Below are 72,089 nucleotides of genomic sequence, written 5' to 3' on the forward strand. Positions count from 1 at the left end.
AGCGCATACCAACGTCAAATGGCCGTTGTCCGTTGCGTCTCCTCTTCACACCTCCTTGCTGTTTTTATATGATTTCCAAATAAAGGACATAAATGGGACAGTGAGTGCCTGTACCACTTCTTCCTCATATTGGCATTTGGAGTTTTAATATTGGACATTATGTTAAGTGGCACCCGAGGTCCCGGAGCCGGCATCTATTCATAGTCCCGGAGCAGTGCAGCTGTGCCTGGCCATTCTGATCATTCCTACTTATATGTCAAAGGATATCATAATTATTGATAAATGTGTGTATATAATTAAATTGCCTCCCAGTTGCTAAGTAGCACTCTGTTGTCCGAAAGGGCAACACATCTTTTATGCTGGCAGAAAGGGGGGGGAGATGTAAGTAAATGTGGATCACATTATTCAAAACCTAAGATTGGACACATTGCTACAATTGTAAAAAAAAGTAGTATTAGTGTCATTTCGGGTATTTACCCATAATTAGAGTCCTGCCTTGCCGTTGGTCCCGTTCCTCAATATACATTTCACATAACGTCGCTTCCTTAGGGGGCATCTTTTTATGTGTTTCACATCTATTGTAATACTTATGATAATAAAATTTTGTATTGAATTTTAAATGGCATAATTGGCTCTGTTTCTCTTTGTTTACTTATTGTTATGAGTCGACAACATATGGGTACATTTATCATATGAAACTGGTACCTGTATAATATTTAAGATGTGCCTGCTTAAAATGTTACATGTATGTCATGTAAGATGTCAAGCAGGGAATTTACAGTAATTCTGTTATATATGCCACTTACTAAACTGTTTTATATTAAGTCATAAATAAATTGGGGAAACTTGGTGCCAAGAAACAAAATATGGTAATTTAAGAGGTATTTTCATCTCTGATAATTGGGGTATGTTCCCATGGCATGGTATAAATCAGGTGCTGTAAGGGCTAGAAAAATGGATTCTCTTGCATGGCTTCATGGCTTTACGTTAATGGGAATACCATTAAAAACAGCCTGAGTTTGCAAACTACCATTCAAATGAATTTAAAGAGCAGCACATTCTCAGCCTTCTCTCTATTAACTTTGATTTGAGACATAGCTTAGTCTGCAAAATAGATATTTGTTCCAGAGGTGGGGCCTGCATTTATCAGACAGTTATGGAACACTCCTTTACGGACAACCAAAAAAGCCCTCATATATTCAAAGGGTCCATAGAGACAGAAAAAAAGCATCCAAACAAATAGAACCCTACACAACGTAAAGTTTTGCTATAATTATCATTTAACAATCAATTTACATAAAAACGTAAAAATGGAAAATAATGTCATAGCAAAAGGATGAAAATATAGTCTGATGACAAATTGTCTGGGATTGTGACCAAGCAAAAGAGTATTTTAAGCAGATTAATCCTGGTATATGATTACATGTCTGTTAGAATAGCAGTAATGAAAGCAATGTTGCTCAAAGTTAAGCCATGTATTCCTATATATGTGAGGTATGTCTGCATTGGATGATATTAAAGTAAGTGTAACAGCACTATGTGTAATATATTAGGCACCTTCAAATATTTGTTTCAGAGGTGAAACTTCCTTCTCCTATCTCAGTAATGTAAAAATCTGTCTTCACTGAATACAGAAAATTGTGAACTTTTGAAAATGAATCATGAATCCATTTAGAGAAAGAAGCAGATTTTCCTGATAAGATATATTGCAAGTTGCTTATTTTTACAAATATTACTAATTTATGAAATATAATTTAATATGACGGTTACTCTTTAACATTAAGGATGCATGAAAACAAATATCTTGTTATTCCTGGACTTGCCTTTGTTTTTATAGGGTGTTTAGAAATATATATACATAAATGTATAGAATTTAGTGTTAATTAATGCACCTTCACCGAAGTGTTACAGCTGGGCGTAATAGCTATTCTTAATACACACACCCTCGCTTCTGTTAATTCAGGGCAAGCCTATTAAATAGGTTGCCTAGAAAGAATTATGGGAATGCCATGTAAAATTAAAAGAAGGAAGTGAAAGTAATCACTTAAACATATTGACTATAATAAATGTATATACAGTATTTCACACTACAGACCAAAGTGCTCCTTGGGCAATAGTCACAGCATCAACCCTTCAAATCCATAGGCCAGACAATGATTTGTTTGTTATGCTTCCGAGTGGGCCCTAAGGCCAGCCGTCATTTGGTATTTGCACTGTGATTTAACAGGCAGCTAAGAAATAAATAATTGGAAGCATCTGAACTTAATGAGAGAAGTATGAAGAACGTGATCCAGGCTCAGCTGGATTGGTTTGAGTTAGGAAATATATTGCATTGTTATAAGAATGTAAAAACTCAATATTAAAAAAACATAGAAGAAAAGAACTCGGGGCATTATTTTGGTAAGGAAAACTCAAGTGGTTGAATGACCTACAGATGGTACCATAAGCGTGGAGAAATGTGGCTCGTTTTTTGGCATGGCTTTCTTATAAATATGCTGAGCTTTAATAGCATTCAAGGAAAGGCAACTTGTGCACTTTGTGTTGCGTTTATGCTTGAACATTTAGCTAATAGTAATACTGTAAGGTTCAGATGCAAAATAACTGAGTCACCAGCAGTCATCAGCTGCATGGAGTGTCCAGTCTTTACATTTCCTAATTTAGTAAATTTAATGCACACAGAAGAGGAATGCAAGTCTTGTATTCTGTAGAAGGATGAGATAGCTACAGTATTTTCAGTGAGTTATAAATAGAGATGACTAAAACTTTTGAACTTCTATTTTCCAGCTATGACAATTTTTTCTAGGAAACTTTATTCAAATTGAAAGTACTTCAAGGCATACAATTTCCTTGACAAGGTATATATGGAACTATTCTTCTTTCCTCACACACTAATCTTCACTGCTCTGTTATCACACAATATCTGTATAATGTGTTCAGTGTTTTATGGCTTACCTCTATGTACAGTAGGTACTGAAAGTATTCAGACCCCTTTAAAATTTTAATTAAACTGATAGGACTTGATTTGGAAAGGCACACACCTGTCTATATAAGACCTCACAGTGCATGTCAGACCAAATGATAATCATGAGGTCAAAGGAACTAGCCAAGGAGCTCAGAAACAGAATTGTGGCAAGGCACAGATCTGGCCAAGGTTACAACAGAATTTCTGCAGTACTCAAGGTTTCTAAGAGCACAGTGTCCTCAATAATCCTTAAATGGAAGAAGTTTGGGACCACCAGAAGTCTTCCTAGACCTGGCCATCCAGCCAAACTGAGCAATCGTGGGAAAAGAGCCTTAGTGAGAGAGGTAAAGATGAACCCCAAGATCACTGTGGCTGAGCTCCAAAGATGCAGTAGGGAGATGGGAGAAAGTTCCACAAAGTCAACTATCACTGCAGACCTCCACCTGTCAGGCTGCAGTGACAGTTGCATCATTCCCAAGAAGACTCATGGCTGTACTAGATCAAGCGGGTGCTTCTACTCAATACTGGCAAAAGGGTCTGAATACTTATGACCATGTGATATTTCAGTTTCTCTTTTCTAATACATTTGCAAAAATTACTACATTTGTTTTTTTAGTCAAGATGGGGTTGCAAAGTGTACATTAATGAGAAAAAAATTATTTTTTTTGAATTTACCAAATGGCTGCAATGAAACAGAGTGAAAAACGTAAAGGGGTCTGAATACTTTCCGTACCATTGTATATATACGTTTAAAATATTGTTTTTTGGAAGTTCTTTTTTTTACTATTAATTGATGTTCCCACCTTTCTCTCTTTCTTTCTTTCTTTCTTTCTTTCTATATCTGTGGTGTTTTGTCTGATTTTTATTATCCATGTTTTATATGAAATCTATAATAAACGTATATATTTTAATTGATACCTTGGCCATGTTTAAAGCATCTTTTTGGAGAGTCACTGATGTTTTTGCTTTATGGCTAATTGCATGTAGGATATTTTTTTGTTTGCTTTTTTGTTTGAAGTAAAAATAAAGACAAGTGTTTTTTGGCAATCAAGAGGAAAAGCACTTTCTGGCCTGTCAGTTTTATTATTAATGGAGAGTATGCTCATCATGTGATGACAAGACACAAGATACTTCTCTCTAAATTAATTACTTATAGAACTGAAAATCTCATATATTTCATTAAATATCAACTGGACAAACATCCAGACCAGTTAAAGCTTGAATGAACATACATAAATTGTCTATTCAAAACCTATGTGAAACACAAAGAGCCATATGCTTTATATTAGAAAGATGCACTACACATCCCAGGGAGGACTCAAACAAGTTATATCTAAGAAAAATAGAAGTTTGGTGATAAATCAGTAGCCAAAATATTCCATGATTGCCAGCATTGTTATACTGAATTATGCTGGCAGGCCCTGGAAGAATTTATTAAAGTTGTTGTCCACTACTAGGACAACCCTTTCTCATTCCTCATGATTTGCCCCGTTAAAAAAAACAAACAAGCAAAAACTCTTGTTCTCACCTCCTATGCCATTCCAGCAGTGTCGGCAGTCACATTCCCAGGGCTCATGTGAGGTTGTTATGTCACGTGAGCCCTGTGCCCAATCAGGACTGGCGTCACTGTCCCCTCCTTTGGACATATTAAACATCAACAGGAAGTTGTTGCTCTCTAATTTCCTTTTAATGTTCAATTTGTCTGAAGGCCAGGGACAGTGACCCAAGCATTAATTGGGAACATGGTTTGCATGACTTAACAACCTCACATGAGCGCCACAAATGCAAGTGCTGACACTACTGGAAAAATGGGTTCATCGGAGGTCAATATAAGTGTTTTCATTTTAACGGGGACTAACATGAGGAACGATAATAAGTTGTTCTAGTAGTGGACAACCACTTTAAAACAGAAGTTGAGGCTATGAATAAAAGGAGAGGTATGTTGCAAAGTTCAATTACCTTAAAGGAATTGAGCAAGTGTTTTAGTTTTATATTAATACGATGGAAGCCCCAGGAAAGACACCACCTGCTTTTTTGTATATGTTTGGATTGAGTTAAGTGAGAGTTAAATGGGTGCGAGATGTGTCTAACTGTATTTGATGAGTTACATACTGTATCTATTGTATAAAAAAACTGTTTTACTTGATCTATTAGATGGCGTTTTAAAAAGTTAACAAATTACGTTGCATAGAATACATTTAGCTTTATGGTACACCCACTACACAACTCATCAACCAGGAATAATACCACATTTATATCAAACAGAGCTGTTGAACGGAAACTGAAAAGCAAAAACTGAAAAAATGGCCCTGAATTACCATAATGCATGGGAAGCTGAAGAGACACAGACTACACTTATGTAATTATTATCTCTGAACTCCATTTTCTAAGCAATTAGCCCATGCTCTACATTGTAATGCTTCCCTCGGACTATTAAAGCTCTCATATTCCCCCCTATAGAGTAATGTTGGCTGAACCCGCCAATATTGCCTGTTTTGTCTGACATTCTAATGTGTATGGGAGTCCCAGACATTTTGTTAAGGGAAATATTTATCCAGCATTTCTGATTTAAGACTATCAAGTGTACTATCTCATGGAGATAAGCTACCACCTGATATGACTCCCCCTGATGAAGGCACACCGCTAAAAAGCACATAGGGGAAATGGCACCATAGCATAGTGAAGTAAGATATGCATATTGCATTTATTTCATCAATGTAGGATGCTATGGTTTTCATATCTATGCTCTAGTGTTCTATCCAATGTGTATTGCAGGCACTTTATCCGTAATTATGAGGGTTATGGGAATGTAGTCAAAACACTATATGATTTTTTTCTAGTCTCTGGATGCAAGTTTTATTTATGTTGGTACTTATTTGTGTATTTTCAATCTTTGACTAAGTTGTTTATTAGCATCACAACTTCCTCTTGCCTGCCGTCTGGTGGTGCCACTTACTTTCTTTGGCTCATCACCTTGCACTATATTGGCACTTTTTTAACATTGTCTGTCTTTTAAATTATTTCTAATAAAATATTGTAATTTTATTGTTTATTTTTCGCCTCTTCTTTTATGCTCTCTACCACCAGATATGTCTGGCAATGGCTCTCTCATAGAGAACACAGAATTATATCCGCTTGGGGCTAGTTTTTGTAGTAGCAGATTCCCAATAAACAGGAACATAAGTTTTCATATGGAGTGTAGTTGTCACATTACTGCTAGGTTTTGATTAGAGAGTAATGGAAAATTACATAAGGGGAGAAGTTTAACAGATATTGGCTAGCATGGGAAAAATACCTTTTGCAAAATTAAAATATAGTGAAAACAGAGCTGTAAGAATATGCAGGTAAAACACATGTAAAGCCTTTGTGAAAGTTGACTTATTTTTTTGACTGGAGTTCGCCTTTAATTCCTTAGCCAATTGAAATTCAGGAGCTGCCAAAAATGCTTGGCAGACACATATGAGCACTAAGGACTCAGATGCTATCACTCCTTCTGTATATGTGTGAAAGAAATTATTATGATTTACAAGAGTAAAATTGATATCTAATACTACTTCCCTATTAAATAATAGTCGGATTACAAAGTGTTGAAAGTCAGATCTGTGAAGTACATTTATGAAAAATATGAATTACTTGATTTTAGACATCCACAAACAGACATTGGCTCTACCAACGTTGATGGTACCAATAATAAATCAATATGCTCACTATTGATTAATAGGAAAAAGTGGCTGACAAAATGGAATGAATCAGTTGGAAAAATTAGACTAAGTCGACCGTGTTCTTTTAAAAATAAATCTAACGAGAAAAAAAAATATGACTTTCATAGTATGTGGAAAAGAAATTGTCAGGAGGATACAACCATTTACAGCTTCTGTGGTTTCAGTCAGATTTGGTGTGATGAATGGTTTCTGTCTAAAGTGGAGATTATAGAATGCAGAACAGTTATGGATTTTCCCAGCAAGCACAATGAAGGCAATGTTTCTAACTCAGGAAATGTGTGCCTTACAGCGCATCAAAAAATTCTTATTACATCAGTTAATGTTTGCATCAAATGTAAGAAAGCAGTAAATCTTCCTTCGTTTCTACACATTTGATACAGATGCATTTGCCAGATCATCTCAACAACTTATTCTGTTCCAGTCATGAAACGGCTATAATGTTGTGAGCTATTGATATGAACTATCAGAAAGTTGTAGAACTTTTTTTATTACTCCCCACTTAACGCCCATCAATAGATTTTGAAGCTTAAATTCCTTAAAGGGGTTGCACAGCCTTATTCTACAAGTCTACAGTCACTTTATGTGACTAGTGTCTTGTGAATCATCACACCATGTGCACTGCATGCTGTGAGGATCATCTGTTGCCTTTGCTGATGTCAAGAGCAGCAGGCATGTGCTTTGTATACATGCGGTCATATGCCGACTAGATGGGCAAGTCTAGTTGGAATGTGGATGCCGTAGTGTGCAATGTGAGGATTCACAAGTGAGTAGTTACATAGTGACTGCAGACATGTAGTCTAAGACTGGACAACTCCTTTAATCTTAGAGTTATATATTCTTTAAATTAAAAAATTACCACTGTTACACTTTCCAAATTTACCATAATACACCTTGAGATAGGGATCCTGCTAATTTACAATAATTCGCTGAGTTCAGCTATAACGTTTATATACAGTTGTCCTTTTTCCTTGTACCCTCAAAATTTAACTGTGCCCTCCCCTTACATGCTTCCTGTTATTTGTATCTATATAAATATTATTGTCTGCGTCTGTTTGTCTGTAACCGAAATCCCGCGTCGCTGATTGGTCACGCCCGGCCGGCCTCCACAAATCAGCGTTCATAAATAAACTACATACATATACTAGAACAAGAATAACATGAATGACAGTCTGGGAGGGAGAGAATAAAATGGAGGGCAGTCTGTGAGGGAGAAAATAACATGGAGGACAGTGTTTGTTTGAGAGAATAATATGTAGGACAGTCTGTGAGGAGAGAATAACATGGAGGGCAGTGTGTGAGGGAGAGAATAACATGGAGGACAGTCTGTGAGGGAGAGAATAACATGGAGGTCAGTCTGTGAGGGCGAGAATAACATGAAGGACAGTCTGTGAGGGAGAGAATAACATGGAGGACAGTCTCTGGGGGAAAGAATAACATGGAGGACAGTCTGTAAGGGAGAGAATAACATGGAGGACAGTCTGTTAGGGAGAGAATAACATGGAGGTCAGTCTGTGAGGGTGAGAATAACATGGACAGTCTGTTAGGGAGAGAATAACATGGAGGATAGTGTGTGAGGGAGAGAATAACATGGAGGACAGTCTGTGAGGGAGAGAATAACATGGAGAACAGTCTATGAGGGAGAGAATAACATAGAGGACAGTCTGTGAGGGAGAGAATAACATGGAGGTCAGTCTGTGAGGGCGAGAATAACATGGACAGTCTGTAAGGGAGAGAATAACATGGAGGATATTGTGTGAGGGAGAAAGTAACATGGAGGACAGTCTGTCAGGAAGAAAATCGCATGAAGGACAGTCTGTGAGGGCGAGAATAACATGAAGGACAGTCTGTGAGGGAGAGAATAACAAGGAGGACAGTGTGTGAGGGAGAGAATAACATGGAGGACAGTCTGTGAGGGAGAAAATTACATGGAGGACAATCTGTGAGGGAGAGAATAACATGGAGGACAGTCTGTGAGGGAGAGAATAACATGGAGGTCAGTCTGCGAGGGAGAGAACATGGAGGACAGTGTGTAAGGGAGAGAATAAAAATTTTCCCTGTTTTTAAGTTTATCATATGGTAAAATAAATGGTGTCTTTGAAAACCTATAAGTCATCCTGTAGAAAACAAGCTGTCATACAGCGATAGATGACTAATAAAGTTTTGACTCTTAAAATAAAGACAGGAGAAAATCATTGGCAGTGTGTCCAATGAGTTAAAACATTAATGTAAGCACCAATGTTTATATGAGTACTAGATGGTGGCCCGATTCTAATGCATCGGGTATCTACTATATAATTGTCTAAGGGTCACTTCCATCTGTCTGTCCTTCTGTCTGTCACGGATATTCATTGGTCACGGCCTCTGTCAGTCATGAAAATTCAAGTTGCTGATTGGTTGTGGCAAAACAGCTTCGACCAATCGGCGACGGGCACAGTCCGGAAGAAAATGGCCGCTCCTTCCTCCCCGCAGTCAGTGCCCGCTCCCTACTCCCCTCTGGTCACAGCGCCCACTCCATACTCCCCTCAGGTCAAAGTGCCCGCTCTGTACTCCCCTCCGGTGACAGTGCCCGCTCCGTACTCCCCTTTGGTCACAACACCAACTCCGTACTTCCCTCCGGTCACTGCACCCGCTCCGTACTCCCCTCTGGTCATCGCTCACACAGGGTTAATGACAGCGTTGACCGCAGTGTAACGCACTCGGTTAACACTGCTATTAACCCTGTGTGACCAACTTTTTACTATTCATGCTGCTTATGCAGCATGAATAGTAAAAATATCTAAAGTTAAAAATAATAAAAAATTGAAAAATAGTTACATACTCACCCTCCGGTGGCCCCCTGGATTGAAGCGTCCGGTTATCGCGACGCCCCGGTGACCACTGCATGCAGTGCGGTCTCGCGAGATGATGACGTGCGGTCTCGCGAGACCACTACATCATCATCTCGCGAGACCGCAATGCAATCTTCAGACCGGAGCGCGTGAGGAGCATCGGTAACCAGTGTTAGGGCTAGCGGAACGCACCAAATAATTAAATAGATATAATAAGGTGCGTTCGCAGCCTGGGGTCCACCATGCAGAAATGGAACCTGCTGCTAAGTAATGACGGACTATATGGCGGTACAATGAGGATACCCACATGGGTTAACTTCCCCCTGTATGAAGAAAGCAATCCCTGTTAAGTCACAGGGTTGTGGTACCGCAAAGAGAGCGCAAGCAAGGAACCACAGAACTCTATCCCAGGACACAGGATTAGAGTTAGTGTAGACCTCTTGCGATCGACACCACAATTGGGGTATCAGGGGTAACTAATATGCACAGAAGTGCATTCTGTGCCACACTAGCGGACGCTACTAACCACCCAGACTTGGGTAAGGTAAGCGCTCTAATAGCGCACGGCGCTGCACTGACGGTCACAGCAGTTAGACGCTGTTTCGCGTGTTTAAAGCTGTGAGTTCAGCCGGGCGCTAGATTGCAGCCATACACCTTACGCGAACAGTCATACACAAGGGATGGGTTTTTTTAAGGAACGACTTGCACTCATCAACACATACGATAACAATTGTATACTAGCGCATGGCCGTGCGGCCATGCAAACCTTTAATAGCTGCAGCAAGTACAAGACCTTCCGAGAAGGACCAATGGGAGTCTGCCACAGAAGAAGAACACCTTTAGGACCTTCCTAGAGGACCAATGGGATTAGCTGCAGTATCTAAGCATGTGACTCCCGACCTCCAATGGGAGGTCATCCCATGGGCATGCTCAGAAAGGGAAAATCTGGACTTAGTTCCAGAAAGACCTGCTTGCTGCTGAACATTGCTGGCTACAAGAACAGAGCCTGGAAGGGCAGTAGTAACCAGTCGTCCAGTATTAGCTTGAGCTAGACGCTGGGATCGACGTCTCCGCTGAGCCGACTCCACTGCAGCTGGAGAAGAATAGGAGACCGCAGCAGAGATGGTTCGAGATTCCCCCTGTGCAGAGGCGGAAACTCGACACCTAACAACCGGACGCTTCGATCCGGAGGCTCCAGAAGGTGAGTATGTAATTATTTTTTATTTTAAATCTTTTTTTTAACAGGAATATGGAGCATACTACGTGACTGGCCAATATACTACATGACTGGGCAGTATACTACGTGGCTGGGCAATATACTACGTGGCTGGGCAATATACTATGTGGCTGGGCAATATACTACGTGACTGGGCAATATACTATGTGGCTGGGCAATATACTATGTGGCTGGGCAATATACTACGTGGCTGGGCAATATACTACGTGGCTGGGCAATATTTTACGAGACTGGGCAATATACTATGTGGCTGGGCAATATACTACATGACTGGGCAATATACTACATCACTGGGCAATATACTACGTCACTGGGCAATATACTATGTGGCTGGGCAATATACTATGTGGCTGAGCAATATACTATGTGGGCCGCGCAATATAGTTCGTGGCTGGCCAATATACTATGTGGGCTGCACAATATACTACGTGGGCTGCACAATATACTACATGGGCTGCGCAATATACAACGTGTACTGTGTGGGCTGCGCAATGTAATGCGTGGGCTGTGCTATACACTACGCATACATATTCTAGAATACCCGATGCGTTAGAATCGGGCCACCATCTAGTCTACTATATAATCGTCTAATTCTGTCTGTCTGTAACAGAAATCCCACGTCTCTGATTGGTCTCGCCAGCTGCCTGTGACCAATCAGCGACAGGCGCAGTACAGCCACGAATTGGCGTGGGATTTAAACACCGCTTCACTGAAAATGTATACATTTTACCTGGAAAATCCTTTGTATTCATTGCATTATTCTTAAATATTCATAAATAAACTACATACATATTCTAGAATACCTGATGCGTTAGACTCGGGCCACCATCTACTATGTTATAAACAATAAACGGATATTTAGTCAAAAAAAAGTGCTAGAGGTTTTTTTTATCTATGCATTGACTAAATGAATTACACACTTCCTGGTAACATTTCTATAAAGTACTAAACTGTTGTATTCTGTGACCAAAACTCTAATCTTCCCTCAATGTTCACCCTGTCTCTTAAATCCAAGGCCCCTACGGCACTTACCGTGACCATTTCTGAGTCCATAGAAATCAAGATAGAGTATATTATGTGATTTGATTACATGCCGGCATCCAATTCAGGAGCTTTTGCTGCGTTTACGACCTGTACAGATATTAGTAAAACTGGGGAGCGCTGCCATCTTGATTTCTATGGATATTCCTTCAAGTCAAGACCTAGATTAAGCAATAAGGAGACTTACGGTTTCCTGTCACAGAACAATACAGTTTAGACATTTTAGAAATTTTGCCAGAAAATGGCCAGACCCTTTAGGCTTTATTTATATAAAAAACAGAAGACTCCTTTAGAAGAGGCATAAAGTTTAACAATATTTCTGAATATTAAATGTTATTAGTGTCTCAACTAGTGCCCAGATGAGTTGTTAAAAAAACGAAAAATTGATATTTTTCCGTGTGTGGACAAGTGACCATGATTATGCAGTTAGGTTCACTTAGAAACTGGTGCCATGGATTTACAAATCATTGCTCAAAAGAAAAGCTGTCTAGAAGAAAAAAAACTTCTCTGCTTATACTAAACATTAACCCCTTCCCGACCTTTGACGCACCGTATGCATCATGAAAACCTGTGTCAATCCGACCTGTGACGCAGCATATGCGTCATGGCCGGATTGGGCTCCTGAAGGCCGGGTGAAAGGGTTAACTGTAATTTCACCCGGCCTGCAGGGACATGGGGAGTTGTACTTAAGCCCAGGGGGTGGCTTCGCCCCCCCGTGGCTACGATCGCTCTGATTGGCTGTTGAAAGTGACGTTTCACTTTCAATCAGAACGATAGTAATATTTCACCAATGAAAATTGGTGAAATATTACAATCCAGCCATGGCTGATGCTGCAATAGCATCAGCCATGGCTGGAGATCGCGATCTGCCCCCCCCCCCCCACCACCACCAATTACCTCCCCTCCGGTCCTCCATCCGGTCATCCAGTGTCCCCCCTCCCCTCCGTCCTCCTGTCCGCTCCCTCCGCTGTCCGCTCCCTCTGCTGTCCGCTCCACCCAACTGTCTGATCACCCCCCCTCATACTTACTGACCTGTGTCCCTCCCGGTCTCCGTCCACGTGTTCAATGGGCGCCGCCATCTTCCAAAATGGCGGGCGCATGCGCAGTGCACACGCCGAATCTTCCCGGCCGGCAGATTCGTTACAGCTACATTTTGATCGCTGTGATAGAACCTATCACAGCGATCAAAATAAAAAAATAATAAATAAACCCCCCCCCACATTATCACCCCCATAGATAGAGACAAAAATAAAATAAATAATTTTTTTTTTCTCTTTGCCCCACTAAGGTTAGGGTTAGGGTTGGTTCACACTGCGTCTAAGCAGTCCGTTAGATGGACTACATTACACCGCGGCATAAACGCGGTGTAACATAGTCCGTTACGGCCGCCATTGACAGCAATGTCGGACGCATCACTAGCGCACACCCACAATGGGCGTGCGCTAGGGATGTGCCATCATTGAGTGACGGACCCGGAGACGCGGGCTGCAGCGTTTCCGGGTCCATCACTGATAGCGCAGATAGAGCTAGCAGATGCTCTATCTGCGCTAGCGCGATGCAAACGTCGGCACTTGCGCTAGCAGCAGCCCGTTAGCGTATGTGCTGAACGGGCTGCTGCAAGCGCAGTGTGAATTTGGCCTTAGGGTTTGGGTTACGGCTAGAATTAGGGTTAGAACTAGGGTTAGGGTTAGAACTAGGCTATGTTCACATGGTGCAGATTTGGCTGCGAATCTGCAGCGGATTTGGCTGCGGATCCGCAGCGGATTGGCCGCTGCGGATTCGTAGCACTTTTCCATCAGGTTTACAGTACCATGTAAACCTATGGAAAACCAAATCTGCTGTGCCCATGGTGCGGAAAATACCACGCGGAAACGCTGTGTTGTATTTTCCGCAGCATTTCAATTCTTTATGCGGATTCCGCAGCGTTTTATACCTGTTCCTAAATAGGAATCCACAGGTGAAATCCGCACAAACAACACTGGAAATCCGCTGTAAATCCGCAGGTAAAATGCAGTGCCTTTTACCTGCGGATTTTTCAAAAATGGTGCGGAAAAATCTCACACGAATCCGCAACGTGGACACATAGCCTTAGGGTTAGGGTTGGAATTAGGGCTAGGGTTGGAAATAGGGTTAAGATTAGGCTTGTGGTTAGGGGTGTGTTGGGGTTAGGGTTGGGACTAGGGTTAGGATTAGGGTTAGGTTTGGGATTAGGGTTAGGGGTGTGTTGGGGTTAGGGTTGTGGTTAGGGGTGTGTTAGGGTTAGGGTTCTGATTAGGGTTATGGCTACAGTTGGGATTAGGGTTAGGGGTGTGTTGGGGTTAGTGTGGTTAGGGGTGTGTTGGAGTTAGGGTTGTGATTAGGGTTATGGCTACAGTTGGGATAAGGGTTAGAAGGGTGTGTTGGGGTTAGTGTTGGAGTTAGAATTGAGGGGTTTCCACTGTTACGGCACATCAGGGGTCTCCAAACGCAATGTGGTGCCACCATTGATTCCAATTAATCTTGCATTCAAAAAGTCAAATGGTGCTCCCTCCCTTCCAAGCCCCGACGTGCGCCCAAACAGTGGTTTATCCCCACATATGGGGTACCTGCATACTCAGGACAAACTGGGCAACAATTGTTGAGGTCCAACTTCTCCTGTTACCCTTGTGAAAATAAAAAATTGCTTGCTAAAACATAATTTTTGAGGAAAGAAAAATGATTTTTTATTTTCACGGCTCTGCGTTGTAAACTTCTGTGAAGCACTTGGGGGTTCAAAGTGCTCACCACATAGCTAGATAAGTTCCATTGGGGTCTTGTTTCCAAAATGTCATCACTTGTGGGGGATTTCTACTGTTTAGGCACATCAGGGGCTCTGCAAACGCAATGTGACGCCCGCAGACCATTCCATCAAAGTCTGCATTTCAAAAGTCACTACTTCCATTCCGAGCCCCAACGTGTGCCCAAACAGTGGTTTACCCCCACATATGGGGTATCAGTGTACTCAGGACAAACTCGGCAACAACTATTGGGGTCCAATTTCTCCTGTTACCCTTCTGAAAATAAAAAAATGCTTGCTAAAACATCATTTTTGAGGAAAGAAACATGATTTTTTATTTTCAAGGCTCTGCGTTGTAAACTTCTGTGAAGCACTTGGGGGTTCAAAGTGCTCACCACATATCTAGATAAGTTCCTTGGGGGTCTAGTTTCCAACGTGGGGTCATTTGTGGGGGGTTTCTACTGTTTAGGCACATCAGGGGCTCTGCAAACGCAACGTGACGCCCGCAGACCATTCCATCAAAGTCTGCATTTCAAAAGTCACTACTTCCCTTCCGAGCCCCGACGTGTGCCCAAACAGTGGTTTACCCCCACATATGGGGTATCAGCGTACTCAAGACAAACTGGACAACAACTTTTCGGGTCCAATTTCTCCTGTTACTCTTGTCAAAATAAATAATTGTGGGCTAAAAAATAATTTTTGAGGAAAGAAAAATGATTTTTTATTTTCACGGCTCTGCGTTATAAACTTCTGTGAAGCAATTGAGGGTTTAAAGTGGTCACCACACATCTAGATTAGTTTCTTGGGAGGTCTAGTTTCCAAAATGGGGTCACATGTGGGTGAGCTCTAATGTTTAGGCACACAGGGGCTCTCCAAACGCGACATGGTGTCCGCTAACGATTGGAGCTAATTTCTCATTCAAAAAGTCACATGGCTCTCCTTCCAATCTGAGTCCTGCCGTGTGCCCAAACAGTGGTTTACCCCCACATGTGAGGTATCAGTGTACTCAGGAGAAATTGCTCAATACATTTTAGGATCCACTTTATCCGGTTGCCCATGTGGAAATGAACAAATTGAGGCTAAAAGATTTTTTTTGTGAAAGAAAAGTACTTTTTCATTTTTACGGATCAATTTGTGAAGCACCTGGGGGTTCAAAGTGCTCACTATGCATCTAGATAAGTTCCTTGGGGGTCTAGTTTCAAAAATGGGGTCACATGTGAGGGAGCTCCAATGTTTAGGTACACAGGGGCTCTCCAAACGTAACGATTGGAGCTAATTTTTCATTCAAAAAGTCAAATGGCGCTCTTTCCCTTCCGAGCCCTGGCGTGTGCCCAAACAGTGGTTTATCCCCACATGTGAGGTATCAGTGTACTCAGGAGAAATTGCCCAACATATTTTAGGATTCATTTTATCCTGTTGCCCATGTGGAAATGAACAAATGGAGGCTAATAGACTTTTTTTGTGAAAAAAAGTACTTTTTCATTTTTACGGATCAATTTGTGAAGCACCGGGGGTTCAAAGTGCTCACTGTGCATCTAGATAAGTTACTTGGGGGGTCTAGTTTCCAAAATGGGGTCACATGTGGGGAAGCTCCAATGTTTAGGCACACAGGGGCGCTCCAAACACGACATGGTGTCCGTTAATGATTGGAGCTAATTTTTCATTCAAAAGTCAAATGGCACTCCTTCCCTTTCGAGCCTTGCTGTGAGCACAAACAGTGGTTCCCCCCACATATGAGGTATCGGTGTACTTAGGACAAATTGTACAATAACTTTTGGTGTCCAGTTTCTCTTTTTACCCTTGGAAAAATAAAAAAATTGTTGCTAAAACATCATTTTTGTGACTAAAAAGTTAAATGTTCATTTTTTCCTTCCATGTTGCTTCTGCTGCTGTGAAGCACCTGAAGGGTTAATAAACTTCTTGAATGTGGTTTTGAGTACCTTGAGGGGTGCAGTTTTTATAATGATGTCACTTTTTGGTATTTTCAGTCATATAGACCCCTCAAACTGACTTCAAATGTGAGGTGGTCCCTAAAAAAAAATGGTTTTGTAAATTTTGCTTTAAAAATGAGAAATCGCTGGTCAAATTTGAACCCTTATAACTTCATAGCAAAAAAAAATTTGGTTCCAAAATTGTGCTGATGTAAAGTAGACATGTGGGTAATGTTATTTTGTTAACTATTTTGTGTCCCATAACTCTCTCGTTTAACAGAATAAAAATTCAAAATTTGAAAATTGCAAAATTTTCTAAATTTTAGCCAAATTTCCATTTTTTTCACAAATAAACGCAAAAATTATTGACCTAAATTTACCACTAACATGAAGCCCAATATGTCACGAAAAAACAGTCTCAGAACCGCTAGGATTCATTGAAGCGTTCCTGAGTTATTACCTCATAAAGGGACATTGGTCAGAATTACAAAAAATGGCCAGGTCTTTAAGGTCAAAATAGGCTGGGTCATGAAGGGGTTAACAGAAACGTGCCAGTTGATTGACGCTGCCAGAACCATGGGCAGCATGAATTAGGGACTGGCTTCTTTATGTAAACATCTATTTTGCACTCTGAAACACTGCAGAACTCATTCAATTTTACAATACCATTTGCATACTTTGTATAATTGATCTCTTAGATTTGATGAGGCTGGTGTATAACAGAATGGCTGAATAATACTTTAAGTGTGTCCAAAAACATTAAATCTCAGCAAGGAGAAACAATACTTCTTGGATAACGGTCTGACGCATCTCACACAGCCAAACGAGATCTCCGCTTTGCACTGATGAGGGGCAGTACCCCGAAACACAGTGTCTGCAAATTGAGATTCTGGTTTGGCTATTATCCTAAGTCATGTGACAAGGCTCGTTAAAGGGTCAACATTGACTTGTAGGATTGCTACCTTACAACAGGTGGCACAAGAGTTCTAGCTCTCTTCCTCTCTGAAGAGACAATTTGCATAATTAGCTGCATAGAAATAAATGCAGCTGCACGCTCTGGGCCTGAGTGTCGGCAGCAGTGCTGGGTATTGAGGCGAGAGACTCGCGCAAGTTTCTCACATTGCACTCGCAAGTGTGACAGTGGCCTTAGAGCAAACAACCACTTTAATATATGCAATTTTCATTCTGGCATCTGTGGACACATTTGCTTAAAAAAGGGAGTTGAAAACAGCCGGAAGAGTGATTTGTCAAATAGGGCAGTTGAATAACAAGTATGGTATAATTCTGCTAGAGTAAAAACAGCTGCAGGGCTGTACTGCCTTACTAAATCGTTGATAAAATGGGGACTGTTCACTTAGTGGAAAATATATGAAATAAACATAAAAAAAACAAGAAGGTGTAATTACAAATACTGGCGCTCAACCGAGAAAAACCTGTGACAGAAAAAGCATTGTGAATTCTATTATGGAAAAAAGCAGTCTGATGTATGACCTAATTTGTTAAAACATCCAACATTTCATTCTGAAATTCTAATGAAAGTGAAATGACATGAATCCAATATCAAAATATCTTAGATTTGGAAAGAGAACGAGAAAGTCCTTAGAAATTTTATCAGTGGAAATGGCAACGACTCTGTAAGACTCTATGGTGTTATGAAGTGACACTAGATCACTATATCAGCAATAACTGCAGCAATGTTAAATATGTGCATTTTGGGACAGCGGCCATCTTATGGAAAAACATTCACGAGAACCATCCATCTATCATATTAATGTGACCTATCATATAGAACAGTCAGTCGATGCTCCCCTCTGTGTTTTACTTTAAGGATCACTTTCTCGTCTTTATGAAGTGTCATGTTATTAGATGGTATATAGTGTAGTAATAACAGAACTGTAGTCTAAAACAGCATAGCCACATGATATCACTATGAAGGGGTCTGACCATAAAAGGTACACTTACCACAGGAGACAGCTTTTAAACATCTCGACTGTCCATCTTAACTTAAGGCCCCTTCACATTTAGCGACGCTGCAGCGATACCGACAACGATCCGAATCGCTGCAGCGTCGCTGTTTGGTCGCTGGAGTGCTGTCACACAGACCGCTCTCCAGCGACCAACGATGCCGGTAACCAGGGTAAACATCGGGTAACTAAGCGCAGGGCCGCGCTTAGTAACCCGATGTTTACCCTGGTTACCATGCTAAAAGTAAAAAAAAACAAACACTAGATACTTACCTACAGCGGTCTGTCCTCCAGCGCTGCGCTCTGCTTCTCTGCTCTCCTCCTGTACTGTCTGGGAGCCGGAAAGCAGAGCGGTGACGTCACCGCTCTGCTTTCCGGCTGACCGACGCTCACAGCCAGTACAGGAGGAGTGCAGAGCGCAGCGCTGGAGGACAGACAGCGGTAGGTAAGTATCTAGTGTTTGTTTTTTTTAACTTTTAGCATGGTAACCATGGTAAACATCGGGTTACTAAGCGCGGCCCTGCGCTTAGTTACCCGATGTTTACCCTGGTTACCAGTGAAGACATCGCTGGATCGGTGTCACACACGCCGATCCAGCGATGTCTCCAGGGAGTCCAGCGACGAAATAAAGTTCTGGACTTTATTCAGCGACCAACGATCTCCCAGCAGGGGCCTGATCGTTGGTCGCTGTCACACATAACGATTTCATTAACGATATCGTTGCTACGTCACAAATAGCAACGATATCGTTAACAATATCGTTATGTGTGAAGGTACCTTTACAGTATGTTCGCCTTATGTTCTGGCTGCTTCAGGGCTTTGGTATGTGGCATTGAAAAGCACAACTGGCTTGGAACTCCTGATGGAGCCATTCGATATCATGAAGCTGATTGTGTTAAGGTACCTTCACACATAACGATATTGTTAACGATATCGTTGCTACTTGTGACGTAGCAACGATATCGTTAATGAAATCGTTATGTGTGACAGCGACCAACGATCAGGTCCCTGCTGGGAGATCGTTGGTCGCTGAATAAAGTCCAGAACTTTATTTCGTCGCTGGACTCCCTGGAGACATCGCTGGATCGGCGTGTGTGACACTGATCCAGCGATGTCTTCACTGGTAACCAGGGTAAACATCGGGTAACTAAGCGCAGGGCCGCGCTTAGTAACCCAATGTTTACCCTGGTTACCATGCTAAAAGTAAAAAAAAAAAAACACTAGATACTTACCTACCGCTGTCTGTCCTCCAGCGCTGCGCTCTGCACTCCTCCTGTACTGGCTGTGAGCCGGAAAGCAGAGCGGTGACGTCACCGCTCTGCTTTCCGGCTCCCAGACAGTACAGGAGGAGAGCAGAGAAGCAGAGCGCAGCGCTGGAGGACAGACGGCTGTAGGTAAGTATCTAGTGTTTGTTTTTTTTTACTTTTAGCATGGTAACCAGGGTAAACATCGGGTTACTAAGCGCGGCCCTGCGCTTAGTTACCCGATGTTTACCCTGGTTACCGGCATCGTTGGTCACTGGAGAGCGGTCTGTGTGACAGCTCTCCAGCGACCAAACAGCGACGCTGCAGCGATCCGGATCGTTGTCGGTATCGCTGCAGCGTCGCTAAATGTGAAGGGGCCTTTAGTTTGTGTTGTGTCTCATCTCTGTTTCCCTTTTTGAGGTGGTCACTGCTGATAAGCTAAAAGGGATTTGGAGCTTCAAGCTGACGTTTCAATGGAGATAATAATGTGTGAACTGGACGTAATCTGAACTTGGCCATTTGTGCTATGCTATAATATACGTGCCATCGATAAATGCTAATAACTAAAAATGCTATTGAAAAACAATAGTTTAGTATGATATAATAGAAACATCTTCAAAATCTAATTTACTAGTAGAAAGTAAGTAAGGGGTTGTAATTGCAGACATTGAGAATTACATGACTTTATCTGTATTAACTACTTTTTAAGAGTATCCCTTTGCAAAACTTTTGATATGTCAGTTTTCACTAAGGGGTAAGTTTCTCCTTTTGGAGAGCGACATACAAGCTCTGGCTTGTCAAGGTAAGGAGGCTTATTCACCTTGCAATGCTCCTCTGGGAAATGAAATATGCAAATTTCCTCTTCAGAGAGAAAGAGAACTTGAACTCTATATAGCGCCAACTATTGGAAGTAGCTGTCCTAGAAGTCACAATCAATCCTTTAACAAGTCTTGCAATATGACTTAGGATATTTTATCCTAAGTCATATTGCAAAACTCGTTAAAGGTTTGATTGTGACTTGTAGGATTTCTACTTCGAACAGGTGGCGCTATATAGAGTTCAAGTTCTCTTTCTCTCTGAAGAGGCAATTTGCATAAGAGACCACCAATGATCACTTAAGGTACCTTCACACATAACGATATTGTTAACGATATCGTTGCTTTTTGTGACGTAGCAACGATATCGTTAATGAAATCGTCCAGTGTGACAGCGACCAACGATCAGGCCCCTGCTGGGAGATCGTTGGTCGCTGAATAAAGTCCAGAACTTTATTTCGTCGCTGGACTCCTGCTGACATCGCTGGATCGGCGTGTGTGACACCGATCCAGCGATGTCTTCACTGGTAACCAGGGTAAACATCGGGTAACTAAGCGCAGGGCCGCGCTTAGTAACCCGATGTTTACCCTGGTTACCATCCTAAAAGTAAAAAAAAACAAACAGTACATACTTACCTACCGCTGTCTGTCCCCGGCGCTGTGCTCTGCTCTCCTCCTGTACTGGCTGTGAGCGTCGGTCAGCCGGAAAGCAGAGCGGTGACGTCACCGCTCTGCTTTCCGGCCGCTGTGCTCACACAGACAGTACAGGAGGAGTGCAGAGCACAGCGCTGGAGGACAGACGGCTGTAGGTAAGTATGTACTGTTTGTTTTTTTTTACTTTTAGGATGGTAACCAGGGTAAACATCGGGTTACTAAGCGCGGCCCTGCGCTTAGTTACCCGATGTTTACCCTGGTTACCGACATCGTTGGTCGCTGGAGAGCGGTCTGTGTGACAGCTCTCCAGCGACCAAACAGCGACGCTGCAGCGATCCGGATCGTTGTCGGTATCGCTGCAGCGTCGCTTAATGTGAAGGTACCTTTAAATGAAGAGGCAGAAGGACTTAGTCAAACACTATACCCCTCCAGCTCTCCTCTGTCTGCGGCTAATTTCCCCGTTAAAATCAATATCTCCAACTTTTAAAACGATTTGCATTTCTCCATTTTCTTCACCCTATGTCATAGTAATTTATTCCCATGAATGGGAGTTGACTGTGTATTTATCCATTAACCAAGTACGCCTTTTACCATACATTTCTATATCTTAAGGACAGCCAACATATATTAATAGCACTGTAATAGCACAAGCTTTGATGTTCAGGAACTGAACTGCAAGAATCTCAGCCATTTGTTTTTAATCCCTTCACGCCGTAGCCCACTTTCATTTTTGCATTTGTTTTTTTGCTCAAATGCTTCCCAGAGCCATAAATGCTTTATTTTTCTGTCAATATGGCCATGTGAGGGCTTGTTTTTTTGCAGTTGTACGTTTGACACCATTTGTTTACCATATTGTGTACTGGAAAACGGGAAAAAAATTCCAAGTGAAATTGCAAAAAAAGAGCAGTGCAATTACACAACAATTTTTTTATCATGTTTACCAAATGCTGAAACTGGCCATTATGATTCTCCAGGTTATTACAAGTTCATAGACGCCAAACATGTATAGGTTGCTTTTTATTTAGGTGGTGAAAAAAAATCCAAAATTGGTTAAAAAAAATAAAACATTGTGTCACGTTCTGCGATCCGTAGCGTCTCCATTTTTTTGGGATCTGGTCTAGATATGATATTTTGATCTCCCCTTATTGCATTTTAAAGCATTTGTGCTTCAGCCCTGTTCTATGTAGTAGAAATGCTCACTTGCTATGAGCGCTGACCGCTGGACAGCGCTCAAAGCACTCCATCAATACCAATCACAGGGGTCTGCTGTAGACTCCGGGTTCTCATGTCAAACCATTGGCGACCATCGGTGATGTGACACGGGTGCCAATAGGTGGGATTAGTGACACACTTCCAGCGCAATCACATTAATTGCCACTGTCAGAGATGGACAGCACCATTTGACAGGTTAACAGCCTCAGGTGGATCATATTTCTACCCGCAGCTGTTAGGGGCACATGTCAGCTGATCAAATCAGCTGATATTTGCCGGGAAAGATGTGGGCTCAGTGCTAGAGCCCACATCAAAGGGAGAGACCTGACATGAGCAGTACATACATGGCACATATCATGAAAGGGTAAAGAGGTTTTCCACTACTTTAGCATTGATGACCTATCCTTAGGATAGACCATCAATGTCTGATCGATTGGGGGTGCAACAACAGGTTTACCCGCTGATCAGCTGTTCTCGATGTCTGACGCTGTCCTAAATGCTCAATTACAGAACCTTTCCATCCACTGCTAGTGGCCACAGCTTTCTCTTGTAGAAATTAGTGTTATTAAGGTCTATGTACAACACCCACCTTGTGTGGCCTGTCAGTGGATTCTTGTGCAATATAAATCTATAATATAACGCTGGGAGCGTCACTCTGTCCGAAGCCTTAATAGACTGCGCAGGCGCGACGCTCCCAGCGTTACATTATAGATGCCGCCGAGAGCAGGGGGTCGGGAGTACGGGTAGATGCCGCCGAGACCAGGGGTCGGGAGTACGGGGAGATGCCGCCGAGAGCAGGGGGTCGGGAGCACGGGGGCGCCGTATGTGCGCCCGGCACAGAAAGTTTTTACTTACGCCAGTTCCGGCGCCAATGTCTTTCTCCTCCTGGTGCCAGAATCGGCGCCTGCGCAGTACGCGCTTTCCGGCGCCATTTTATTGAAGACACACTGCAGTGTCTTCAATAAAATGGCGCCGGAAAGCGCGTACTGCGCAGGCGCCGATTCCGGCACCAGGAGAAGCAAGACAATGGCGCCGGAACTGGCGTTAGTAACAAATTGCTGTGTCATGAGGCTGTGGCACTTCATGCCACAGCCATTTGTTACTTACGGCATTTCCGCCGCCATTCTCTTTCTCCTCCTGGTGCCGGAATCGGCGCCTGCGCAGTACGCGCTTTCCGGCGCCATTTTATTGAAGACACACTGCAGTGTCTTCAATAAAATGGTGCCGGAAAGCGCGTACTGCGCAGGCGCCGATTCCGGCACCAGGAGAAGCAAGACAATGGCGCCGGAGCTGGCGTAAGTAACAAATTGCTGTGCCATGAGGCTGTGGCACTTCATGCCACAGCAATTTGTTACTTACAGCATTTCCGCCGCCATTCTCTTTCTCCTCCTGGTGCCGGAATCGGCGCCTGTGCAGTACGCGCTTTCCGGCGCCATTTTATTGAAGACACACTGTAGTGTCTTCAATAAAATGGCACCGGAAAGCGCGTACTGCGCAGGCGCCGATTCCGGCACCAGGAGAAGCAAGACAATGGCGCCGGAACTGGCGTAAGTAACAAATTGCTGTGCCATGAGGCTGTGGCACTTCATGCCACAGCCATTTGTTACTTACGGCATTTCCGCCGCCATTCTCTTTCTCCTCCTGGTGCCGGAATCGGCGCCTGCGCAGTACGTGCTTTCCGGCAGTGTCTTCAATAAAATGGCGCCGGAAAGCGCGTACTGCGCAGGCGCCGATTCCTGCTGCTGGAATCGGCGCCTGCGCAGTCCGCGTTTTCCGGCGCCATTTTATTGAAGACACACCTGCAGTGGAGCCGGATGATAGGTGAGTATGGTATTTTTTTTTTTTTATATGGCAGCAGCATACGGGAGCATATAATACAATAGTGGCGCAGGATGGCAGCAGCACATGACAGAACGGGCGCAGGATCGCAGCAGCGCATGACATAACGGGCGCAGGATGGGAGCAGCACATGACAGAACGGGCGCAGGATGGCAGCTGCGCATGACAGAACGGGGGCGCAGGATGGGAGCAGCACATGACAGAACGGGCGCAGGATGGCAGCAGCACATGACAAAACGGGCGCAGGATGGCAGCAGCGCATGACAGAACGGGCGCAGGATGGCAGCAGCACATGACAGAACGGGCGCAGGATGGCAGCAGCACATGACAGAACGGGCGCAGGATGGCAGCAGGATGGGAGCAGCACATGACAGAACGGGCGCAGGATGGCAGCAGCGCATGACAGAACGGGCGCAGGATGGCAGCAGCACATGACAGAACGGGCGCAGGATGGCAGCAGCACATGACAGAACGGGCGCAGGATGGCAGCAGCGCATGACATAACAGGCGCAGGATGGCAGCAGGATGGGAGCAGCACATGACAGAACGGGCACAGGATGGCAGCAGCGCATGACAGAACGGGGGCGCAGGATGGGAGCAGCACATGACAGAACGGGCGCAGGATGGCAGCAGCGCATGACAGAACGGGGGCGCAGGATGGGAGCAGCACATGACAGAACGGGCGCAGGATGGGAGCAGCACATGACAGAACGGGCGCAGGATGGCAGCAGCGCATGACAGAACGGGCGCAGGATGGTAGCAGCGCTTGACAGAACGGGCGCAGGATGGCAGCAGCGCATGACAGAACGGGCGCAGGATGGCAGCAGCGCATGACAGAACGGGCGCAGGATGGCAGCAGCTCATGACAGAACGGGCGCAGGATGGCAGCAGCACATGACAGAACGGGCGCAGGATGGCAGCAGCACATGACAGAACGGGCGCAGGATGGCAGCAGCACATGACAGAACGGGCGCAGGATGGCAGCAGCACATGATGGAGACCATATACCAATATAAATGCTCGCCACCCCGGCGTAGAACGGGTTCAATAGCTAGTGTTAGTATAGAGCTGTATTGTGGACCCGCCACCTCTACTTATGTGGTGGAGGCTTTTTAAGTGTTTTTAATGTTGCTTTGTGTGTTGTTCTCAATAAATAAAAAATGTATATTTTGCTCATTAATAGTGTACTGGTGATCCCATTTTTTTGCATACTTGTTTCTCTTTTTGATGTTCTATGATTATATGGAAAAGGTGATCCCGTAATGATACATTTGATAGTGCCCACTCTAACATATAATTGTTTGGCTCACAGCTGGGTAATGCACATCTGTGCCACATTCAATTCACTTGGATCCATCCATTATTTATCTATACAAATTACCCATGTGATATGTTTTTAAAACTTATGTGAAATATGTATAACATATTGCTATTGTTGTTCTGGCTGTTAAACCCCAATCTATTGCTTGCTGCTGGCTTTTTATGTACATGTGGGACATTAGCACATGAATGGAAACATGTTGGTGTTCTGGTGATCCCATTCTCTCCCACCTTCTGTCCTTGTGATACGCATTTCTCTTATGTCACTGATTGGCGCTGTGGTGCACACTTAGCATCCCAATGTTTGCGCCAGGTTTCTCGGTATCTGTATGTCTGCTGTGCACGCGTGGGAGCCCCTGTTTCTTCTCAAGCGTGTGCGCTTTGGACTTGATGGCCGGCGTAGTGTGCATGGGCTGCTACAGCAGCACAACTGGGGGAGTAGCGGTCTCATGGGAAGCCATGTGACCTGCTACTATGTCTACAAAAGTTCCTCTCAGTGCACCATTCACTGACACCTGCCCTTTGAGAATGCAAAGGAATGTGAAATGCGCATTGGGGTTCCAACCACCCAGTTTGTGCACTGCACTGTCCTCTCCCACAGAGTAAGATGTTTATGCTTGTGACTATTTAAACACCCAATTCTTAATGTTACCATTGCGGTCTGCTTTTTAATATTAATCCAAGTATAAAAGAGAAATATCCACCAAGTGTAGAAGGAATAGTAGTAGACATTTTTGCAAAGAAGTTCTTAATATTTAATGAATCCAATAATGTTACATGTCTAGAAAAAAATATTGGCCCTTCACCCCCCTAAAACTATGTGTTTCGGCAGATGCCTTTTTCAACAGATCAGATAGAATCTCCTCCACCTCTGAACTGCGCAGCCATGGCTCACCACAATCAGGCAGTGTTCAAATTACCATGCCTTGGAGATCACAGACACACAGCTCAAGACTTTGTGGACAGCTATTCAGGTTGAGTTCGAGCAATAGCTGTCTTTACTGAACCAGGAGCCAGGGAAAGCTATGTACGATAATGGTGCAAGCCTGGTGGTGGCCCTATGGCAGGGTATTGTACTTCCAGCATGGCTACCTGACACTTCCCTGGCTTAACAGTAAGACCTGCAGTTTTAAGCTTTTGCAACACCTGAGACAGATGTACAAGGTGTTCCTCCCAAGAATCACTAAAGATGGCTATATCATCAAGATAAGTGACGGCAAAACCATCATATCCTTCCAATAAGTGATTGACCAACCTCTGGAAGGTCGCAGGGGCATTCTTCATACCAAAGGGGATCACCAGAAACTCAAACAGCCCGAATGGCATTATAAAGGTAGACATCTCCTGAGCTTCTCTGGTCAGGGGTATCTGCCAGTATTCCCTACTCAGGTCCATGATGGTAAGGTACGATGCTTTAGCTAGCTTCTCCAACAGCTCATCTATCCTCGGCATGGGGTAGACCTCACATGTAGTCAGTACATTTAATTTCCTGTAGTCTACACAGAACCAGGTAGTACGGTCCTTTTTTGGGACAAGAACCACAGGCGAGGCCCAGGCACTCTGGGATTTTTGTATCACCTTGAGTTTCAGCATCTCCTCTACCTGTTCCCTCATGTGTGCCTTCACCTCTGCTGACACATGGTATGCAGACTGCCGTACTGGGGGATTAGTACCAGTGTCCACATGGTGAACTGCTAAGTGTGTCCTCCCAGGCTCCCCTGTGAAGACTTCAGTGAACTTGCTGAGCGCCCCATCAGCTCAGACCTCTGACTGTGGGATAGCTCAAGGTTAAACTCTGGTGACTCCAGGGACTCCATGTACTGAGTCCCGGCCCCCACACCCAGTAACAGATCAGCCTCCCCCTCTTCAGGCAGGCTACAGACAGGTAAGACACAGGCCTCCCTGGCATGATGAGCTTTCGACATATTTACATGAAACACTTTCTGACGCTTTGCATGCTCATCTAGTGTCACCATATAATTAACATCATTCAGCCACTTATGTACAGTATATGGTCCCTCCCATGCAGCCTGCAATTTATTCTGTAACATAGGGACCAACACCCAAACCTTCTGCCCTTCCTCGTAGGCCCTCAGTCTGGCATTACGGTGGTACCAGACCTTTTGGTTGATTTGGGCCTGGGTCACGTTCTCATGGGCCAGGTTGCTCAGTTTTTGCATACTCTCTCTGAGCCACAGTACATATTCGACCACTGAGACTCCAGTAGTTCTGGGTTCATCCTCCCAAAAGTCCTTAATCAAATCAAGTGGCCCCCGACCCTCCTCCCATAAACCAGTTCAAAGGGGGAGAATGCAGTGGACACCTGGGTACCTCTCTGTAGGCAAACAACAGATGGGGGAGGTACCGCTCCCAGTCTCTCACTTCAGTCTCCACCAGCATTTTGAGCATTTGCTTTAATGTTCCATTAAAACGCTCGCAGAGTTCGTTGGTTTGGGGATGATAGGCGCTGGCCACAAAATGCTGTACTTGTATTCTTTCACAGAGGCTTTCCATCAGATCAGACATGAACTAGGTTCCCTGATTGTTCAACATTTCCCTGGGGAAACCCACACAAGAGAACACAGTCAGTAAAGCATCCGCCACTTTGTCTGCTCGGATGGAGGACAGTGCCACAGCTTCTGGGTATCGTGTAGCATAGTCCACCACAGTGAGGATGTATTTTTTGCCAGAGCTTCTAGGGATTGCAAGTGGCCCTATGAAATCCACAGCCACTCGCTGGAAAGGTTCATCGATCACAGGCAGTGGTATCAATGGAGCTTTCTGTATATTCCCGGACTTCCCAACTCTCTGACAAACTACAAATGATCGGCAGTAATTGGCAAAATCTGTCCCCATCTTGGGCCAATAGAAGTTATGTGTCAGGCGAGCTTTAGTCTTTTGTATTCCAAGGTGTCCGGCAAAAGGAATTTCATGAGTAGTCCTCAATAATTGTTCCCTAAATGGGTAAGGGACGATCAGCCATCTTTCATAGTCCCAAGATTCTGTAGTATCCGTGGGGATAGTCTCTGTATACAGTCTGCCCTGGTCCCAGTATACTCTCTCTTTGTCAGAAGCAGCAGGGGGTCGGTCTGCAAGACATCTGAGCTCCTCTAAACTGACATCTGTCTGCAGGGCCTCCTTGAAGCTCTGACTGTCAGCCTGCAGGCCCTGTCCTAGTGTGACTGCCAGGCCCTGGTCTGAAGCTGAGTTTTCAGTGTCTGTTATCAGGGACCTTGGTGGGTCTGCCATGTATGGAGGCTCCGGGGCCACAGTATGGGCCTCCTGTTCTGGAATCTCTGGGCCTGACTCTGAGCCACAGCCTGACTCCAGGTCACAGCTGCCACATAATTACAGTTCTGTGCATTGGGATATTTTCCCTCCTCACACGGGATCTCAGATGGGATCCTCCCCAGGTCTGTGCCTAGCAACACATTGGTGGGAATAGCCTCCGATACTCCCACTTCCCTCAGTCCCTTCCCTGCTCCCCAGTCCAGGTACACACGGGCCATGGGCGCGGCAGGGCTGACCCCTCCAATCCCGGTTAAAGACAGTCTTTCCTGGTATGATATCGGCAGGGGTAATCATGGCTGGACACCCCAGGGCCACCTCTGCCCCAGTGTCTCTTAGACCAATGGTGACTTTATTGCCAACAGTGACAGATTGACAGTTCTCACTAGCCCTCGCATGAGAGTTGGCTACAAAGAGGACAGACGGTGGGAGCACAGATGGCTTTGTGGTGGTAGTTTGGCGTTTCTCCCTATCAGGGCAGACAGCGCTAACATGTCCCACTTTGCTGCTGGAGAAGCACCGGCGTGCGTCGCCTAGAGAATGTCTATTCCCTGGGGCCCCATAGAAGGTGGGCTTGGACAGCACTGGTGATCGGCTGGCAGAGGGAGAAGGGTCCCTGTTTGGCTTACCTCCCCTCCAGCTGAATCCCGATGGCTTCCGTACCTCCGGCATCCTGTTAGCCACAAAGCAGTCGGCAATTCTTGTAGCCACATCCGCAGTTTGCGGCTCCCGATTACACACAAATTGTCGTACATCCGTGGGACACTTGTGAAGAAATTGATCCTTGACCATAAGATCCATTAAGTCCTCAAAACTGTTAACAGAAAGTCCTCTAATCCATTGGTGGAACATGGTCCTCAAGGTGCTCACAACATCCGCATAGCTGTCAGTTGATCCACGTTATAGGTTCCGGAAGTTTCTAAGATACACTTCTGGTGTCAGGTTGTATTTCCTGATCAGGGCCTCTTTTATGGCCTCATAGTTCGCATCTAGCTCTGGTGGGAGGTCAGCGAAAACTTCCAGGGCCTTGCCTCTCAACCCTGGGGTTAGATACTGTGCCCACTGCTCACGGAGTAGATGGTACTGCCTGCAGGTTTTTTCAAATCCCCGCAGGAAAGTATCTAAGTCTGTATCCTTCTCCATCACAGGGAAGTTTTCAAGATGTGGTCTCCTTGGATTTATGTCCTGGGAGGGGGTTATCTGAGGACTGATACCCCCCTCTATTTGAGCCTTCTGAAGCTGGAAAGCTCTGTCCTCCCGGCGTTCTGCAGCCTCTCTCTCAGCCTGGCGTTCTGCAGTCTGTTGGTACTGTAGAATCAGCTGCATGTGCAGATTGGGATCACTAGTTCCCAGCCATTGTAAGTCCATTTGCAAAGTACAGTCCATAGGCTCCTCAGCACTGGCATTGCTGACATTTCCATCAGGCATCTCCGGTGCAAGAGCTGGCATTGCTGGGTCTCTCTGAGGTGGGCTCTCTCCTTGCCCAGATGTTCCAGCACTTTGCTCTATGTCCTGCTCGACCAAGGCGCGTATCAGCAGCTCCCTGGATCTGTCGGCTTTCTCTATTCCTCTCTGCTCACAAAGGCCGGTCAGAGCCTCTTTGCCCAGCTTCTTGTACTGGGCTGCCTTATCGATGAACAGCCTTTGCCAAATAAAATATAGAAAAGAAAAATGGGGAGGGGCTACTCTTTGCAAGTATGTCTAAGTAAGCCCTGAGTTGAACCTTAAAGAACTGGTGCACTCCTCGCAAGGATACCAATTCTTTAGTACAGGGAATAATTGCTTAAACCATGCACTAATGCTCTAATGGAAATAATTCTATCCCACCGCTCTGCCACCAATTATCAAGGATCCCTTCTCCGTGGTGTCACTTATTCGTCATGTGCCCACTCTCACACTTGACTTGGGGTTGTGCCTGCAAGGGCTAATCTATCTCCCTACTTTCAGTCCAGCATTCAACCTCTGTCCTATGCTGTAATGGGAGCATAAATCACACACCGACCCAGGCCACACACTCGCTCATACACACTGCCACCACTCACCAAATACACAGGCGATGAGACTCAAACTATTAATGCTAATAAAATATGTCTATCACTCATAATGCTCACACACCTTAGGCTATGGATTCTTTTAGAACGTTCAAGGTTCAACTTGCTAAAGTTTTATACTTTAATAACAAAAATATGATAATAAAAAGACATACAACTTATGCAAAACAATATCAAAATAAACAGGAGAAAACTTACAGAAATTATCTAACTGGTAGTTTCTTTCTGCTCCCTGAGGGTAGGAAGAATGTAGATTGGATCACCCCAGCTTCTCAGGCTGCCCCCATCATGTGAACACAATTCTCTGTCTGCAGCTTAAATTTATAACTTTGGTCTGAGGTCAGGTTTCTAGACCGGCCCCCGGACATAGTCACTACATGTCCCGGAGACACTGATGTGTGAAACCAGCCTTAAAGTCATTCCTGGGCCCAGTACTGCAAAATAGCTGCATAACTATATTCATTCTACTAACCTAACTTATAATCCATCATTTTTGTATGCTGTACTAACAATTATTGAAATTATTTCACTTATTTAGTTTGATTTGAAATTAAGTTCCTTTTTGGAAGTGCATCTGAACAGCAAGGTTGATTGCTGTTGAGGGGAACTAGAGAAAAAATCTCTATAAATCTATAAATCTTCAGCATAGCAAGTGTGAGCGAGCTGAGTGTGAGCTGAACGTAAGTGTGAACGGCGGTAAGTGTGACTTGTGATTCAGTGAAGAGGTATTTGGAAAGCCTTTAACAAATACCTGTGTGAATTGATGTGAGTTGCTGAATTGGGAGTAGCTATATTCATAAGGAGTTAACTTAGGGTGGGGGCTCATAATTAAGGGTTTATAAGGGGCAGCTGGTTGGGACTCAAGTCCTTTTTGGAAGTGCATTTGAACAGCAAGGTGGATTGCTGTTGAGGGGAACTAGAGAAAAAAAATCTATTAATCTTCAGCATAGCGAGTGTGAGCGAGCTGAGTGTAACCTGAGCGTAAGTGTGAACGGCCGTAAGTGTGACTTGTGACTCAGTGACTTTGGATTCAGGGAGTTTCCAAGGGATGAATTACTGTCTGTTTTTTTATTAATACTTTGTATTTATTTATTTATTTATTTATTTTTTATTTAACTATTCTGTCTGGTGCAATCCCTATTAGGAAATATGCTCTACTATTGTTAATACCATCCAGTGCACATCTTGCCACATGTATGCAATTCTTGAGCAGCCGGTCGAGGGTGCATATTGCTGTGAGTGATGTGAGCACGTTGTGCATTTGGAAGCCCAGATTCTGAATCTAAATGTGCAGCTGGCAACACTGAGATCCATTGACAATATGGAGAGGAGTCTTCTGCTCACGGAGCAGACGCTCAATGGGATAGATGAGGGGGTGATGGTAGGATGGAGCTGCAGGACGGTGAAGTAGCAAGCTGGGTGACAGTTAGAAAGCAGGGTAGAGGGAAGAGTGCCAGGGAGGCTAGTCCTGATCTGGAACACCCCAATAAGTTTGCTAAGTTGGCAGATGAGGGGGGTGCCAGTACAGGGGTAGCACTGCTGCAGCCAGGCATGTCCTCTGAAAGCCGGAGGAGTGACTGCTCCAGTAAGGAGGGAAATAGGAGAGCAGGGCAGGCCAGATAGGTGCTGGTAGTGGGGGACTCAATTATTAGGGGAACAGATAGGGCAATCTGTCACAAAGACAGGGATCGTCGAACGGTGTGCCGCCTACCTGGTGCTCGAGTCCGACACATCGCTGATCAGGTGGACAGATTACTGGGAGGGGCTGCTGAGGACCCAGCGGTCATGGTGCACATTGGCACAAATGGCAAAGTTAGAGGTAGGTGGAAGGTCCTTAAAGATGATTTCAGGGAATTAGGCTGCAAGCTGAAAGCAAGGACCTTCAACGTGGTATTTTCCGAAATACTGCCTGTACCACGTGCTATGCCAGAGAGGCAACGGGAGATTAGGGAGGTTAATAAGTGGCTCAAGAATTGGTGTAGGAAGGAGGGGTTTGGGTTCCTGCAGAACTGGGCCGACTTCTCAGTTGGCTACAGGCTCTACGCTAGGGATGGACTGCACGTCAATGGGGAAGGTGCCGCTGTGCTGGGGAGAAAATGGCTAGAAGGTTGGATGAGTGTTTAAACTAGGGATTGGGGGGAGGGTATTCAATTTATAGGAGGGGAAGATAGTGCAGACAGAGACCTGGGTGTTGTGAGTTCTGTTTTTGGGCTCCCTCTGGTGGTTGCTGATGGTACTGGGTGACTTGTCTTTCCTGGGTTTCTGGGTTCCACCTGTTCCATCAGCATATGGGAGTTTCCTATTTAACCTGGCTTTGCTGGCATTTCCTCGCCGGTTATCAATGTATCCAGTGTGTCTTGTTACCTCTGCTCCCTGCTCCTAGAACCTTCTGGTCAAGCTAAGTTTGGATTTTCCTGTTTTGGTGTTTTGCTTTATTTGGTTTTTAGTCCAGCCTGCAGATATGTGATTCTTGCTGCTGGTTGCTCTAGTGGGCTGAAATTGCTCCTCATGTACCATGAGTTGGCACATGAGTTCAAGTAATTTCAGGATGGTTTTTTGAAGGGTTTTTCGCTGACCGCGCAGTTCACTTTTGTATCCTCTGCTATCTAGCTTTAGCGGGCCTCATTTTGCTGAAACTGTTTTCATACTGCGTATGTGCTTTCCTCTCATTTCACCGTCATTATATGTGGGGGGCTGCTATTTCTGTGGGGGATTTCTCTGGAGGCAAGAGAGGTCTGTGTTTCTTCTAATAGGGGAAGTTAGATCTTCGGCTGGAGCGAGACGTCTAGGATCATCGTAGGCACGTTCCCCGGCTACTTTTATTTGTGTGTTAGGTTCAGGGTCGCGGTCAGCTCAGGTTCCATCGCCCTAGAGCTTGTTTGTATCTGTGCTTGTCCTTTAGTGATCCCCTGCCATTGGGATCATGACAGTATAACCGGCCCACAAAGTGTTAATTGTATTGGCTGAAGTAGGAGGATAAGTAGTCTGAGGAATTTTTTTTTTTTTTTTTTCTTTCTCTTTCCCTCAGAGTTTGCTGCCTAGCCTTATTGCAGCCTGGCTACTTCCTCCTCCTCTTAATCTTTGAATGGCTTTGATCCCAGCTGTTTATCATGGACGTCCAGAGTTTGGCTTCCAGCCTGAATAATCTTGCCACTAAGGTTCAAAATATACAGGATTTTGTTGTACATGCTCCTATGTCTGAACCTAGAATTCCTGTCCCAGAGTTTTTTTCTGGAGATAGATCTCGTTTTCTGAATTTTAGGAACAATTGCAAGTTGTTTCTTTCTTTGAAATCTCGCTCCTCTGGAGACCCTGCTCAGCAAGTCAAGATAATTATATCTTTCCTCCGGGGTGACCCTCAGGATTGGGCATTTGCATTGGCACCAGGGGACCCTGCGTTGCTTAATGCGGATGCGTTTTTTCTGGCATTGGGTTTGCTCTATGAGGAACCTAACCAAGAGATTCAGGCTGAAAAAGCTTTGTTGGCCCTCTCTCAGGGGCAAGATGAAGCAGAAATTTATTGTCAAAAATTTCGGAAGTGGTCGGTACTTACTCAGTGGAATGAGTGCGCTCTGGCTGCAAAGTTTAGAGATGGCCTTTCTGAGGCCATTAAAGATGTTATGGTGGGGTTCCCTGCGCCTGCTGGTCTGAATGAGTCTATGACTATGGCTGTTCAGATTGATCGGCGTTTACGGGAGCGCAAACCTGTGCATCATTTGGCGGTGTCGTCTGAACCGTCACCTGAGATAATGCAATGTGATAGAATTCAGTCCAGAAGTGAACGGCAAAAGTATAGGCGGAAAAAAGGGTTGTGCTTTTATTGTGGTGATTCAGCTCATGTTATATCAGCATGCTCTAAACGCACAAAAAAGGTTGATAAGTCTGTTGCCATTAGTACTCTACAGTCTAAGTTCATTCTGTCTGTGACTCTGATTTGTTCATTATCATCCATTTCCGTCGATGCCTATGTGGATTCAGGCGCTGCCCTGAGTCTTATGAATTGGTCATTTGCCAATCGCTGTGGGTTTAGTCTGGAGCCTCTGGAAGTCCCTATTCCTTTGAAGGGAATTGACTCTACACCTTTGGCTATGAATAAACCTCAGTACTGGACACAAGTGACCATGCGTATGACTCCTGTTCATCAGGAGGTGATTCGCTTCCTGGTACTGTATAATTTGCATGATGTCCTAGTACTTGGTCTGCCATGGTTACAAACTCATAATCCAGTCCTTGACTGGAAATCAATGTCTGTGTTAAGCTGGGGTTGTCAGGGGGTTCATGATGATGCACCTCCAATTTCTATCGCTTCATCTACTCCTTCTGAGATTCCTGTGTTTTTGTCTGACTATCGGGATGTTTTTGAGGAGCCTAAGCTCAGTTCGCTTCCTCCTCACAGGGATTGCGATTGTGCTATAAATTTAATTCCAGGCAGTAAATTTCCTAAAGGTCGTTTGTTCAATCTGTCAGTGCCAGAGCATACTGCTATGCGGGATTATGTTAAGGAGTCCTTGGAAAAGGGACATATCCGTCCATCTTTGTCCCCTTTGGGAGCAGGTTTTTTTTTCGTGGCCAAAAAAGATGGTTCCTTGAGGCCTTGTATAGATTATCGTCTTTTGAATAAGATTACCGTAAAATATCAGTATCCTTTGCCATTGTTGACTGATTTGTTTGCTCGCATTAAGGGGGCTAAATGGTTCACTAAGATTGATCTTCGGGGTGCGTATAATCTTATACGAATAAAGCAAGGTGATGAGTGGAAATCCGCATTTAATACGCCTGAGGGCCATTTTGAGTATTTGGTAATGCCTTTTGGACTTTCTAATGCTCCTTCAGTCTTCCAGTCCTTTATGCACGATATTTTCCGTGAATATCTGGATAAATTTATGATTGTGTATTTGGATGATATTTTGTTTTTTTCTGATGACTGGGAGTCTCATGTTCAGAAGGTCAGGAAGGTGTTTCAGGTCCTGTGGGCCAATTCCTTGTTTGTAAAAGGCTCAAAGTGTCTCTTTGGAGTCCAGAAGATTTCTTTCTTGGGGTATATTTTTTCCCCTTCTACTATTGAGATGGATCCCGTCAAGGTTCAGGCTATTTGTGACTGGACGCAGCCTACATCTCTTAAGAGTCTACAGAAGTTCTTGGGCTTTGCTAATTTCTATCGTCGTTTTATAACTAATTTTTCTAGTGTTGTTAAGCCTTTGACGGATTTGACTAAGAAGGGTGCTGATGTTGCTAATTGGTCTCCTGCGGCTGTGGAGGCCTTTCAGGAACTTAAGCGCCGGTTTTCTTCTGCTCCTGTGTTGCGTCAGCCTGATGTTTCACTCCCTTTTCAGGTTGAGGTTGATGCTTCCGAGATTGGAGCGGGGGCGGTTTTGTCACAGAGAAGCTCCGATGGCTCAGTGATGAAGCCATGCGCGTTTTTTTCTAGAAAGTTTTCGCCGGCTGAGCGGAATTATGATGTTGGTAATCGGGAACTTTTGGCCATGAAGTGGGCATTTGAGGAGTGTCATTGGCTAGAGGGTGCTAGACATCGTGTGGTGGTCTTGACTGATCACAAAAATTTGATTTACCTTGAGTCTGCCAGGCGTCTGAATCCTAGACAGGCTCGTTGGTCACTGTTTTTCTCTCGTTTCAATTTTGTGGTTTCATAGCTGCCAGGTTCAAAGAATGTGAAGGCGGATGCTCTTTCTAGGAGTTTTGTGCCTGACTCCCTTGGAAATTCTGAGCCCTCTGGTATCCTTAGGGATGGGGTGATTTTGTCTGCTGTCTCCCCAGACTTGCGACGTGCTTTGCAGGAGGTTCAGGCGGGTAAACCTGATCGTTGTCCGCCTGAGAGACTGTTTGTTCCAGATAATTGGACCAGTAGAGTCATCTCCGAGGTCCATTCTTCTGCGTTGGCAGGTCATCCTGGAATATTTGGTACTAGAGACTTGGTGGCCAGGTCTTTTTGGTGGCCTTCCTTGTCGAGGGATGTGCGTTCTTTTGTGCAGTCTTGTGAGGTTTGTGCTCGGGCTAAGCCTTGCTGTTCTCGGGCCAGTGGATTGTTGTCACCTTTGCCTATCCCGAAGAGGCCTTGGACGCACATTTCCATGGACTTTATTTCGGATCTCCCTGTCTCTCAAAAAATGTCCGTCATCTGGGTTGTGTGTGATCGCTTTTCTAAAATGGTTCATCTGGTACCCTTGCCTAAGTTGCCTTCCTCCTCTGAGTTGGTCCCTCTGTTTTTTCAGAATGTGGTTCGTTTGCATGGGATTCCTGAGAACATCGTTTCTGACAGGGGATCCCAGTTTGTGTCTAGATTTTGGCGGACGTTCTGTGCTAAGATGGGCATTGATTTGTCCTTTTCGTCTGCATTCCATTCTCAGACGAATGGCCAGACTGAACTAACTAATCAGACCTTGGAAACTTATTTAAGGTGTTTTGTTTCTGCTGATCAGGATGACTGGGTTACCTTTTTGCCGCTGGCCGAGTTTGCCCTTAATAATCGGGCTAGTTCTGCTACCTTGGTTTCTCCTTTCTTTTGTAATTCGGGGTTTCATCCTCGTTTTTCCTCTGGTCAGGTGGAACCTTCTGATTGTCCTGGAGTGGACATGGTGGTGGATAGGTTGCATCGGATTTGGAGTCTTGTGGTGGACAATTTGAAGTTGTCCCAGGAGAAGGCTCAGCAGTTTGCTAATCGCCGTCGCCGCGTGGGTCCTCGACTTCTTGTTGGTGACTTGGTGTGGTTGTCTTCTCGTTTTGTTCCTATGAAGGTCTCTTCTCCTAAGTTCAAGCCTCGGTTCATCGGTCCCTATAGGATCTTGGAAATTCTTAACCCTGTGTCGTTTCGTTTGGATCTCCCGGCATCGTTTGCTATTCATAATGTGTTTCTTCGGTCGTTGTTGCGGAAGTATGAGGTACCTGTTGTTCCTTCGCTTGAGCCTCCTGCTCCAGTGCTGGTGGAGGGAGAATTGGAGTATGTTGTGGAGAAGATCTTGGATTCTCGTGTTTCCAGACGGAAACTCCAGTATTTGGTCAAGTGGAAGGGTTATGGTCAGGAGGATAATTCTTGGGTGGTTGCCTCGGATGTTCATGCTGATGATTTGGTTCGCGCTTTTCATAGGGCTCATCCTGGTCGCCCTGGTGGTTCTCGTGAGGGTTCGGTGACCCCTCCTCAAGGGGGGGGTACTGTTGTGAGTTCTGTTTTTGGGCTCCCTCTGGTGGTTGCTGATGGTACTGGGTGACTTGTCTTTCCTGGGTTTCTGGGTTCCACCTGTTCCATCAGCATATGGGAGTTTCCTATTTAACCTGGCTTTGCTGGCATTTCCTCGCCGGTTATCAATGTATCCAGTGTGTCTTGTTACCTCTGCTCCCTGCTCCTAGAACCTTCTGGTCAAGCTAAGTTTGGATTTTCCTGTTTTGGTGTTTTGCTTTATTTGGTTTTTAGTCCAGCCTGCAGATATGTGATTCTTGCTGCTGGTTGCTCTAGTGGGCTGAAATTGCTCCTCATGTACCATGAGTTGGCACATGAGTTCAAGTAATTTCAGGATGGTTTTTTGAAGGGTTTTTCGCTGACCGCGCAGTTCACTTTTGTATCCTCTGCTATCTAGCTTTAGCGGGCCTCATTTTGCTGAAACTGTTTTCATACTGCGTATGTGCTTTCCTCTCATTTCACCGTCATTATATGTGGGGGGCTGCTATTTCTGTGGGGGATTTCTCTGGAGGCAAGAGAGGTCTGTGTTTCTTCTAATAGGGGAAGTTAGATCTTCGGCTGGAGCGAGACGTCTAGGATCATCGTAGGCACGTTCCCCGGCTACTTTTATTTGTGTGTTAGGTTCAGGGTCGCGGTCAGCTCAGGTTCCATCGCCCTAGAGCTTGTTTGTATCTGTGCTTGTCCTTTAGTGATCCCCTGCCATTGGGATCATGACACCTGGGCACAAATAAGGAAGTTGGGGGTGGCGGTGGCATGGGGGTGGGGTTAGAACAGTTAATAATTTAAGAAAGAATAAAGGTACAGAGAGGAACATCAAGTGCATGTATACTAATGCCAGAAGCCTCGCCAACAAAATGGATGAATTAGAACTAATGTTGTTGGAGCATAATTATGACATGGTGGGGATATCTGAAACATGGCTGGATGAGAGCCATGACTGGGCTGTTAACTTGCAGGGCTATAGCCTGTTCAGAAATGACCGTACAGATAAGCGAGAGGGTGGGGTGTGTCTATATGTAAAATCATCCTTAAAACCCATCCTGCGTGATAATATAGGTGAATTTAATAAAAATGTAGAATCCCTGTGGGTGGAGACAAGGGGAGGGGGAAAAATAATAAATTACTGATAGGGGTTTGTTATAAATCTCCAAAAATAATGGAAGCAATGGAGAATATCCTCGTAAAGCAAATAGATGAAGCTGCGACTCAAGGGGAAATCATTATTATGGGGGACTTCAACTACCCTGAAATAGATTGGGGAACAGAAACCTGCAGTTCCAGCAAAGGTAATCGGTTTTTGACAACTATGAGAGACAATTACCTTTCACAACTGGTTCAGGACCCAAACAGAAGGGGGGCACTGCTAGACCTAATATTAACCAACAGGCCAAACCACATATCAAATATAAGGGTTGGGGGTCAATTGGGGAATAGTGATCACAAAATAATAAGTTTTCATGTATCCTTTAACCCCTTAATCCCATATGACGTACTATCCCGTCCAGGTGACCTGGGACTTAATTCCCAGTGACGGGATAGTACGTCATATGCGATCGGCCGCGCTCACGGGGGGAGCGCGGCCGATCGCGGCCGGGTGTCAGCTGACTATCGCAGCTGACATCCCGGACTATGTGCCAGGAGCGGTCACGGACTGCTCCTGGCACATTAACCCCCGGTACACCGCGATCAAACATGATCGCGATGTGCCGGCAGTACAGGGAAGCATCGCGCAGGGAGGGGGCTCCCTGCGGGCTTCCCTGAGACGATCGGTACACGGTGATGTACTCACCGTGTACCGAGCGTCTTCTCCCTGCAGTCCCCGGATCCAAAATGGCCGCGGGTCCTGCAGGGAGTACTTCCGGGTCGCCTGCAGGTGCTGGTAAGCCTGCAGCGATGTCAGTGAGATCGCCGATCTTACAGAGTGCTGTGCAAACTGTAAGATCGGCGATCTGTGATGTCCCCCCTGGGACAAAGTAAAAAAGTAAAAAAAAAAATTTCCACATGTGTAAAAAAAAAAAAAAAATTACTAAATAAATAAATTAAAAAAAAATATTATTCCCATAAATACATTTCTTTATCTAAAAAATTTTAAAAAAAACAATAAAAGTACACATATTTAGTATCGCCGCATCCGTAGCGACCCGACCTATAAAACTGTCCCACTAGTTAACCCCTTCAGTGAACACCGTAAAAAAAAAAAAAAACGAGCCAAAAAACAACGCTTTATTATCATACCGACGAACAAAAAGTGGAATAACACGCGATCAAAAAGACGGATATAAATAACCATGATACCGCTGAAAACATCATCTTGTCCCGCAAAAAACGAGCCACCACAAAGCATAATAAGCAAAAAAATAAAAAAGTTATAGTCCTGAGAATAAAGCGATACCAAAATAATTATTTTTTCTATAAAATAGCTTTTATCGTATAAAAGCGCCAAAACATAAAAAAATGATATAAATGAGGTATTGCTGTAATCGTACTGACCCGACGAATAAAACTGCTTCATCCACTTTACCAAACGCGGAACGGTATAAACGCCTCCCCCAAAAGAAATTCATGAATAGCTGGTTTTTGATCATTCTGCCTCACAAAAATCGGATCAAAAACTGTCAAGTGTCCAAAAATGTTACCAATAAAAACGTCAACTCATCCCGCAAAAAACAAGACTTCACATGACTCCGTGGACCGAAATATGGAAATATTATAGGTCTCAAAATGTGGAGACGCAAAAACTTTTTTGCTATAAAAAAGCGTATTTTAGTGTGTGACGGCTGCCAATCATAAAAATCCGATATAAAAAATGCTATAAAAGTAAATCAAACCCCCCTTCATCACCCCCTTAGTTAGGGAAAAATAATAAAATTAAAAAAATGTCTTTATTTCTATTTTCCCATCAGGGCTAGGGCTAGGGTTAGGGCTAGGGCTAGGGTTGGGGCTAGGGTTAGGGCTAGGGTTAGGGCTAGTGTTATGGCTATGGTTAGGGCTAGGGTTGGGGCTAGGGTTGGGGCTAGGGTTGGGGCTAGGTTTAGGGCTAGGGTTAGGGTTGGGGCTAGGGTTAGGGTTGGGGTTAGGGTTGGAGCTAAAGTTAGGGTTAGGGTTGGGGCTAAAGTTAGGGTTAGGGTTGGGGCTAAAGTTAGGGTTAGGGTTGGGGCTAAAATTAGGGTTAGGGTTTGGATTATATTTACGGTTGGGATTAGGGTTGGGATTAGAATTAGGGGTGTGTCAGGGTTAGGGGTGTGGTTAGGGTTACCGTTGGGATTAGGGTTAGGGGTGTGTTAGGGTTAGGGTTTCAGGTTGAATTGGGGAGTTTCCACTGTTCAGGCACATCAGGGGCTCTCCAAACGCGACATGGCGTCCGATCTCAATTCCAGCCAATTCTGCGTTGAAAAAGTAAAACAGTGCTCCTTCCCTTCCGAGCCCAAACAGGGGTTTACCCCAACATATGGGGTATCAGCGTACTCAGGACAAATTGGACAACAACTTTTGGGGTCCAAGTTCTCTTGTTATCCTTGGGAAAATAAAAATGTCGGGGGCTAAAAATCATTTTTGTGGGAAAAATACGTTTTTTTTTAATTTTCGCGGCTCTGCGTTGTAAACTGTAGTGAAACACTTGGGGGTTCAAAGTTCTCACAACAAATCTAGATAAGTTCCTTGGGGGGTCTAGTTTCCAATATGGGGTCACTTGTGGGGGGTTTCTACTGTTTGGGTACATCAGGGGCTCTGCAAATGCAACGTGACGCCTGCAGACCAATCCATCTAAGTCTGTATTCCAAATGGCGCTCCTTCCCTTCCGAGCTCTGCCATGCGCCCAAACAGTGCTTCCCCCCACATATGGGGTATCAGCGTACTCAGGACAAATTGGACAACAACTTTTAGGGACCAATTTATCCTGTTACCCTTGTGAAAATACAAAACTGGGGACTAAAAAATCATTTTTGTGAAAAAAAAAAAGAATTTTTATTTTCACGGCTCTGCGTTATAAACTGTAGTGAAACACTTGGGGGCTCAAAGCTCTCAAAACACATCTAGATAAGTTCCTTAGGGGGTCTACTTTCCAAAATGGTGTCACTTTTGGGTGGTTTCAATGTTTAGGCACATCAGGGGCTCTCCAAACGCAACATGGCGTCCCATCTCAATTCCAGTCAATTTTGCATTGAAAAGTCAAATGGCGCTCCTTCCCTTCCGAGCTCTGCCATGCGCCCAAACAATGGTTTACACCCACATATGGGGTATCAGCGTACTCAGGACAAATTGCACAACAACTTTTGTGGTCTAATTTCTTCTCTTACCCTTGGGAAAATAAAAAATTGGGGGCAAAAAGATCATTTTTGTGAAAAAATATGATTTTTTATTTTTACGGCTCTGCATTATAAACTTATATGAAGCACTTGGTGGGTCAAAGTGCTCACCACACATCTAGATAAGTTCCTTAAGGGGTCTACTTTCCAAAATGGTGTCACTTGTGGGGGGTTTCAATGTTTAGGCACATCAGGAGCTCTCCAAACGCAACATGGCGTCCCATCTCAATTCCAGTCAATTTTGCATTGAAAAGTCAAACGGCGCTCCTTTCCTTCCGAGCTCAGCCATGCGCCCAAACAGTGGTTTATCCCCACATATGGGGTATCAACGTACTCAGGACAAATTGTACAACAACTTTTGGGGTCCATTTTCTCCTGTTACCTTTGGTAAAATCATACAAATTGGAGCTGAAATAAATTGTGTGTGAAAAAAAGTTAAATGTTCATTTTTTTTAAACATTCCAAAAATTCCTGTAAAACACCTGAAGGGTTAATAAACTGCTTGAATGTGGTTTTGAGCACCTTGAGGGGTGCAGTTTTTAGAATCGTGTCACACTTGGGTATTTTCTATCATATAGACCCCTCAAAATGACTTCAAATGAGATGTGGTCCCTAAAAAAAAAATGGTGTTGCAAAAATGAGAAATTGCTTGTCAACTTTTAACCCTTATAACTCCCTAACAAAAAAAAATTTTGTTTCCAAAATTGTGCTGATGTAAAGTAGACATGTGGAAAATGTTACTTATTAAGTATTTTGCATGACATATCTCTGTGATTTAAGGGTATAAAAATTCAAAGTTGGAAAATTGCGAAATTTTCAAAATTTTTGCCAAATTTCTGTTTTTTTTCACAAATAATCGCAAGTTATATCGAATAAATTTTACCACTATCATGAAGTACAATACGTCACGAGAAAACATTGTCAGAATCGCCAAGATCCGTTGAAGCATTCCAGAGTTATAACCTCATAAAGGGACAGTGGTCAGAATTGTAAAAATTGGCCCGGTCATTAACGTGCAAACCACCCTCGGGGCTTAAGGGGTTAAAAAGATGTGTAATAGAGGGGTTACAAGGACACTAAACTTCAGGAGGGCAAATTTCCAATGGATGAGAGAGGATCTTGGTGCAATTAACTGGGACGATATCCTGAGACACAAAAATACACAAAGAAAAGGGGAGACGTTTATTAGAATCCTGGATAGGACCTGTGCACAGTATATACCGTATGGGAATAAACATACTAGAAATAGGAGGAAACCAATATGGCTAAATAGAGCTGTAAGGGGCGCAATAAGTGATAAAAAGAAAGCATTTAGAGAATTAAAGGAAGGAGGTAGTGAGGAGGCATTAAATAAATACAAAAAATTAAATAAATTCTGCAAAAAGCAAATAAAGGCAGCAAAGATTGAGACAGAGAGACTCATTGCCAGAGAGAGTAAAAATAATCCCAAAATATTCTTTAATTACATAAATAGTAAGAAACTAAAAAATGATAGTGTTAGCCCCCTTAAAAATAATCTGGGTGAAATGGTGGATGAGGATGAGGAAAAAGCCAATATGCTAAATGACTTTTTTTCATCAGTATGTACAAAAGAAAATCCCATGGCAGACAAAATGACTAGTGATAAAAATTCCCATTTAAATGTCACCTGCTTAACCCAGCAGGAAGTGTGGCGGCGTCTAAAAATCACTAAAATTGACAAATCTCTTGGCCCAGATGGGATACACCCCCGAGTACTGCAGGAATTAAGTACAGTCATTGATAGACCATTATTTTTAAACTTTAAAGACTCCATAATAACAGGGTCTGTACCACAGGACTGGCGTATAGCAAATGTGGTGCCAATATTCAAAAAGGGGACAAAAACTGAACTCGTAAATTATAGGCCAGTAAGCTTAAAGGTACCGTCACACTAAGCGACGCTGCAGCGATTCCGACAACGATCCAGATCGCTGCAGCGTCGCTGTTTGGTCGCTGGAGAGCTGTCACACAGACAGCTCTCCAGCGACCAACGATGCCGGTAACCAGGGTAAACATCGGGTTACTAAGCGCAGGGCCTCGGCGCTCTGCTTCTCTGGTCTGGCTGTGAGCACAGCGGCCGGAAAGCAGAGCGGTGACGTCACCGCTCTGCTTTCCGGCTGCCCGGCGCTCACAGCCAGACCAGAGAAGCAGAGCGCTGAGGACAGACAGCGGTAGGTAAGTATGTAGTGTTTGTTTTTTTACTTTAACGATGGTAACCAGGGTAAACATCGGGTTACTAAGCGCGGCCCTGCGCTTAGTAACCCGATGTTTACCCTGGTTACCAGCGAAGACATCGCTGAATCGGTGTCACACACACCGATTCAGCGATGTCAGCGGGAGAGCCAGCGACGAAATAAAGTTCTGGCCTTTCTTCCCCGACCAGCGACATCACAGCAGGGGCCTGATCGCTGCTGCGTGTCACACTCGACGATATCGCTAGCGAGGACACTGCAACGTCACGGATCACTAGCGATATCGTCTAGTGTGACGGTACCTTAACCTCTACTGTGGGTAAAATCCTGGAGGGCATTCTAAGGGATGCTACCCTGGATTATCTGAAGAGGAATAACCTCATGAACCAGTATCAGCACGGGTTTACTAGGGACCGTTCATGTCAGACTAATTTGATCAGTATCTATGAAGAGGTAAGTTCCGGACTGGACAAAGGGAACCCAGTGGATGTAGTGTATATGGACTTTTCAAAAGCTTTTGATACGGTGCCACACAAAAGGTTGATACATAAAATGAGAACAATGAGGATAGGGGAAAATATGTGTAAGTGGGTTGAGAGCTGGCTCAGGGATCGGAAACAAAGGGTGGCTATTAATGGAGCACACTCGGACTGGGTAGCGGTTAGCAGTGGGGTACCACAGGGGTCAGTATTGGGCCCTCTTCTTTTTAACATATTTATTAATGACCTTGTAGTGGGCATTCAGAGTAGTATTTCAATAATTACAGATGACACTAAACTCTGCAGGGTAATCAATACAGGGGAGGACAATGTTATATTACAGGATGATTTATGTAAACTAGAAGCTTGGGCTGATAAATGGCAAATGATCTATAATGGGGATCAATGTAAGGTCATGCACTTGGGTAGAAGTAATAAGATGTATAATTATGTGCTTAATTCGAAAACTCTGGGCAAAACCGTCAATGAAAAAGACCTGGGTGTATGTGTGGATGACAAACTCATATTCAGCTGCCTGACACTGGACACTGATTGCCATTTATCAGCCCAAGCTTCTAGTTTACATAAATCATCCTGTAATATAAAATTGTCCTCCTCTGTATTGATTACCCTGCAGAGTTTAGTGTCATCTGCAAATATTGAAATTCTACTCTGTATGCCCCATACAAGGTCATTAATAAATATGTTAAAAAGAAAGTAGAAAGCAAAAAAAAAAAAAAAGTTATCTTCAAGATGTTTTCTAATTACAGTGATTGATGGGATATTTGAGACTTTTCTAGGAAGTGCTACCGTTATATGATCTTTGGCATCTGACTTTACATGCTCCCACTGAACCCTAGAATAAAGGAGACATCGTTTTTCAGTTTGCGGTTGCACTGTATTGTATTATAGCAGCTCAACCTGGTTTATATATAAAGAGATCTATGCATGCAGAGAAAAATTACGAAGGGCTATGGCTCCATTGTCCTTGAGATGGTGAGGATCCATATGATAAGATTCTACCAATGAAATATTGTTGTCCGGGCATAGATACATGGCCTCTTTAAAGGGGTTTTTTATTACCTGGACAATAACTTTTTAAAATATATGCTCCCCCTTGTCAAATAAAATAGGGTTTTCCAGTTAGCGGACAATCCGTTTAAGGGTCAAGTTTTATTTATTTTTTTGTTTATAGCAAGCCTTTAAATTGAAATATACTAAATTAGCGCAGTCCCGTATTTTTCTTTTCTACTTTTGCTCTAAGGCACAGAAAACGCAGAGTTTACTTTTTTAATAATGTTGAAAGGAAAAATATTGAAGAATCTTGATATTTTAAGTTTAACAAGAAAATGAACTTCCAATCTACCATAAAGCTGTTCAATGAGCAGAATTGAATTTTACAGAAACATAATAAGAAATCTTTGAATAAAAAAAATAATCTTATATTATTCAGTCTTTCTTCCATTTCTGTATTTTTCCACTTGCACTGGCTTTAAATAGCATTGCGTTGGGAACATTTGACCACACACCCTGGACTACAAGAACCTCAGTGCAGTTGTATTTTAATGGTTATAGTCATCATAATACTCCCAGGTTGCTTGTTTTTCACTTTATGGCACCAAGCTATTTATTTTACAGATGTAGCTATAATAAATTTGCCATTACACTCCCTGTGAGGGTATCATCATGGATTGCTATAGTGTTGTGAAAAATCTTTGTGTAAACTTATCAGTCTCACAAAGACAAATGAAACAATGTCACACTACAGAACAGCTAAAATGCCTGTTCATTCATGTTTCATGCTCAATTGTTTAATGGTACTGAATATTCTACAGCACAAATGATGTAGTTCTATCAACAATAATAGAAACCTGATGGAAAACTAACATACATCATTATTAGGCTATGTGCACATGTTCAGGATTTCTTGCAGAAATTTCCTGAGAAAAACCTAAAATTTTCGGCAAGAAATCTGCATGCTGTTTTTTTGTGGTTTTATAGCGTTTTTATAGCGAAAAAATGCGAAAAATAAAAGCGAAAAATCAGCAACGTGTGCTCACAGCCTTAATGGATGGAATCTATTAAGATTTCCAAATGTAAACACCCCACCTATCATGCAGGTCTTGGATAATCTCCCATGTATGCCATGATAGGCAATTTTCCTTACTTGTTGCACTAAGGTATGTTATCATGTTAAAACAGGAATTGGCTAATTACAACTACTCTCATAAAATTGAAAGCACATAATGTTGTAAAAGTAATTTGACATTGTAGTATGATTCTCTTCGCTTCAGAATATCCCCAGATTATTTTTTCTCTACCAAGCTGTATGTTGATGCAAGTTTGTTACCCATATGTTATTCAGCTGCACTACTCAGCCTGAACCACATGAACTATATTTGGTCCAAAATGTTAGTGTCCAATAATCCAGCCATGAGATGACATAGGGAAAAGTGTCTAATACATTATGTGCCATGATGAATAACAGAAACAAGTCACCCTCAGAAATCTACGAATATAACTAGCACTCTTTGTCACCACAAAATTAATCTACTATATAACTGTCTAAGGGTCACTTCCGTCTGTCTGTCTTTCTGTCTGTCTTTCTGTCTATCTGTCATGGATATTTATTGGTCACGGCCTCTGTCTGTGATTGAAATCCAAGTCGCTGATTGGTCGTGGCAAAACGCCCACGACCATTGCCACGACCAATCAGCGATGGCCATAGTCTGGCAGCGAAATGGCCGCTGCTTTACTGCCCTGCAGTCAGCGCTGAGCACTCACACAGGGTTAATGCTAGAGTTAACGGACCGCGCTGTAATGTACTCCGTTAACGCAGCTATTAACCCTGTGTGACCAACTTTTTACTATTGATGCTGCGTATGCAGCATCATTAGTAAAACAATCTAATGTTACAAATACTCATATTTAAAAAAAAAAGGTTATTCTCACCCTCAGACGTAGCCTGCTGTCCTCGGCAGTGCAAGCAGCAGGTTCCGGTGCCAAGGATGCGATGCGATAAGGACCTGCCATGACGTCACGGTCATGTGACCGCGACGTCATCACAGGTCCTGCGCTCATGCCACCCCTGGGACTGGAAGCTGCCGCGTGCACCACACACAGATGCCAGTTCAAGGGGCCTTCGGAAGGTGAGTATATATTTATTTTTTATTTTAAGTCTTTTTTAACCACGCATATAGTGCCCACATTGCTATATATTATGTGGGCTGTGTTACATACTGCGTGGGCTGTTATATACTACATCTCTGTGCTATATACGATGTAGCTGGGCAATATACAACGTGACTGTGCAATATACAATGTGAATGTCCAATATACTTCGTGGCTGTGCAATATACTACGTGCTCTGTGCTATATATTACGTAGCTGTGCAATATACTTTGTGGCTGTGTCGGTTCTGTTACATACTACGTCGACTGTGCAATATACTACGTGGCTCTGTTATATACTATGTGGCAGTGCAATATACTACGATATACGACGTGGCTATGTTATATACTACGTGGCTCTGCTATATACTATGTGGCTGACCAATATACTACGTGCCTGTGCAATACACTATGTAGCTGTGCAATACACTACGTGGCTATGTTATATACTACGTGGCTGTGTTATATACTACGGAGCTCTGCTATATACTACGTACGCTGTGTTACATACTACGTAGCTCTGTTATATACTACGTCAGTTGTGTTATATACTATGTCACTGTGCAATATAGTACGTAGCCTGTGCTATATACTACCTACATATTCTAGAATACCCAATACGTTAGAATCGGGCCACCATCTAGTGCTTTTATAAATCATCTTAAAAGCATAGACAATTGAGAACAAAATTATGAAAAAGGCATAATGGGAAAAAAGAGAAAAAGCGCACACTCTCCCAGGCAATGCATTTCTGACCTGTAAGGTCCTTAGTCAGAGTGCGATTCCACGCATGTAGCGGATGTAGTGGAAGACATGTGCACATTACTTAAATGCACTTACGATCAGGTGTGTGTAAATGCCAAAATTACAAAAGAAAAAAAAGTTCTTTATTATCTGCTATAATATTACAACAGAGAACAAAGAACAAGGTCAAAAAACAAAATAGGAGAGGAGGCAGAACAAATCATGGGAAGATATCCGTGTCATGATCTCAGGAAGAGAGTTTAATGGAAAATATATTTAATGTTGTGAATTTATCATCATACTACATGATGCCTGCTACGCTAAGATTTGCAACGCTTCAGACCACATGCTGAAGAGAGCGGAGCAGCTGGGGAACAGGGAGAGGTCAGTATTTGCTTTTGTTCTTAAATAGGTGAGTACATTGTAGTGGCCAGAATAACATATAGAGGACTACAGAGTGTACATTTTTTTTAATATGGAGGACTATGGGAGTGCATTATACTATATGGATGACTTTGTAGTGCATTATACTATATGAAGGAAGATGGGGGTGCATTATAATACACGGAGGACTATGGGAAGAGTGTTATACTATATGTAGGACTATGGGGAGTGCATTATACTATATGGAGGACAATGGTGTGCATTGTACTATGTGGAGGACTACGGGTGTACACTATACTATGTGGGAGACTATGGGGAGTGCGTTATACTATATGGAGAACTGAGGGAAGTGCATTATACTATATAGAGGCCTATGAGGTGCATTATACTGTATTGAGGATCACAGGGTGCAATATACTTTATGGGGAGTGCATTATGCTATATGAAGGACTATGGGGGGTGTTATTATTATTATTTATTATTATTATACATTTTTATAGTGCCATTTATTCCATGGCGCTTTACATGTGAATACGGGGCAAATATAGACAAATACATTAAACATGAGCAGATAACAAGACACACGAGTACATAAGGAGGGAGGACCCTGCCCGCGAGGGCTCACAGTCTGCAGGGGGTGGGTGAGGATACACTAGGAGAGGGAAGAGCAGGCTGTGCGGCTGTTCAGTAGGTTGAGGATCACTGCAGGCTGTAGGCTTGTCGGAAGAGATGAGTCTTCAGGTTCTTTTTGAAGGTTTCTATGGTAGGCGCAAGTCTGATGTGTTGGGGTAGAGAGTTCCAGAGTATGGGGGAAGCACGGGAGAAGTCTTGGATGCGGTTATGGGAAGAAGAGATGAGAGGGGAGTAGAGAAGGAGGTCTTGGGAGGATCGGAGGTCACGTGTAGGTAGGTACCGGGAGACCATGTCACAGATGTATGGAGGAGACAGGTTGTGGATGGCTTTGTATGTCAGTGTGAGGGTTTTGAACTGGAGTCTCTGGGCGATAGGAAGCCAGTGAAGGGCTTGACACAGGGGAGAGGCTGGGGAATAGCGGGGGGACAGGTGGATTAATCGGGCAGCAGAGTGTAGGATGGATTGGAGTGGTGCCAGAGTGCTAGAGGGGAGTCCAGAGAGTAGGAGGTTGCAGTAGTCGAGGCGGGAGATGATAAGGGCATGCACTAGCGTTTTTGCAGTATTGCGGTCAAGGAAAGCACGGATCCGGGAAATATTTTTGAGTTTGAGACGACAGGAGGAGGCAAGGGCTTGGATATGTGGCTTGAAAGAGAGGGCAGAGTCGAGGATCACCCCGAGGCACCGGGCGAGTGGGACTGGGGATAGTGAGCAGCCATTGACATTGATGGATAGGTCTGGTGGAGGGGTAGAGTGAGATGGGGGAAAGATGATGAATTCTGTTTTGTCCATGTTCAGTTGTAGAAAGCGAGCAGAAAAGAAGGCTGAAATGGCAGACAGACAGTGCGGGATTTTGGTAAGCAAGGAGGAGAGGTCAGGTCCGGAGAGGTAGATCTGCGTGTCGTCAGCGTAGAGATGGTACTGCATACCGTGGGATTCTATGAGCTGTCCCAGGCCGAAAGTGTAGATGGAGAAGAGTAGGGGTCCTAGAACAGAGCCTTGAGGAACACCGACTGACAAGGGGCGAAGTGAGGAGGTGGTGTGGGGGAGGGAGACACTGAATGTTCGGTCTGTTAGATATGACGAGATCCAGGAAAGGGCCAAGTCTGTGATGCCAAGGGATGAGAGGATTTGTAGCAAAAGGGAGTGGTCAACAGTGTCAAAGGCAGAAGACAAGTCCAGGAGAAGGAGGACAGAGTAGTGTCGCTTGCTCCTGGCAGTTAGTAGGTCATTGGTGACTTTAGTTAGGGCAGTTTCAGTTGAGTGATGGGAACGGAAGCCTGATTGTAACCGATCAAAGAGGGAGCAGGAGGAGAAGTGGGAGGACAGTTCAAGATGGACGTGTTGCTCCAGCAATTTGGAGGCATAAGGGAGAAGAGATATTGGGCGATAGCTAGACACAGAGGATGGGTCGAGGGAGGGCTTTTTGAGGATGGGTGTGATCTTGGTATGCTTGAAGGATGAGGGAAAGACACCTGTTGTGAGTGAGAGGTTGAAGAGGTGCGTTAGGGTTGGGATGAAGACCGTGGAAAGGTTAGGGATGAGGTGGGATGGGAGCGGGTCAAGCGTGCAGGTGGTGAGGTGTGATCTTGACAGGAGGGTGGAGAGCTGATCTTCTGTCATGGTGGAGAAGCTGGTTTTGGAGGAGCAGGGTTGAGCAGCTAAGAGGGGCAGTGGGCGCTGTGGGCCAAAGCTTTCTCTGATCGTATCGATCTTCTGTTTAAAGAAAGAGGCGAAGTCATCAGCAGAAATGAGGGGGGAGGGAGGAGGTGCGGGATGACGGAGTAGAGAATTGAAAGTGTTGAAAAGCTGTTTAGGGTTGTGGGACAGGGAGGATATGAGGGATGAGAAGTAAGTTTGTTTTGCGGCAGTGAGCGCAGACTTGAAGCTGGCGAGGGGCTGCTTGTATGCAGTGAAGTGGTCGGCAGAGTGGGATCGCTTCCATCTCCGCTCAGCAATCCTGGAAGCCCGTCTCAATTCTTTGGTCAGGCTGGTCAGCCAGGGCTGCCTGTTAATTGTACAAATTTTACTATGCATGAGTGGGGCGGCCGAATCGAGTGTTGTTGTTATTGTGGTGTTATAAAAAGTGGCAGCAGCATCTGTGTCATGAAGGGAAGCTATGTCTGTGAGAGGGTGAAGGGACTCAGAGAGCGATTGTAAGTTCAGATGTTTGAGATTTCTGCGAGGGTGAATGAGTTTGTGGAGTGGGGGTTGCACACTAGGAGAGGAGAGGGACGAGAATGTCAGTAGGTTGTGGTCAGACAGGGGGAGGGGTGTGTTAGTGAGATTAGTAGGGGAGCAGAGGCGGGTGAAGATGAGGTCCAGCGTGTGGCCATTTTTGTGAGTGGCCTCAGAGGACCATTGAGTGAGGCCAAAGGAGGCAGTCAGTGATAAAAGTTTAGAGGTAGCTGAGGTGAAAGTGTCAATGGGGACATTGAAATCACCCATGATGATAGTGGGGATGTCAACAGAGAGGAACTGAAGTAGCCAGGTGGTGAAGTGGTCGAGAAAGGTGGAGATGGCTAGTTCTGGGGGGCGGTAGATGACAGCCAGCTGGAGGTTGGAGGGGGAATAGATGCGGACAGAGTGCACCTCAAACGAGGGAAGAGTAGCGGAGGGTGGTAGCGGGATTGGAGTGAAGGAGCAGGTGTCGGACAGGAGCAAGCCAACTCCTCCACCGTGTTTGTTGCTGGGGCGAGGGGTGTGAGAGAGGTGGAATCCGCCATAGGAGAGCGCAGCTGGAGAGGCCGAGTCAGAGGGGGTGAGCCAGGTTTCAGTGAGGCCGAGGAAGGAGAGTTTGTTGGTGATGAAGAGGTCATGGATAAATGTCAGTTTGTTGCAGATGGAGCGTGCGTTCCATAGTGCTCCAAGTAGTGTGGGGATGAATTGGGGAGGGCCGGGATATGGGGATATGTCACCAGCAATGAGGAGTAACAGACAGATCATTAGAAGGTGGGAGCAGGATAGGACATGATGCCGCCGTGTGTGTCTGGATAAAAGGATTGTATGTGGAGGAACAGTTCTGAGGAGAAGGTGAGATGGCTGGGGAGTATGGAGGAAGAAACGACTAGTTCCTTACTAGGAGGAGGGATTGCAGGAGATTGTAAGAAGGAAAGTAGTATGGGGGTGAAAGAGAAAAGAAACCGAAACATTGTAGTGGTTAGTAGTCTGTTACCTTCCAGTCAATTCCAGTCCAATTCAGTCTAATTCAGAATCATAATTAAAAAGATGTAATTTAAAAGATGGAAGTTAAAAGATGATTTGCAGCAGACTGAGTCTATAGCAGACTCCTGCATGTGAATATATCCCCAGTTAAGGGCAATCAGGTGTGAATGAGGGGGTGGCTGGGTATGGGAGACCAGATGTAGAGAGTTAAGCAAAGGTCATAAAGTGAGGGAGGGGTAAGACTGACCACTCAAAGAGATGCCAGGATCACACAATGAGATACATGAAAACAGGTCATGGAAAACAAGCTGATAGGTAAGAAAGCATACTAAAAGGATTATATGTGCTGCACCAAGACACTCAGATCCAGGGGAAGCATAGAAAAGCCAGTGCAATATACAGAGACATTCAGAAGCCAGGGAGAGCTGGGTAAAGTCAGTGCATACCATGGAAAATGAATGCAGTATACAGAGACATTCAGAAGCCAGGGAGAGCTGGGTAAAGTCAGTGCATACCTGTGGGAAGAGGAGAACAGCTCGATTAGATGGTGCAGATGATGATAGTAGCCCAATGCATTCTAGAATTCAGTCATGGAAAATCAATGCAGTATACAGAGACATTCAGAAGCCAGGGAGAGCTGGGTAAAGTCAGTGCATACCATGGAAAGTCAATGCAGTATACAGAGACATTCAGAAGCCAGGGAGAGCTGGGTAAAGTCAGTGCATACCATGGAAAATCAATGCAGTATACAGAGACATTCAGAAGCCAGGGAGAGCTGGGTAAAGTCAGTGCATACCATGGAAAATCAATGCAGTATACAGAGACATTCAGAAGCCAGGGAGAGCTGGGTAAAGTCAGTGCATACCATGGAAAATCAATGCAGTATACAGAGACATTCAGAAGCCAATAAAGGTTTACAGTGTGTATTCTAGTATACTGAGGACTATGTGGTGCATTATGCTATATGAAAGACTATAGGGTGCGTTTTATTATATGGAGGAAAAAGGGATTGCATTATACTGTATTGAGTATCATGAGGGATGCATTATACTACATGGAGGACTAAGGAGTCCATTATGTTATATGGAGGACTGTAGGGAGTGCATTATATTTTATTGGGGTCACCATATTTTTGAGTTGAGGGGGGTGCAGTAAGTCATCATACTGTGCATGTGGAGGGTACTGTGGAAGAATTCACTCTGAAGGCATAATACAGTGTTTTTGGGGCACTTTTGTTTGCATCATATTTTATAGGTGCAATGAAAGGGGAATCCAGGGGATGCAACAGGAGAAAAAATACTTTGTAGATGGCAGTTAACCCCCTTGGGACGGGTAGCTTAGATGGCCCAAAAAAACATATAGTAGATGCAGGCAGGTGCTGTAAGAACACGGAAACCACAGATGCAGATGGGACTGGCAGATGTACAAATGGGCACTGGCAGGTGCCGCTGGACTGGCTGATGTCAAGAAGATCATTGAAAGGTGTTGCTGTAGCAGCTGATGTAGAGATGAGCGCTGGCAGGTGCAGCTGGACTGGCTAATGTAGACAGACAGGTGGCATGCTGATAGACAGGCTGAGGAGCATGGTTGATAGACAGGCAGGTGGGCATGACTGATAGGCCAATGGACACTGTTGATAAACAGACAGGCATACAGGAATATGAGCACTAGGACCTGAGAATTAACAAGACTGTTTATGAACATACATACAATGTTGCAAAGGCACCTCCCTTAAAGTGGAGGTGCCTTAAATAATGAGTGTCTCCCAGCTATTGACTTGGGACACTTTAGAGAGGCGCATCCTAAGCACAATGCCCGGGATCTATGCACATTGCCTGCACCCCAGGCATCAGCAGCTGAAGCAGGAAGTGAGTTACAGGAGCAACATCGGTGACTAAGTCGGCATCTCTGCCAGGAAAGAGGCACAGCAGGTAGAAATGCCAGTGCTACACACACATACCTATGTGTGACCAGGATGGATTGGAGAAGAGAGAGTTTATTAAGGGGGAGACTGATTAGTAGAGAGTTGAAATAGTCAAAACGAGAATGAATAAGAGCAACAGTAAGAGTTTTTGCTGAGTTGAAAGAAAAGGATACATTCTAGAAATGTTTTTGAGGTGTAGATGACATGAGTGAGTGATCAGATGTAGAGAAAGAAGGAAATATATGAATCAAGTATGACCCCAAGACAGCGGGCATTTTGCTGAGTACTGGAGTAATGTTAGAACCACATTTGGAGATGGCAATATCGGGCATAAGTAGGATAGTGGAGGGAGGAAACACAAGGACTTCAGTTTTTGAAAGGTTCAGTTTCAGATAGAGAGAGGAAATAATGTTTGAGACAGTGATAAGACAATCACTGGTGTTTTACAGTAATACAGGGGTGAGGCCAGGAGATAATATGTATTAGGGTGTCATCATCCACTACTTGAATTGGTAGGTTTGCAAGTGGCGGCTTCCATCAATATTTTACACCTGTGCTGCCCCGGCATTTATCAAGGAGGCCTACTGCATCCTGCTACTGCATTTGTAATCTGGCTTGATGTTGGTTAGGCTGTTTCTTTTTCTAATATGTTTTTTTAATTATGTCCTTTATTGAGCTGTTTTTATTTGTTAAAACTCGCAAGCGTGAGGACCCTTAAAATGAGTCGCTTGTGTATTTTGGCCAAAAATAGACCAATATAATATAGTGTATTTATTGTATGCATTATTTTTCATTTTTTATTGCACAATTTTTCCATTTTTTGTAGGATACAGCCAGGCCCTTTAGTGTTGGTTGGGTGAACAGGGTTGCCTGTTCTTTTGGGATGCACTCATATAGTGCTGGACATCCCGTCTGACCTAATACTGTGGGGGTCATTAATGGATTGTAAGCCAAACACTGTGCAGCACACATACTTATGTGACTGGCATCCTATGCAAGCCTCATTTCTGTGCAATTTTTACTAGGGAGCCACCCCCTTCATGAATCAGTAGGCTTGTGAGTGGCTGCTTCCATCAGTATTTTGCACCTGAGGTGCTCTTGCCTTTATCATGGGGAACTGCTGCATGATGCTATTGCATTTGTAATGTGCTAGTAAGGCTGTTTATTTATCTACTATGTTCTTTAGTGAAGATTAGAGATAAGCAAACCTCTCAAGGTTCAGCTTGGTTTGGATCGGTGAAGGTCCCGATGTTCGTCAAAGATACCAGAACCCCATTGACTTCCATGGGAGGCAAAACCATAGACAACACCTCCAGTGGGGCAAAAAAGCTGCTTAAGCAGCTAAACTTAGGGACAGACACCAGTAAATGTGGCACCAATTGACTCATCTTGTATTTTTGATAGCCAGCCAGGCAAAACTGACAGCTGCGGGCTGCAATCCTAAGCTGTCTGCTTCAGCAAGGCTAGTTATCAAGAATAGAGGGTTCCTCATGCCATATTTTGAAATTATTTAAATAATTTACAAAAATCATGGGTCCCCCCCATTCTTGGCAACCAGACAAGCTGAAACTTAAAGCTGGGGCTGGTATTCTCAGGCTGGTAAAGGGCCATGGATATAGGCACCACTAGCCTAAAAATAGCAGCCCGCAGCCACCTGAAAAAATCATATCTATCAAATATGCCAATTCTGGCTCTTTTCCCGGCTCTTCCAACTTGTCCTGTGGCGGTGAAAATTGGGGTTCTGATTTGTGGGGTTGATGTCACCTTTGTCTTTTCCGGTGACATCAAGCCCATGGCTTAGCAATTGAGAGACACCTGTAAGAAGCCTATCCATTAATAATCCTATAGGTAATTTGTCAATAAACATACAGCCTGAATGAAGTCCTTTAATTTAAAGAATGACATAGACTCCTTTAATGAATCTAAATTAAACCATACTCGCGTCATCATCCATTTCACTAAAGCCATGGTCTCCTATAATAAAACAAAAATAATAAACAACCATATTCCTCACCTGTCCGTCGTTCTGTCCCACGCTGTAATCCATGTCTGTGGATAAACAGTTTTCAACCTGGATGGTGCCAAGATACTCATGGTAGCTCCAGCAGTCCAACACTGGATTATTCAATGCGGACGTTCATCCGTCCAGCACTGGCACTTTCAAAGCAAGAGAAACAGCTGATATGAGGGAAAGCTGACATCTGGGGGCTGATGTTAATATTCTGGGAAAGAGACAATATTCATAGAGGTTCACGGTTATTAATATCAGCTCATAGCTTTATGCTTAGCCTTTACTGGTTATTAAAATGGGGGACCTCCCCAGAAAAATGTAGTGTCCCCCTATATTTAATAACCACCTCCCAGACAAAAAACATCAGCTCTCAGCCACCCCGGAAATGGCACATCCATAAGATGCACCAAATATGGCACTTAGCCTCACTCTTCCCACTTGCCCTGGTGCGATAACAAGTGGGGTGATAGTTGGGGGATTGATGACACCATTGTACTGTCGGGAGAAATCAACCCCATAGGTTAGTAATGGGAAGGCATCTATAAGACTCCTCCATTACTAACCCCAATTGTCATTTTGTATTAAAAAAGCCATAATAAAGTCATTTAATTGAAAGAATGACACAGACTCCTTTAATAAATCTAAATGAAACATACTCACGACAGTTCCCAGTCCACAGAAGCCAATGTCTATGAGTCCTCATTTGTCTGCTGAAGATGATAAACCATTTGCCCCACGATGGCTCTAACTCTGCTACATCTAGATGGTAGGCTGCATTGTTGCATGATGTGACTATACAGCCTGCCATCTGGCAGAGACACTGAACAGTAGTAACACACGCTGCTTAGCATCTTGCAGTGAACTCTTATGATCTCACTGACATTACCACGAGTGTGAGATAGTTCTCATGCTTGTGGTGCTGTCAGGAAGGTCCTTGTAGTTCACATCCAATAAACTCAGCTCAACTCACTGACGTCAGCGCAAGCATTGTTGCAACTTTTTTCACAGTGCTCACGATAACATCAGTGAGCTGAACGGATTTCATTGGTTGTGAACTCCCAGTACCTTTCTGACATCACTGTGAGAGTCAGGTCATAGGAGTTTACGGTGAAACACTGAGCAGCCGTAGCACATGCTGCTCAGTGTCTCAGCTGAATGACAGGTTGCATAATCCCATTATGCAACAATAAAGCATTCCATCTAGATGTAGCAGAGCTAGACCTGTCGCTAGACAAATGGATTATTATCTTCTTGGTGGACAGATAAATAATATTGTGTTTTTTTATTTTAATTCTGTTACAGGAGCCAATAGCTTCTGTTGACTCGGTGATACCGCAAGTATGGTTTAATCTAGATTCATTAAAGGAGCCTGTCAATCTTTCAATTAAGGGACTTTATTTTGGCTGAGTTTATTTACAATGCAACTATAGGATTAGTAATGTATAGGTGTCTTATAGACGCCTCTCCATTACTAACTCATGGGCCTGATGTCACTTGACAATACAAAGATGACATCAACCCCAGAAATATGAACTCCACTTGCCACCGCAAGTGGTCAAGTGTGAAGAAAGGGAAAAGCACCAGAATTGGAACATCGAATAGGTGGGCCAATATCCATGGCAGCTTACTAGCCTGAGAATGCCAGCCCCCAGCTGTCTGATTTAGCTTGGCTAGTTGTTAAAAATGAGGGGGAACCCAATGTTGTTTTTTAAAATATTTATTAAAATAATTAAAAATTACTGGTAATCCCTCTATTCTTGACAACCAGCTTTTCTCAAGCTGACAGCTGAGGGTTGCAGTCCACAGCTGTCCGTTTTGCATGGCTGGTTATCAAACATATAGGGGAATCACAAGTCATTTTGTATTTATTGCAGAGGCAATGGCTGATGAATATTTCCATTAGCCACCACTTGCTCTCACTCTTAACAGTTGAATACAACTCTCAACATTGTTCCCTGCTAGTGCTGATTGACAGTGATGTAAGCTGTCTTTACTTCAGCACCCAGTGCCGGGGAACAGAGTGAACAATAACACTGATTCCCTGGTGCGGTATGTGTCACACTGATGATATACGGATGCCATCCGTGTGTCATCAATGTACACCTGTGCGGGATGTTTTGCGGCCTCTACTGCTACCGAAAAGCCTGATGTCTGAATGAACCCTCAGTGAACTCAGTCATTTACTGAACTTTGACTGACTTTTGCAGATGTTTTAGGAAAAAAACTCGGAATCAAACACGAATCTAAGTGCGCAACGTTTGTGCCAAATTTGAGACTGATGAATTTTTTCCAAACAAGTTCACTCATCTCTATTGAAGAGTTCCCTTTAATTAGAAAAATTATAGATAACCATCCTCCAGTTTTATAGCAAAATGAATAACTTCCTACCATTGTCAAAATAAATGTAGTTTTGCTACAAAAAGATCGCCTGCATTGGACAACATATTTTATCCTAGCTTGTTAAATAATAGAATTCGAAATCATAGTACATCATGGTTCAAATGTAATGTTTTTTTCAGATGTGATTAAAAAAATGCTCATGATAAAAACATATAGTGAAACAACAGAAATTTATAACCATACCGATAAATAATACGTACAAAATCAAACAGTCTATTACCGTATTTTCTGGTGTATAAGACAACTGGGCATATAAGACGACCCCCAACTTTTTCATATAAAATATGGAGTTTGTGATATACTCGCCGTATAAGATGGGGGTCATCTTATACGCCCAGTCGTCTTATACTGGGTGTGCAGTCCAGATGGTTCCCAGAGTCTGGAGGAGAGGAGACTCTCCTTCAGGCCCTAGGATCCATATTCATGTAAAAAAAAAGAATAAAAATAAAAATATGGATATATTTACTCTCCGACGGTCCTCGGCTCTCAGCGGTGCAAGTGGCGGCTTCCTTTCCCAAGGATGCATTGCGCGAACGCTGGAAATGATGTCGCGGTTGCATGGCCGCGATGTCATCTCAGGTCCTTTGCTCAATGCAGGACCGCTCCCTGCACGCGCCGTACCCAGCATATAAGACGACCCCTGACTTTTGAGATGATTTTTCAGGGGTTAAAAAGTCATCTTATATGCCAGAAAATAAGGTAATTACAATTTTAAATATGTGATTTATCACATTAGTTATCTTTCACAATAGTCACCCTGATGATCAGTTAACTGTGCAAAGAATTGCTGAAATATATCCATGTACATTGCTCTTTTTACATTTTCATCAAATAACATCAAATAACATCGGACTGACAATCCATGTAGCCGTAGCCATTAGGGATGAGTGAATAAATTCAAGTGAAACTGAATTCGACTCAAAATTGGCATTCACCAAAATGCAGATTTTTTTGTAATTCACTTCCATGATTTTTTCCAAATTATTTTGGACCATCAAAATGATAAAAAAACAAAAAAAACTTATAATTACTGACCACTCATCTCTCTGGCCCTCTACTATGCACTGCCTCCCATCCAAAACTTACAGTATCTTCATACTTCCCGCTGGTTCCAATGGAATTGTGTGGGAAAGAGGTGCCAAAATCAGTAAAAATATCTCTGATCTTAATCTTATCATTCTCACCATATGAGCTCATTCACACGTCATAGTACCTGTGAAAATGTATTGTGCCATTCACGTGTTGTTGATTTTTCATGGTCTGAGAGTTCTGCGGAAAATCGCAAAGACATGTCCGATTTTGATCCAATTGTCATGTCAAAATCAGAGATGCAAGTAAATGGAGCAGTGAAAAAATTCAGACTGATTTTCACGGACTGACAGAAAGGAAATGGTGGAGAATATGTATTTTATTTCTCCACGGAGAAGAAAAACAAATGACACTCAGACCACAATGATCACAGTCTGATCAGAATAATTGGTTCGTTTTTCACATAAAGTAGAGTAATCGGTCATGTGAATCTACACTATTGCTAACTTTCTTCAACACAAGTCACGGCTGGTTGATCTTGCACATTGAAGTTCTTTACTACTACCATAAATATGCCATATTTTGACATGTTTAGAGACTGTATTGTCCACTACTATTTTTAGGAAAGAATATCTGTATGAAGGCACATGGAGCTAAGCTCAATATTTAACTGTTCCTCTGTTTCATCTCGTGTAGTCTGTGCATAGTATGTGCTATTATTTATTCACCACTATGGGGAAAGTTGCGTAGGCAGAAAAGTAAAAAAATAAATGATTATTTAGAGTGAAAGAAAATGATAAAGTTCAAACCTCCTAGGAACTGACAGCATTCCAGTTCCAACAATCCTTTTATTGTTTTCTTTCACTAGGAGATTAGAGGCAAGACTGAACTTAAAAGAATTTGCCATGCAAAAAAGAGGGGAGCTACTTTGCATCAATAATCATTCCTTTGGTTTAAAAGATCACACCTTTCGGGGAAAAAAATACTTTGGTAATGTATGCAACATCTTTCTGGACATTGAATAAAGATGGTAATTGCATATAGTTTAACCCAGAAGATCCTGGGAAAGACATTGAGAAGAAAGGGATCGGCTTTTTGTTTAACAACTTGCTGTTGACATCTTTCCTGCAGCTAAACTCACATAAAAGTAATAAATTGTTCAGTAGTAAGGGGCCTACGATGCCAAATGTGTCAGGTCCAGGATTGCAAAGAATGATTAAATATTATTTTTTAGTGTAGTAGAAAATGTCTTGGGACAAATCAAAAATGTTCAGTCGTAGTTTAAATTAGGATCCCCGAGTGGCAAATGAATGCATTTGACATTTGTTGTATTTTTTGCTACTGGAAATTGCAGAAATCCATTATAAATCAAATGTGGCTTATATAAACTATTAAAGTAAAAGCAATAATGTGTGTTTTTTAATCTCATCAATATCCAGACAAAATACGACAATCCTGTAACCGAAAACTTAACATTTCTCATAGGCTTAGATTTTCTAACATAGATTCCTTGTACACATTTTTCTATAAGATTTTGGTAAAAATAATTTCTTAAAGGGACTATCCACTTTCTCTTTTTAGTGCATCAAACTGACAAGCAACCTATTCAAATAGAAAAACAGCCAACCACTTTAAGTCAACTATATGCAATAAAAAACTATTTAGTGACATATATTTGTCTATGATACATTGTGTGTACAATTATTAGGCAAAGTGTTATTATGATGGCAATTTGAACAACTAAAGTGCTGTCAATCATCAAAAAGGTTAATATAGCCTACAGCCTACAGCCTGCAGTGATCCTGAACTTACTGAACTGCCGCACAACCTGCCCTACCCTCTCCTAGTGTTTCATCACCCATCCCCTGCAGACTATGAGCCCTCGCGGGCTCGCGGGATTTTCTTTAAAGGGACACTGTCACCTGAATTTGGAGGGAACAATCTTCAGCCATGGAGGCGGAGTTTTGGGGTTTTTGATTCACCCTTTCCTTACCCGCTGGCTGCATGCTGGCTGCAATATTGGATTGAAGTTCATTCTCTGTCCTCCATAGTGCACACCTGGGCATGGTAAGATTGCCTTGTGCAGGCGTGTACTACGGAGGACAGAGAATGAACTTCAATCTAATATTGCAGCCAGCATGCAGCCGGCGGGTAAGGAAAGGGTGAATCAAAAACCCAAAAAACCCCGCCTCCATGGCTGAAGATTGTTCCCTCCAAATTCAGGTGACAGTGTCCCTTTAAAATCAAATAGCATGCTATATATTTAGAGCAAAGGCTTAGTGGCAAGTACAGACCACAAATGCTATGCAATGTTTTTTCGCATAGCACTCGGCCATATTGTACGGTAGTCTGACTCCGGTTTTACGGTCAAATTTCAAGATGTTTTCTCTGACAGCGAAAGAAAGAAAGAAAGAGAAAATGAAAAACTAAAGAGAGAAAGAGAAATTTCTTTCTTTCATTATAATAATAGCCATTATTCACAAAACCTCTTGCATAGAAATAAAGCTATTCAGTGTTTTGGATATACTGTATAGCTGTTAAGATAATGTATATATTTTGGCAGTATGTCATATAGAATATGACTGTGGGGGATAAACTCCATGGTTTTAGGTGTTGAACACAAATATATAGTCTACTTTATTCTGCTGCTTGTAAAAATAACAGATACCTGAAACAGACTGGCAGTAGGGAATGAGAAAAGTGCTTTTTTTTAACAAACTGACAGGTTATTGCTTGATTTCTGGTTTAATACCGTATAGCAGCAGTTGCCCAATCAATTATGTACAGCTCTAGCACAGAGCCAAAGCAAATGACAAAGCAAGTGTAATAAATGTTGTGTGGAAATGTCGCAGCTCCCTTGGTAAAATATTGGCACCTTAGTATATTACAAATTGCCATAATGTACAGTTGCTATCATTACGTGAGGAAATAAGTCTCATTTTTTACTTTCTGATCTACGATGCTATAAAATATTTCTAAAGTAATTTATATTCATTACATTTTCAAGAATTAATTAAATTATAATTAGGAATACCAAGCAGTATCACAGAACATAAACTTACATAGCATATTTCCCTTATAAAAAGTAGGCTACTTACACCAGCAAGGTGATATAATTGCTCTATCACAGCATAATATTTCTGTGGTGCTACCTGCAGTAGTCTATAGGGACAAGTGATTTCCTCTTACTATGGATATTGTGACAGACTACCACAACATTAATCAATGGCGGTAACACCATGTACCAAGTGTTAAATCTTTGCAAACTTGTAATGTGTAAATCCTCTGTTTTTCTCCAGAGTAATGTTGGGGTTACCCCCTAATGGAATACGATGTCAAAAATACAGTAGCAATAAGCTAGGAGTCTTTATGTAAGAAATAAAAATGATTGTCAAAGGCCACATTCCCATTTCTGCATCATTTTTTGCATTTTTTTATTGTGTTTCTGAGTGTATTGTTTAACATGTGTTTTTATCTCATTCTTGAGGCTACATTTTTTGTCTAAAGAGTAATGTTTCTCCTTCGGCAAAGTGACATGCCTGGCATGCCAGTGTAAGGAGGACTTGAACTCTAGTGCCAACTATTGAAAATAGCAATTCCAAAATTTAATATTGACCCTTTAATGAGCCTTGACATATGACTTGGGATAAATGCCAAACCAGAATTTCAATTTGCAGACACCGTGTTTGGCTTTTATCCTAAGTCATATGGCAAAGCACATTAAAAGGACTATGTTCACTTTTAGGATTGCTACTTCCAATAGGTTGCACTAGAGTACAAGTCATCTTCCTCTCCGAAGAGACACTATATTGGTAGAATTCTCTAGGGCCAGGAGAAAGGTGATCATGTGACTGCAAGTGTGCGATTTGCATAATTCCGTCTACATTACGACTAGACGTGAATTGACTAAAGCCATGCATGACTAGTCAGAATGTGGCTGGAAGTATGTATATCGCATAAATGCAGTCAGATTACTGTCCGGTCTCGCTGCAAGCATCATAAAATCCTTATGGTTCACGCTATGTACAATGTAAAGATTCGCAAGTATGCATTACATAGAGTGACTTTAGATTTTAGTGCAAAACTTGCCTATACAAGTCAACTACTTTAACATTATAGTTTTCTCATGAGATCAGATTTCCTAATTTCTGAAATTTCATAAATAATTCTTTATTTTTAAAACTAAATGGGCATCTTATATTTCACATAACAAGGAGATTACAAATCTATTTATAGATGTAAAGTTGTTCTCCAGTCACACTTGAATTTGTTTAGTTGCACAATAAGGAATTTATTTTTATCGTATCATACTCAGTAGCTGTAACCTTCCAACTAGGCGATCTATGGTCTTCTTGACAAGCCTTCAATTGAATCTGGACCATAGCCTAGAACTATGAAATGTCCCATTGCGGTTTGCAGAACATTTTAGCTACTATGAGGTCCAGGAGGTTTGTTCTTTGCAATCATTGTGTATATGTTCACATAACGCAAAGTGACATGTAACATATGTAACTGGAGAACATCAAGTACAACTGGTACCAATTACCTGGGTTGTATGTTACCTTGCATTACGTAATCACAATCAAATATCCATATCATATCTAATTCTCTTTTATTTAATGATTTCTTGTTGTCAGCACTAACACTTAAAAAGATCTGACGTAAATTTGTTCCCCCAGTGAAAACATGTTATCATCTGGACCATAACAACTATTACAAATGTAATTAGACAATTTAAATGAGTCAAAAACGTGTATTTCATACCTCACAGCTCATCTTTATGATTAATAGAAATCTAAAGTAAAATGTTAGAATTTTTAAATAGTTTATTGGTGTAAACTGTTATGTTTGCTAATGACAGGTGTAATGAAGGCAATCCAGAGACACAGTGTGCTTAGCGATCAGAGCGCACACAGTGATCTGACAAATACCCAAAAATACAAGAACGAGCTCTGAGACGTGGAAACTCTGTAGACTGCACACCTGATCCTATCCTAAACACAACTAAAAGCGGCTGTGGATTGCGCCTAACAACTACCTAGGCACCTCGGCACAGCCTAAGAAACTAGCTAGCCTGAAGATAGAAAAATAGGCCTGACTTGCCCCAGAGAAATTCCCCAAAGGAAAAGGCAGCCCCCCACATATAATGACTGTGAGTAAGATGAAAAGACAAAACGTAGGGATGAAATAGATTCAGCAAAGTGGGGCCCGATATTCTAGGACAGAGCGAGGACAGTAAAGCGAACTTTGCAGTCTATAAAAAACCCTAAAGCAAAACCACGCAAAGGGGGCAAAAAAACCCCCACCGTGCCGAACTAACGGCACGGCGGTACACCCCTTTGCGTCTCAGAGCTTCCAGCAAAACAAAAGACAAGCTGGACAGAAAAAAAGCAACAAAAAAGCAAAAAGCACTTAGCTATACAGAGCAGCAGGTCACAGGAACAATCAGGAGAAGCTCAGATCCAACACTGAAACATTGACAAGGAGCAAGGATAGCAGCATCAGGCGGAGTTAAGTAATGAAGCAGTTAACGAGCTCACCAGAACACCTGAGGGAGGAAGCTCAGAAGCTGCAGTACCACTTGTGACCACAGGAGTGAATTCAGCCACAGAATTCACAACAGTACCCCCGCCTTGAGGAGGGGTCACCGAACCCTCACCAGAGCCCCCAGGCCGACCAGGATGAGCCGCATGAAAGGCACGAACAAGATCGGAAGCATGAACATGAGGCAAAAACCCAGGAATTATCTTCCTGAGCATAACCCTTCCATTTAACCAGATACTGAAGTTTCCGTCTAGAAACACGAGAATCCAAAATCTTCTCCACAATATACTCCAATTCCCCCTCCACCAAAACCGGGGCAGGAGGCTCAACAGATGGAACCATAGGTGCCACGTATCTCCGCAACAACGACCTATGGAATACATTATGTATGGAAAAGGAGTCTGGGAGGGTCAAACGAAAAGACACAGGATTGAGAACCTCAGAAATCCTATACGGACCAATAAAACGAGGTTTAAATTTAGGAGAGGAAACCTTCATAGGAATATGACGAGAAGATAACCAAACCAGATCCCCAACACGAAGTCGGGGACCCACACGGCGTCTGCGATTAGCGAAAAGTTGAGCTTTCTCCTGGGACAAGATCAAATTGTCCACTACCTGAGTCCAGATCTGCTGCAACCTATCCACCACAGAATCCACACCAGGACAGTCCGAAGACTCAACCTGTCCTGAAGAGAAACGAGGATGGAACCCAGAATTGCAAAAAAATGGAGAAACCAAGGTAGCCGAGCTGGCCCGATTATTAAGGGCGAACTCAGCCAACGGCAAAAAGGACACCCAATCATCCTGGTCTGCAGAAACAAAACATCTCAGATATGTTTCCAAGGTCTGATTGGTTCGTTCGGTCTGGCCATTAGTCTGAGGATGGAAAGCCGAGGAAAAGGATAGGTCAATGCCCATCCTACCACAAAAGGCTCGCCAAAACCTTGAAACAAACTGGGAACCTCTGTCAGAAACAATATTCTCAGGAATGCCATGCAACCGAACCACATGCTGAAAGAACAAAGGTACCAAATCAGAGGAGGAAGGCAATTTAGCCAAGGGCACCAGATGGACCAGTTTAGAAAAGCGATCACAGACCACCCAAATGACTGACATCTTTTGAGAAACGGGAAGGTCAGAAATGAAATCCATCGAAATATGTGTCCAAGGCCTCTTTGGGGCCGGCAAGGGCAAAAGCAACCCACTGGCACGAGAACAGCAGGGCTTAGCCCTAGCACAAATCCCACAGGACTGCACAAAAGTACGTACATCCCGTGACAGAGATGGCCACCAGAAGGATCTAGCCACTAACTCTCTGGTACCAAAGATTCCAGGATGACCAGCCAACACCGAACAATGAAGTTCAGAGATAAGTTTATTAGTCCACCTATCAGGGACGAACAGTTTCTCTGCTGGACAACGATCAGGTTTATTCGCCTGAAATTTTTGCAGCACCCGCCGCAAATCAGGGGAGATGGCAGACACAATGACTCCTTCCTTGAGGATACCCGCTGGCTCAGATAAACCCGGAGAGTCAGGCACAAAACTCCTAGACAGAGCATCCGCCTTCACATTTTTAGAGCCCGGAAGGTACGAAATCACAAAGTCGAAGCGGGCAAAAAATAACGACCAACGGGCCTGTCTAGGATTCAAGCGCTTGGCAGACTCGAGATAAGTCAAGTTCTTATGATCAGTCAATACCACCACGCGATGCTTAGCTCCTTCAAGCCAATGACGCCACTCCTCGAATGCCCACTTCATGGCCAGCAACTCTCGATTGCCCACAACATAATTACGCTCAGCGGGCGAAAACTTCCTGGAAAAGAAAGCACATGGTTTCATCACCGAGCAATCAGAACCTCTCTGTGACAAAACCGCCCCTGCTCCAATCTCAGAAGCATCAACCTCGACCTGGAACGGAAGAGAAACATCTGGCTGACACAACACAGGGGCAGAACAAAAACGACGCTTCAACTCCTGAAAAGCTTCCACAGCAGCAGAAGACCAATTAACCAAATCAGCACCCTTCTTGGTCAAATCGGTCAATGGTTTGGCAATGCTAGAAAAATTACAGATGAAGCGACGATAAAAATTAGCAAAGCCCAGGAACTTTTGCAGACTTTTCAGAGATGTCGGCTGAATCCAATCCTGGATGGCTTGGACCTTAACTGGATCCATCTCGATAGTAGAAGGGGTAAAGATGAACCCCAAAAATGAAACTTTCTGCACACCGAAGAGACACTTTGATCCCTTCACAAACAAAGAGTTAGCACGCAGGACCTGAAAAACCATTCTGACCTGCTTCACATGAGACTCCCAATCATCTGAGAAGATCAAAATGTCATCCAAGTAAACAATCAGGAATTTATCCAGATACTCACGGAAGATGTCATGCATAAAAGACTGAAACACAGATGGAGCATTGGCAAGTCCGAACGGCATCACTAGATACTCAAAATGACCCTCGGGCGTATTGAATGCAGTTTTCCATTCATCTCCTTGCCTGATTCTCACCAGATTATACGCACCACGAAGATCTATCTTAGTGAACCAACTAGCCCCCTTAATCCGAGCAAACAAGTCAGATAACAATGGCAAGGGATACTGAAATTTAACAGTGATCTTATTAAGAAGGCGGTAATCAATACACGGTCTCAGCGAACCATCCTTCTTGGCTACAAAGAAGAACCCTGCTCCCAGTGGTGATGACGATGGGCGAATATGTCCCTTCTCCAGGGATTCCTTCACATAACTGCGCATAGCGGCGTGTTCGGGCACGGATAAATTAAATAATCGACCTTTAGGGAATTTACTACCAGGAATCAAATTGATAGCACAATCACAATCCCTATGCGGAGGTAGAGCATCGGACTTGGGCTCTTCAAATACATCCTGATAATCAGACAAGAACTCTGGGACCATGTGCAGGAGCCATGCACATGGTCAGCTGGGCCCAGTATTGAGGTTTATTCTTGGCCAAAGGTGTAGCATCAATTCCTCTCAATGGAATAGGACACCGCAAAGGCTCCAAGAAAAACCCACAACGTTTAGCATAATCCAAATCCATCAGATTCAGGGCAGCGCTCCGAATCCACAAACGCCATGACAGAAAACGACGACAAAGAGCATATCAAGGTAATGGACAGAAGGAATTTGGACTGTACAGTACCAATGACGGCAGACCTAGCGGACCGCTTAGTGCGCTTAGGACAATCAGAAATAGCATGAGTGGAATCACCACAGTAGAAACACAGACCATTCAGATGTCTGTATTCCTGCCGTTCAACTCTAGTCATAGTCCTATCGCACTGCATAGGCTCAGGTTTAACCTCAGGCAGTACCGCCAAATGGTGCACAGATTTACGCTCGCGCAAGCGTCGACCGATCTGAATGGCCAAAGACAAAGACTCATTCAAACCAGCAGGCATAGGAAATCCCACCATGACATCCTTAAGAGCCTCAGAGAGACCTTTTCTGAACAAAAGCTGCCAGCGCAGATTCATTCCACTGAGTGAGTACAGACCATTTCCTAAATTTCTGACAATATACTTCTATATCATCCTGACCCTGGCACAAAGCCAGCAAATTTTTCTCAGCCTGATCCACTGAATTAGGCTCATCGTACAGCAATCCGAGCGCCAGGAAAAACGCATTGACACTACTCAATGCAGGGTCTCCTGGCGCAAGAGAAAATGCCCAGTCTTGAGGGTCGCCGCGCAAAAAAGAAATAATAATCAAAACCTGTTGAATAGGATTACCAGAAGAATGAGGTTTCAAGGCCAGAAATAGCTTACAATTATTTTTGAAACTTAGAAACTTAGTTCTATCTCCAAAAAACAAATCAGGAATAGGAATTCTTGGTTCTAACATAGATTTCTGATCAATAGTATCTTGAATTTTTTGTACATTTATAACGAGATTATCCATTGAAGAGCACAGACCCTGAATATCCATGTCCACACCTGTGTCCAGAATACCCCAAATGTCTAGGGGAAAAAAAAAAAAATGAACACAGAGCAGAAAAAAAAAAAAAATGATGTCAGAACTTTTTCTTTCCCTCTATTGAGAATCATAAGTTTGGGCTCCTTGTACTGTTATGTTTGCTAATGACTAGTGTTGAGCGATACCGTCCGATACTTGAAAGTATCGGTATCGGATAGTATCGGCCGATACCCGAAAAATATCGGATATCGCCGATACCGATATCCGATACCAATACAAGTCAATGGGACATCAAGTATCGGAATGTATCCTCATGGATCCCAGGGTCTGAAGGAGAGGAAACTCTCCTTCAGGCCCTGGGATCCATATTAAAGTGTAAAATAAAGAATTAAAATAAAAAATATTGTTATATTCACCTCTCCGGCGGCCCCTGGACATCAGCGGGAGGATCCGGCGTCCGGCACGGCTTCTTTCTTCAAAATGCGCGCCTTTAGGACCTGTGGAATGACGTCCCGGCTTCTGATTGGTCGCGTGCCGCCCATGTGACCGCCACGCGACCAATCAGAAGCCGCGACGTCATTCCTCAGGTCCTAAAAGGCGCTCATTCTAGGACTTTAGCTGAGGAATGACGTCGCGGCTTCTGATTGGTCGCGTGGCGGTCACATGGGCGGCACGCGACCAATCAGAAGCCGGGACGTCATACCACAGGTCCTAAAGGCGCGCATTTTGAAGAAAGAAGCCGTGCCGGACGCCGGATCCTCCCGCTGATGTCCAGGGGCCGCCGGAGAGGTGAATATAACAATATTTTTTATTTTAATTCTTTATTTTACACTTCCGATACCGATACCTGATATCACAAAAATATCGGATCTCGGTATCGGAATTCCGATACCGCAAGTATCGGCCGATACCCGATACTTGCGGTATCGGAATGCTCAACACTACTAATGACAGGTGTTATGAAGGCAATCCAGAAACACAGTGTGCTTAGCGATCAGAGCGCACACAGTGATCTGACAAATACCCAAAAATACAAGAACGAGCTCTGAGACGTGGAAACTCTGTAGACTGCAAACCTGATCCTATCCTAAACACAACTAAAAGCGGCTGTGGATTGCGCCTAACAACTACCTAGGCAACTCGGCACAGCCTAAGAAACTAGCTAGCCTGAAGATAGAAAAATAGGCCTGACTTGCCCCAGAGAAATTCCCCAAAGGAAAAGGCAGCCCCCCACATATAATGACTGTGAGTAAGATGAAAAGACAAAACGTAGGGATGAAATAGATTCAGCAAAGTGGGGCCCGATATTCTAGGACAGAGCGAGGACAGTAAAGCGAACTTTGCAGTCTACAAAAAACCCTAAAGCAAAACCACGCAAAGGGGGCAAAAAAAAACCCACCGTGCCGAACTAACGGCACGGCGGTACACCCTTTGCATCTCAGAGCTTCCAGCAAAACAAAAGACAAGCTGGACAGAAAAAAAGCAACAAAAAAGCAAAAAGCACTTAGCTATACAGAGCAGCAGGTCACAGGAACAATCAGGAGAAGCTCAGATCCAACACTGAAACATTGACAAGGAGCAAGGATAGCAGCATCAGGCGGAGTTAAGTAATGAAGCAGTTAACGGGCTCACCAGAACACTTGAGGGAGGAAGCTCAGAAGCTGCAGTACCACTTGTGACCACAGGAGTGAATTCAGCCACAGAATTCACAACAGCATGCGCCATATACTGTCCAATGAGTGCTTGTGAAATGTCTGGCTGAGCGGGCGTTTATGCTGAGAAGTTGACACAGAGGAACGGAAGTGTCAGCAGAGACACTGCATAAGCGCCCACCCAGCCAGACATTTCACAAGCGCTCATTGGACAGTATAGGACACATGCGCCCACCCACAAACAAGGAAACAAACAAAAAACACAAAAAGAGTGTTGGATTACTTCTCCTTTGCCACTTCCACCTTCACCACCAGGTTCACCTCCACCACCTCCTCCTATACTTGGATCTCCACCTTCTGCTTCTATATTGTTATTTTATTGTTATTTTTTTTCTATTCTATGTGCTTATAAGTTAGTTCCATAAAAAACACACAAAAAA

The 72,089-nt window shown here is 43.6% G+C and overlaps 1 pseudogene; it reads right to left on the reverse strand.

Moving 5' to 3' along the window:
* Positions 1-28,748: 28,748 nt before the first annotated feature.
* LOC138657544 (uncharacterized) lies at positions 28,749-32,047 on the reverse strand (annotated as a pseudogene).
* Between the last annotated feature and the right edge of the window lie 40,042 nt (positions 32,048-72,089).

This window comes from Ranitomeya imitator, chromosome 1 (assembly GCF_032444005.1).
Source record: "Ranitomeya imitator isolate aRanImi1 chromosome 1, aRanImi1.pri, whole genome shotgun sequence".
NCBI lineage: Eukaryota > Metazoa > Chordata > Amphibia > Anura > Dendrobatidae > Ranitomeya > Ranitomeya imitator.